Source organism: Neomonachus schauinslandi, chromosome 9 (genome assembly GCF_002201575.2).
Source record: "Neomonachus schauinslandi chromosome 9, ASM220157v2, whole genome shotgun sequence".
Taxonomy (NCBI): domain Eukaryota; kingdom Metazoa; phylum Chordata; class Mammalia; order Carnivora; family Phocidae; genus Neomonachus; species Neomonachus schauinslandi.
The window spans coordinates 90,793,969-90,866,057 of record NC_058411.1 but is presented as its reverse complement, the minus strand read 5'-3'; the positions used below and the strand labels follow the sequence as shown (position 1 = coordinate 90,866,057).

Here is a 72,089-nt window from a genome sequence, read left to right as displayed (position 1 = left end):
CCAGTCTGTTTGGCAAAAATGCCCCTGCCCCATCCCTTGGTCATCGCTGCTTTCCTGCTGCCCACCTATCCACCAGGTGTCCTGTCCCCGACCTAGAGCTTTCAGATGTTAAGAGGCTGCACCTGAACCCCAAACTGACACCTACCAGGAGTCAATCCCTCACCTTCCCCAGACTCGGCCTTTTCCAAAGGAAGACACCTCACGCCCCAGCTGATCATCATTTCCCCCTCAGAGCCAGCCTTAGCATGCTGCAGGTAGGAAATGACTCATGGGGAACAGTTTCTGGGGTCCCAGGAACACCCCCTCCAACAGAAGTGGTTTCTTGACACCCTGCTTCCTGATGCTTGAAATTCCATTTTTTTTTTTAGCTCCCTAAGTCAATCCCTGATAACAAAGTGTGGCTAATTATCCGAATCATTCAGGAAATGCTTTTTTTAATATGATGAAAAGTTCATTGGTTTCCCTCCTGTTTATAAAAGTAACAAATATTTTTTGTAAAATTATGAACAATGTATAAAGATATAAGGAAGAGAATAAATCTCACCTGAAATGCCACCCTGCAATAACCATCACTGATACATCTATGACCATAAATTCATGCATTTCTTTAGGAATACGTATTATATAGATATATAACTTTTATGTGGTCTTCTCATCCATGCTGGGTTTTTTTGCTGCCTCTTTAACTGTAGTATTAGGGGGGTTACCTTTTGTTCTACCTCTGTCTCCCTTACCCAGTTAACAACCGTTCTCTATGTTCATCAATCATATGTAAATACACAGAGAGGCACCGTTTGATGATGACAATGACGACAATAATAGTAAGCTTAAAAGGGAGATATGGATTATCCTTTGATTTATCCTTTTAAAAAAAGAGTCATATACATTTCTCTGACTCTTGATTTTCTCATTGGATAATACCTCATAGGAATAGCTCTTCGTCATCTTTTCCAAAACTACAAAACATCCCATATTGTTGATAATTACAATCCATTAAATTATTCCCCTATTGATGGGAACTTCATGTCCTGTTTTTGTCACTATGAATAACATCGCAGTAAACATCCTAGGACACACCAATCCACACACCCTGCTTTTATTCTATGAAAGAGAGTCTCTCGAATGGAACCGCTAGGTTGAAATAATGTGTGTTTTTTATTTTCATTGCTAATTCCAAAATGTTGCAGCAATCCATGTCTCTCCCAACAGCGTGGAACTACTCTACTGCTTCCCACTGGTAGTAAGTGTTACCAAGCTTTAATGTCTCTTAATCCAGTAGGTGGAAACTGATCACCCATTGTCACCTGTGTTTGCATTTCCCTCTCTCCCAGAAAGCTTGAGCATCTTTATTGTTCATGAGTCATTTGGGTTTGCACTTCTAGGAACGGGTCTGTCCTTATTCTCTGCCCATTTTTAATTGGACGGTTTGCCTTTTTTATTATCAATCAGGTATTAATCCACTGGGATAGAGACAGGCTAACAGTTCACCTAACCCCTTTCTTCATCCTCCCTGAAGCAGGCAGATGACATGTGCCAGCCTCCCTAGTGCTCAGACATAGCCACAGACCGAATTCCAGCTGGTGAAGTGTAGGGAAAGCACTTCCCTACACCAGGCCCAGCCCACAAAACTGCCCCCTTGTGAGCCTCCCTAACCGCCTTTCCCCAACAGCTCTGGAAGTCCCGTACTAAAGACAGAGGCTCACAGAATGGAGGGAGTCTGGGTTTCTGAATCTCTGCCTGGAAAAGAGCTGCTAGCCAAATAGGACTACCCATTGTGGACCACTTATGAGCGAGAAACTCATTTCTATTGTGTTAAGCCATAGAGAATGATGGGATGATACGTACAGGAGTTAGTGGAGCCCTAACTAATTCACCCACCGCCTGCCATGTGTGGTACAACTCTTTTCCCCAAATTATCATTTGTGTATCCACTTTGCTTGTAGTAAAATGTAAATTTCAAAATGCGTATATTTTCTTGTACTCCTGCATTTTACAGCTTCTATATTTTCTGTCTAAAATGGTCTCTTGGAAGCTTTTCAGAGATACTAAGATCCATCCTAGAAAATTCTGCTATAAGCAAACTGGAGTGGAGCCAGGAAATCTAGATATTTTTAAAGCTCCCGGGAGGATTCTACTATTTTTCCCAGGATTGAGAGTGTTGCTTGGGCCATTAAAGTGGCAACTCCTACCACAGTGGAAGTAACTCTGGGGGTCATGACTAGCCTTATCACCCATTGATGCCTCTGAGAATCAGCTTACCTGTCTTCTAAAAGTAGATTCCCAGAAGCATCTGGAGAGAGCCTAACATGAAGCTATGTGTTACCCATCATTACGGGGAGGTCCTGAGTTCAAATCCTGACTCCCTTTGGCTAGTACAGGCCCTTGTGCAAGAAACTTAACTTCACTCGGCCTCCTTTCTCCTTCCCTACAACATGGGGGTGATTATAATTCCTACTTTGTGATATGAATACTGACCTTAACTTTCAGGGTTAAGGCAAAGATAAAGATACATATAAAAATACTTAATCCTAGACTTGGTACATGGGAGCAGCCCAAGAAATTGTTATTATTAACAATTACAGGCTAGAGAGAGAGTAAATACCATATAAATGTGTGTGTGTATATATATATATATATATATATATATACACACACACATATACAGAAACAATACACACACACAATTAAAGAACAGCGAACAGTTTAGCTTTACAAGCATAGAAATATTCCAGAAATTCTCTGAATCTCTCAAAGCTTGCTTAGTTCTATGTGCATTGTATTAGCATATTTATGTGTGTGTGAGGGAAAGATGGTGAAGTGTGGTGTGTTGGTGTATTTGTGTGCCTGTGCAAAAAGCATTAGGTTAAATGTAAGGACTGCAAGCTCTTCAAAAAAAATATTTGGAGGCTGTGACAATGATTCATGAATAACTCTTCAGAGTGGTTTCTGACTAAATTGACAGAAAAATAGCTGGTGACATTAAATTTAGAGAACTCAAATCTACTGGGGGCCAACACTGTGCCAGGTCATATGCTAAGGGTATTATTTGCTCTCTCATTCACCCCTTAAATAAGCCCATGAAAGTGTGTGTTACTATTCCCACTTACAAGATGAGGAAACCAGGGCTCAGAGAAGCTAAATAAGTTGCCCATAGTCACACAGATATGAAAGGGTGGATCAGGATGTGCTCCCAAATGCAAAGTTTCTACGGGGGATGATGAAATTTTTCTAAAATTAGATCATGGTGATGCTTGACAACTCCCTGAATATATGAAAAACTGCTGTTATACACTTCAAAACGGTGAACTTTACGATATATAAGTTATATCTCAATAGAGCTGTTTAAAAAACAGTGCACCCAGGTCTGCCTGACTCCAAAACCAGACTGTGTAAAATGTTTTCTGGTCTAAAAACCTACCTTTCACATGCATCACTTCGTTGATGTCCGAACTGCCCCCTTCTCCCAACACCATGAAGTAGCTGTCGAAATCCCGCAGGCCTACGGGAGGGGCGGGATGGATAAACAAAGCTAAAACTGTCATGTGACCTCTCAGGCCAGATGGTCAGCAAAACCACAGGGAGACCAGGGGTGGGAGTCAAAGTCAAGAATCAGAGTAGCGGGGAATTGGCGGGGGGGGTGGCGGCTGGCCAGGGCAGATGGTTTCACACTCACCACAAGGGCCACAAATCCTCTGCAGTCCATTTACAATGCGGGCTTGCTAGCCTCAGTTTAAAACTCAAATTGGATCTCGCATATCCCACCCTGGCTCTCCTCTGCCTTCGGAGTTACACACAAAGCCTTCACATGAAACTCAAATCCCTCAAGACCCAAGGCCACATGTTTCCCTGCACCCTAGCCACCCCAAGACTGCCAGAGTCAGTCCCTCAACTGTAATTGGGCACTCAGGTCTTCATGCTTGCGTCCCCACACTGCCCCTTGTCTAACTGAAGGATCCTACCCAACACTGGATTCTATTTTAACGTTTTTTCTGTGGTCCTCCTCTGCCTTCTCTCTCCCAGGGCCCCCACCTCCTAGCTCTCCACTTACATTTCCTTCATATCCTTATTTTAGAACTTTTCACACAAGATTGTCACCATTTATTTCTTGCCATCATCCCCCCTCTCTGCAGCCTTACCACTACAGATCCACGCAGCCAACTGCCCACTTAGCCACTTGACTTGGAAGGGGCACAGGCACTGCTTTGGGTTGAATTGTGTCCTCCAAAAAGACAATGTTGAAGTGCTAACCAACCCCAGGTCCCTGTGAGTATGATCTTACTTGGAATAGGGCCTCTATAGATGGAATTAGTTAAGATGAGGTCATACCAACTAAAGTGGGCCCCACCTCCAATTTGACAGAAGACCTTATAAAAAGAGAGGACACAGAGACATAGACACACAATGAGAATGGCGAGTGATGATGGAGGCAGAGATCGGAGTGATGCAGCTACAAGCCAGGGAAGGCCAGAGATTACCAGCAACCACCAGAAGCTGGAAAAGGCAAAGAAGGATCCTTCCCTAGAGATTTCATAGGAGCAGGACCCTGCCAATATCTTGATTTCAAATTTCCAGCCTCCAGAACTGTGAAAGAATAAATTTCTGTTGCTTTAAACCACCCAGTTTGTGGTACTTTGTTACAGCAGCCCTAGGTAAGCTCATACAAACACTTTATACCTACATCAAAGTGAAGGGTAGCAGAATAGGCCACCTCAAAATAATGCCACTTTGATATAAGGATGATTTTGAGTTGAAAGCAATTGAGGGGCACCTGGGTGGCTCAGTCGGTTAAGCGGCTGCCTTCGGCTCAGGTCATGATCCCAGAGTCCTGGGATCGAGCCCCGCATCAGGCTCCCTGCTCGGTGGAGAGCCTGCTTCTCCCTCTCCCTCTGTCTGCCACTCTGCCTACTTGTGCTCTCTCTCTATCTCTGTTAAATAAATAAAAATCTTAAAAAAAAAAAAAAAAAAGCAAGCAAGCAATTGAGAAGAAGCAGATACAAGCTCTCCTCTATTTGTCTAAACACAGGACATAAACTTGTAAAGGTATCCCACCTCCCCTCTCTACCAGGATGGACAGAAGTTCATCACCAGAGACAACTCTAGACCCTCACCCACTCAGAGATGGCAGCAAGGAGCCTATATAACAAACTATTAACTGGCCCTTATCTTCTACTAGTTACCCCATATATTTGCCTTCCTACAACTTGTTGCCCTAAAAACTCAAAGTCATTTCCCTTTGTCTCGTCACTTGTCTGAAAACTTCATTGGTTTTCTTTTTGTGTCTTTGTTTGTTAAGATGGTGGATAAGCCCAAGTTCTAGCCACTTCTTTGAGCTACTCACCTCTGGGTACTCCCATGTGTATGTGTAATTTCTCATGTCAATAAACTTCTGCTTGTTTTTCTCTTGTTAATCTGTCTTTTGCCAATGTAATTCACAAGGCCCCAGCCAATGAACCTAAGATGGGTAGAAAGAAAAAGATTCTCTCCTCCTCTACAAGGGCCAAATCTGATTTCATGACCTTGTCTCCAAACTGGCCTTTTCCACTGCTTTTAGCACACCTAATCCTGTTACATTAGTCAGAAATTCACAAACGAGGTGGCCTACTTCCTTGCCTCCATATCCCCATTTCCAATTCATCACTGAGTCTTGTTGATTTTATCTGCTAAATATCTCTGGAACCTGCTCCCTTCTCTCAAGCTCCACTGCACCAACCTCGTTTATCATCTCTCACTGGACTACTGGCCTCCCCACACACAGTCTTGCCCCTCCAGTCTTTCTCCACATTGTAGCCACAAGGTTACTGAAAAAGAACTCTGATAGTAGGTCTCCATGCCTGCTTAAAACACTTCCTGTGTGTTTGGGGTAAATATCCAGTAGTGCAATTGCTGGGTCATAGGGTAGCTCTATTTTTAATTTTTTGAGGCACCTCCACACTGTTTCCCAAAGTGGCTGTACCAACTTGCATTCCCACCAACAGTGTAACAGGGTTCCCCTTTCTCCACAACCTCTCCAACATTTGTTGTTTCTTGCCTTCTCAATATTTGCCATTCTAACTGGTGTAAGGTGGTATCTCAGTGTGGTTTTGATTTGAATTTTCCTGGTGGCTAATGATAATGAACATTTTTTCATGTGTCTGTTAGCCATTTGTATGTCTTCTTTGGAGAAGTGTCTGTTCATGTCTTCTGAAAAGAAGGGCCATATGTACCCCAATGTTCATAGGAGCAATGTCCACAATAGCCAAACTGTGGAAAGAGCTGAGATGCCCTTCAACAGATGAATGGATAAAGAAGATGTGGTCCATATATACAATGGAATATTACTCAGCCATCAGAAAGGATGAATACCCAACTTTTACATCAACATGGATGGGACTGGAGGAGATTATGCTAAGTGAAATAAGTCAAGCAGAGAAAGTCAGTTATCATATGGTTTCACTTATTTGTGCAACATAAGGAATAGCATGGAGGACATTAGGAGAAGGAAGGGAAAAATGAAGTGGGGTGAATCGGAGGGAGAGACGAACCATGAGAGACCATGGACCCTGAGAAACAAACTGAGGGTTTTAGAGGGGAGGGGGGTGGGGGGATGGGTTAGCCCAGTGATGGATATTAAGGAGGGCACGTACTGCATGGAGCACTGGGTGTTATATGAAAACAATGAATCGTGGATCACTACATCAAAAATTAATGATGTATTGTATGGTGACTAACATAACATAACAAAATAAAATTAAAAAAAAAAAATCTTTCTAGCTTCCCATTGCTCCTTAGGAGGAAGACAAAAACTTACCCCTCCAGCAGCACAGTGGGTGTCACCTTCTGTCTCCCTCTGAGATCAGCTGCTTTTTGACCTTTTGGGGGGTTCTTTTAATACACCCCACTCTCCCCCTCCACCACAGACCTTTTACTTTCACCTCTGCAGTTCATAACTCCCAGCAACATTTCTTAAATCCCTTTTTTGTCCCCTCTCTTCCTACAAACATACTCCAGAGCTGCTAATTTGCCATATGCTCATTTGCCCCCACATGTGTTTCTTTTCCTCCTCTCTCTCTGCACTTTAGTAAACAAATCAACTTCACTTTTCCAGCTAAACTCTTCCCCTCCCCACTCCAGCCTCTTTGCTCCAGTCTTTCTACAGCATGAAAGTCCTGGAACCCTTCTGACAAATGGAAACTTCCTAATCATAGGAGTGGGGAGAGAAAGGGCAAGAAGGGACCTAGGGATCAAAAGTTAATGCATGAAGGCAGCATTATCCTAATCAAGAGGAGAGGAGGGAATATTCAAGTCTAAGTATCTTTTAAGATGTGGTGAAGAGGAAAAAGCAGGAAATGCATTTAGGAAAATGTCTACAGTTTTGATCTGACCCTGAAATGCTGAATATTCCCAAAGATCCTAACTCTTATGATCCACATGGAGAGAATATGACATAGATATACACAAAACCATGGTCAGGTAGATAGGATACCTCACAGTATTTTGATGTTTGGGAGCCAGTGGCTGGATGGATAAATTCAAAGAGAGGAGGGCAAGCATGGGGGAGAGTGGTGAGCTGACATATTATGTGTTGACAGAGCCAGTCATGAAAGATGGTGAGTGATAAGCAACACTGACAAAGAGAGCTAAATTTTTGTGATTTTTCTGAAGGTTAATGAGTCATGGGTCAACCATTTCCAAGCAAACATTTCAAACTGCATTTCTAGGTCTTTGGGCACTAATAAAAATGAAGGAGTTACATTTATATTTTCATTCAATTTTACTTTATTTTAGACATAACTCCAGACTTGCAGAAAAGTTGCAAGAATACCTAGTTATTTTTACAATGTCCTCAATTCAGGTTTGTCTGATGCTTTGTCATCATTAGATTCAGATTATGCCCTTTTGGTAGGAAGGCCATATAAGTGGTGCTGAGCCCTTCTTATGTCCCCTATCAGGAAGAGGTATATTTTCATTTGAAAATAAAATATAACATAATATGGAGGGGTTGTTCTCGAAGGACTGTGCAGAGATTATGTTTACTATAAAAATGAGAACAAACAGCTCCTAGAGGAACCACAGTAGGAACAATTGTGAACAATGGAGGTGTTTTCCGAGATGACACCAAATCCTGGAGTTATTTTCTTCCTGTCTACAGAAATTTTTCTGTGTGTCTAGTCCTGAGTCCATGTAAGCCCATTTGGCCTTTAAAACTTTAAAAAATCATGTAATTTAAAAAACAAGTCTTTATGATATATCCATAAAATAGAATGCTATGCAGTTATTAAAATGATAAGAAGATAGGAATCATATAAATAGACATGAAAAGATGTCCAGAGTAGGGTTTTTTTTGTTTTGTTTTGTTTTGTTTTTTTGAGTAGGCTCTACACCTCACATGGGTCTCGAATTCATGAGCCTGAGATCAAGAGTTGCATGCTCCACCAACGGAGCCAACCAGGCACCCCCAGAATAGGTTTTTAAAAGAAAGGTACAAAGCAGCAGTGAAGGAAACCATCAACAAAACTAAAAGACAACCTACTGAATGGGAGAAGATGTTTGCAAATGACATATCTGCTAACTGGTTTGTATCCAAAATATATAAAGAACTTATACAACTCAATACCCAAAACAAAAAAATCCAATTAAAAATGGGCAGAAGACACGAATAGACATTTTTTCCAAAGAAGACATACAGACACATGAAAAGATATTCAACATCACTCATCATCAGGGAAATACAAACCCAAACTACAATGAGATATCACTTTACACCTGAGAGAATGGCTAAAATCAACAATCCAAGAACCAGCAGCTGTTGGTGAGAATGTGGAAAAAGGGGAACACTCTTGCACTGTTGGTGGGAATGTGAACTAGTGCAGCCACTCAGGAAAACAGTATGGAGGTTCCTCGAAAAGTTAAAAATAGAACTACCCTATGATCCAGCAACTGCATTACTGGGTGTTTACCCAAAGAATACAAAATACTAATTTGAAGGGATACATGCATCCTGATGTTTATAGCAGCATTATCTACAACAGCCAAATTATGGAAACAGCCCAAGTGCCCATTGACTGATGAATGGATAAAGAAGATGTGGGGTGTGTGTGTGTGCGTGTGTGTGTGTATACCCCCAATGGAATAACTCAGTCATAAAAAAGAATAAATCTTGCCATTTGCAATGACATAGATGGAGCTAGAGAGTATAATGCTAAGTGAAATAAGCAGTCAAAGAAAGACAAATACCACATGATTTCACTCATATGTGGAATTTAAGAAACAAACAAGCAAAGGGGGAAATAAGAGAGAGAAAGAAACAGTGGGTTAAACAAAGTTCAACAGGTTTCTTAATACAGAACTTATCGAAATCCTTCATATTCAAATGGACACTTTGAATCTCCAAGAAAGAAGTTGTAAGTATATTATTTTTCAAAATCATTTGACCCCAGACTTTTTTTTTTTTTAATTCATAAAAGATTCGTGCTCAGGAAAGATCCTTGTGAAGGGGCCATAAGATGGAACATAGGTCCCTGAGTCACTGCTTGGGGCTGCCCAGGAGACCAACCCTACCAGAAACACTCCAGTGATGGGCTATTGGGTGGGTGGGAAAGACACTTTTATTGTATCCAGCCACTTAACCTTCAGGATTGTTTCTAACAGCAGTTAGACTATGCGGCCTAATACACCAAATGCATGCAGGTTTTTAAGTTATCTGCCAAAGAATAGATTACCTTTTTCAGTCTGGGAAGTTTTTGTCACAAACAATAATAAGCCACAAGGATTGTAGCCTTCTTAAGACTGGGGCATTGTGATAAGCACTTTGCAAACATTATCTCAGTTAATCCTCTTGACCACCCAGTAAGGTAAATACTATCTCTGCCTCCTTCACAGATGAAGAAACCAAAGCTCACCAAGGTCAATAACTTGGAGACAGGTAGTCCAGAAAATGAATTCAGGTCAACTGGCTTCTTGATCCTTGCTCTTAATCACATTGAGGTCTTCTCTCATAAGCCCAGGTTGCAAGGTCAGAAAACCTGGATTTCAGGTGCCATGTGTTAATTACCTAGACCAACAGAACATATAAATGACTGACTGACTTTTAGCCTTTTTATTTAGGTGGGTGGTTCTCAACCAGAGGTGATTTTGACTGTATCTGGAGATATTTTTAGTTGTCACAACTGGGGAGGTACTACTGGAATAGTACCTTTGTGGCCAAGAATGCTGCTAAAACATGGTACAGTGCAAAGGACAGTCCCCCTGCCCTCAACAAAGAATTAGCTGATCCAAAATGTCATAGTGCCAAGATTGAGAACTTTGACCTAGACATCTTATATATTTTCCTGACAGAGCTCAAATGTCCTACATTCTTGTTGGAATAAGACGCATGCTTGAAAAGTCTGCTTTCTGCCTCAATACCTAAAAAAGCAGGAAAAGCAGTAACCAGCACGTGGCTTTTGGTGCTCAGAGATGTTGAGCCTTGGCCATTGTGGGAGGGAGTCCAGCCCAAAGAAGACTGGCCATGGATTAAAAATGTGGTTTGGCAAAACCTCAGGAACAATATATGGTGGAAGAACAGAAATTCTCTTGAAAGAATGCCAAATCTTTTTGGTTTCCTAGTAACATAATTTTCCTGAGATTTCTCTTATATTTGAATTTGCAGCATCCCTACACCTATTTTAAATCAAGGCAACAAAAGAAATTAAAAATAAAAAAGATGACATAACAGAATCAGAACTTCCTGAAGAAGGAGGGAAACCTAAAAGACATCTGATCCACCCCCTGCCCACCCCTCTGGTATATGGTGCTGCTGTTTCAATACCATATGATTGCAGGGTGGGGTTGTCACCATCACAAGGATCCCATTCCATTTCCAGAATATTCTGTAGAAAGTTTTTCTCCCCAAGGGAAGAAACTATCTTCTCTGAACTCTGCTGGCCCCTAATTCAATCCAATGTTGGGGGTTGGTGGGGGAAGGAAAATAGGTACAAAGAGAACAACACGGGATAGAAATTACCCTTTAGGGAAAACTTACTGGTCCCAGGCAGTGTATTTGGCACATTATGCATTTTATTTTTATTCCTCCCACAATCTTTCTACTCCTTCCAATTCTCTGTCCTCAGCAGCCTCAGGTTAATGATCATGCACAGTCTCCTGCCAATGCCTGTTGACTCTTTTCCTTGATGAAACATCACAAGATCTATTTTCACATAGAAACGTTTGGCATGTTGTTCCTTCACTCATTCATTCAGCACACATTTACTGAGCACCTCTAATGGGCCAGGCTTGCGCCAGACATTGGGGAGACCACTGTGGGCAGGCCGGTCTCTCGAGGCAGCAGGGCTTTCCTTGCCAACAAGGAAAGGCAAGGTTTGAGCAAGGTTTCCTTGTTGGCAAGGAAAGCCCTTGGTTTGAGCAGTCATTGTTGTTATCTGTGCCAAAAAACTCCCAGGCCAGCACGCTGTTGACTAGGCTACAACATCAGGGACTCATTTTGGAGAAAGTGATGTCTAACTGGAAGGTAAAGCTCAGACAGGGGGGCTTCACCAGGCAATGGGGATGAAGATCCACACAGGACTCACTTCCAGACAGAGTGAGTCCTGTGTGGATACCATGAGTGCACTCAGGGCACTGAAAACAGGCCCATGTGGCTGGAATGAAGAGCAGGGATCTGGAAGAGGCAAGAGTGATGGGGGGTGGTCTCCAGACCATGGTGAGCCCTGCAGGTCCTATAAAGGAACTGGGTCTTTAGCCAAAGGACAGTGAGGACCACTGAAGCTGGGAACAACAGGATTGATTCAACTTTCAGAAAGCCAGTCTTAAAAGCTGTGTAGAGTACGGGTCAGAAGGAGCACAGGGGTCAGGGAGTCTGGGTGGGAGGCCCTGCAGTCGTCCTGTGTCCTGCAATTGGGGGAGGGGGTGGTGGCAGTGGGGACTGAGAGATGTAACTATGGTGGTGGAGGAGTTGAGGGACCCTAGCCATTGCCCATGATCTCCATCAATTCACCTCCAAAGTCACCCCAAGTAAACAGATCCTCAAATTTAAAGCAGGGTGTTGGCTATGCACCTATAGCTAAGAAAACGCCCCTCATTCTGCCCCTCTTCCACCAGAAGCCCCCCTAGAGTGAATTTTATTCAGCCTGGAGAAATAGGATTATTTAGGGTAGATAGGACTTGGTATTTGGACATGGGACACAGAGAGGGAGAGGAAGTAAGGATGACCCCAATTCCTGGCTTAAGCAGCAAGAAGATGATGGAGTTCTTCAGGAGCCAGGAGAAAGAGCATGTTCAGTGGGGAGGAGCCAGGTAGAGCAGGGGGCACCTGCGGGTAGTCCAGGTGCAAGGAAAAGGATTTGGAGCCCCAGGAGAATCAGGGTGTGAGAGAAGACAGAGGACAAAGGAATGAGCCTGATGGGAGAGTGAACAGCATTTTGACCTCTATGAAATCTTCAGGGATGATTGTGAAACTCATAAAACGCTTGCCACAATGGCTGTCCCATGGAAACAAGTGTGGCTGAGCTCTGCACCAGGGTGGACGTGAGAGAAAACAGGATGCAGGAGCCAGAAGCTGAGGGGACCCCATGACTGTCAACGCCAGGGCTTCATCAGGCTGTGGAAATGTGTAGGACAGAAAGGAAGAGGGCTGTCTAGAGAATTTTACCTAAAATGCAAGGGGAGGGAGATCCCTAACCCACATCTAAATTATGTTCATCTGGACTTTTGGTACAAGAGTTCATTTGCAGAAGGAGCTTCATTGCATTACCATAATCCCCTCAAAAAGAAGTCTGAAAACAACGGCATCAAAAGGGAATATTACTTAGCCAGAAGAAAGAATGAAACCTTGTATTTGCAACAACATGGCGAAATAAGTCAGTCAGAGAAAGACAAATACCATATGATTTCACTCAAATGTGGAATTAAGAAACAAAACAAACAAGCAAAGGGAGGAGAGAGAGAGAGAGAGAGAGAGACAAACCAAGAAACAGCCTCCCACCTCTAGAGAACAAACTGATGGTTCCCAGAAGGGAGGTGGTTGGGTAAATAGGTGATGGGGATTAAGGAGTGCACTTGTTGTGATGACTGCAGAGTGTTGTAGGAAAGTGTGGAATCACTGTATTGTACACCTGAAACTAATACAACACTGTATGTTAACCAACCCCACTGTATGTTTCAGCCCCCTGAAAGAATGATCTGAGGGGCCAACTTTCACTATAAGTTTTATGTCTGGGGGCTGAATGAAAACAAGCTTAAACAATTGCACAGAAGCGTCATAATCTCCTGGAAATCTCTTGGAAAGCTATGAGGTAGATGTGGAAATTAAAAAAAAAAAATTGCTGAAAAAATAATTTGCAATTTGAATGTCATATGAAAACATTTTTTATATCATGTACATTTTCACGTCAGGCTCATCTTGTTGAAATAGCGTTGTCTTTGTTCAGTTTTTGTTTTGTTTTGTTTTTCAGCATATAGCTAAGCAAGAAGAGGCCCATGTTCTCCCTGCTAATATAGTGGTTTGGGTACCTGTCTTGCATGCACCTGCTTCCCCACCCCAATCAAGTTAATTGACCCTTTGAGACTAAAAGGGTCCCATTTCTCACTGTATACTCAGCAGGCCCAAGACCATCCCTCACAGGTAATAGGAGCTCAAGAAGAACCTGCAAATATGAAGGAAACTGTGGGGGAAGGCAGCAGCATGGCCTTTTCCTCAGGGAAAAAAAGGGTCATGGGGCAGCCATCTCAAAGGGCACCCGGTCTTCTGTTCTGAGTGCTCCACGACAGTAGGGACCAGGCCATAATTCGTTTTGTATCCCCAGTCTTTGATACCCAGAAAGTACTTAGCAAATGTTCGATGTAAGAGGCCAGGCATTAGGGCCAGGAAAAAGAACATTTATACATCAAGGGAAGTATTTCAAATCCAGGCCTTTTTTCCCCTTGCAATCAGGGAACTTCAGGCCAGAAGAGCAGCATCGCTTTGGATGCTGGCATAACAGAGCCATCACTGGTGAGGAAGGGCAGGAGAGTTTCCAGGATCTGCATTCCTGGTGGGTGAACAATGTGAGCAAGGGGCACAGATCAACTCCTCAATGCCTGGAGCTACAGAGCACAGAGCCTCTTAATCCGCAATTCAGAACTTCTTTCTGAATACATTCAACAGTTACCATTTTTTCTGGGAGGAGCTCTGGGGAAAGACAGATTTGGGTTTCAGCCAAAACTTCACCAATTAGCAGCTATGTGACCTTGGGCTAAATGACTTAGCCTTTCAGAGCCTCCATTTTCCCATCTATAAAATAGAGATAAAATTTAGTAATGCCCATCTCATCAGGAAATCTCAACACATGTAAAGCACAGTGCTTAGCACGTATCAAGTACTCAGTGAATTTCCCAAGGGCAGGAGAGACTTACCCAGGGTGGGCCCCAGCCAAAAATATGAGGTGGGACATGGGTGTTCAATAACCCTCTCATGGCTCCTTTCCTCAGCAGTGATTGCACGCAAACAGGCCCAACCCCAGGAATGGAGTGGGAGGACTGGCCGGGAGCATAAGTGGTGGCACCGCAGCAGGACCAGAAGAGCTGGGGCTAAGGGGAACCAACTGCAAGGTGGCCTGCTCCCACCTTGGTGTCAGGGGTGGGGGATGGGGGTGGCCAAGAAAAGACTGTAGAAGCCATCCCAGGGAGGCCCCTACAGGAGCTTGCAGAGGGATGCAGTGGGGAGGGATGGGGGTTACAGCCCCGGGGGAATTGACAGGCAGTTTCCAGGGCCTCAGCCAGGCAATCTGGTGCTTTGGATAGAGCTCCTGGACCCTCTGGGAGGGAGGCTATCATCCGCCATTGTTTACACCAAGCTTCCCAGGCATTTGGACTGGGAATTAGGAGTAATAGCTCCTACCCACCCCCGTCTCTGACTTCCTCATGGACCACCCTCACCATGTCTCCCCCTGAGCTCCCAGTCCCCTCGCTAGTCCTCCAGCACATCACTTGTTCTCCTGCTCAGGCCTTCACCCCAGCTGCTCCCTCTGCCTGGCGTGCCTTCCCTATGTTGTTCACAGGCTTGCTCATGGGCTCACTCACTGCATACGGCTTCTGCCTGGGTGTTACCTCATCCAAGAGAACTTCCCTGTCTGCCCAGGTGAAATGTCACACACACCTTCCCTATCACTCTCCAGCCCCCTTATTTTCTTCACAGTACTTATCACAGCTGACTCGTGATACATCTATTGGTGGATTTATTGTCTATCTCCTACATAATGCATGCACCATGAGGGCAGGGCCCGTGTTTACTCCAGTGTCCCCACAGTCTAGCCAAACCCTGGCACTTGAGCATGTAGCTCAATAAATATTTGATGAAGTGAGTGATGAGTGAGTGCGTGAGTGCCAAAGCCCACCTGCTAGCAGGTGAAGGATACCAACATTCTGAATTGGCTCCAGAGCAGGCCAGGACTGAGCCAGGACCTCATAAAGCTCACGTGTACTAATGGCCAGGGGTTGGGAATGGGGAGGAGGGGCTGAGTGCAGAGAAGGCAGCAGCTCACCCTGGGGCTCCCATATACCTCCTTCAACTATCCATCCGAGGATATTGTTATTAGGGGACTCTTATACTCTGACAACTTGCTTTTGATTCAGTGGTATGACCCACTGATGGTGGGACCTCAGGCACTGGGGCCAGGAGGGGAGAGGTGTTGAGATGTTGGTCTCACCCAGATCGTACCCCTTGAGTCACTTCAGGCCTACTCGTAAGGCTAACTCCATAGCAGCCCCAAAGGCCATTCGTGCAGACAGGTAATTAGAGAAATTTGAGAATTTAAGCCTTAGTTCCAGTGGCATTACCCAGATGAATGACAGCTTGTGGCTAGAGCTTGGATGGCATTCTCATCCACAGGTCAGCATTCCTTCTCTCTGATGCTTCAGATCACTGTCTGGCAAAGGACGCAGCAAGCAGGGTATCACTACCCTAAACAATTCAGGACCCAAAGTGCAAGAATGTCGCCAAGCCCCACTCAGAAGCCCATGGTCACGATGCTTGCCCAATCTGCTCATGGCTGAACCCATTGAGAGGAATTATTTCGGTACCAAGAACGCATTTCTCTAGTTCCTGTCCATATGGGGGAAGAAATAGCAAATGCCTCTCTGTGACAGCACCCAGCAGGCTCTCACACTGGCGAGTGGCAGAAACCTCACCCGCAGCCATGGCCGACATCTGAGCGGTTTTCCTGAGAGCCTTCTTGAAGAAGCAATGATATTTTCCAGAGAAAGGTGGGGCACAGTGGTGATAATACATATATGGAAGGGGAAAAAGAAAACAAAACACCCCATTCTGAAAGTGATGGTTGTGTGAGAGGCTGTCCCTTGTAGGCATGTCCCTTCTGTGTCTCCTGTAGCTCGGCTTCCTTGCTGGCTGCACCCCAGGGCACTGAATCCCTCCTTAGCCAGGGCCAGTTACAACAACACCCCACTCCCAGGAAAGAGATGCACCTGTGCAGTGTTCACTTGGATGGGATCTGATCTATGCCTGGGGAAGTATTCTAACTTATGTGGGCCTCCAAGTTGTCATCAGTACCCACCATAACTACAAAGTGAATGGAGTTTGAATCTCAGGTCTCCCAGTTAGCTGAGTGACCCTGGACAAACTTATGCCCCTGTGGTGATTTTATCAGGATTAAATATGATTAAGTAAAATTGTGTACATAAAGGATCTAGAAAATGCCTGGGAGTGCGCAATAGCCATTATTTTCCCTGTCCAAGTCCCCTGTTGTTTTGCTTACTAAATAATATTGTATTACTTTGCAGTGAATAATTACTCCTTTTAAATTGTGGGCTAGACTGCCCATTTTAGTTTCTTGTATTTTATTTTAGAGAATGTAGAATACGTTTGGTTTTTAGCTCTAATAAAGCTATATGTTGGAACCAACTAAGTTCAATAACACTCTCAAATACTAGAGTGATTTGAGGGATATTTGTTCTTCCATGAATTCATTTATACCCCACATTGCTCCAAAAGTATTTTGAAGAGGCTTACAAAAATAAATATGGCGGGATACAAATAAATAAGAATAGTTGTTCTAAATTGGTCACAAAGTTGATCTGAGCTTCCTAGAAGCCAAAGCAAACAGGGAAAGCTGAGCAATGTTAAGACTCACAATGTTTGTTAGATATCAGCTGTTTCCAGGAAACACGATTATTCCTGCACTAAGCTCTAGGTGAGCTCTGTCCCATCCTCAATATTATCTCCACAGAAGAGGTGCCTTTGATCCTGCCTGTTGGTATGAAACAGGGCACCATACGTGAGGGATGCTCAGGAGAGATCTAAGCATGGTAGTTTTCTGCTGGTCTGGCTTGATTTAGGGGTAGGATTTGATTCAGAGGAATCAATAAAATACATCTGTCCCAGTTACTACAGATGCATTACAAATTGCCCCAAAACTTAGAAGCTCACAACTATCATTTTATCTTGCTTAAAATCTCATGGGCCAGGAATTTGGACAGGGGACAATGGGGATAGTTTATTTCTGCTCCATGATGGTGGGGGCTCACCGAGGGGGAAGTCCAAAGCTGGAATATGGAGGCATCTTCACTTATATGTCTGGTGGTTGATCTGATGCTCACACATGGCCTTTCGATGTGGCCAGGGCTGCCTCACTGCATGAAGCCCTCAGTGTATCAAAATTCTCAGATGGTAGCTCAGGGCTCCAAAGGTGAGCATTCCAGAGAACTAGACAGAAGCTGTATAGTCTTTTCTGGCCTACCTTCATATGTTATGCAACTTCCCTTTTATTGCATTTGGTTGGTTACAAGCAAGTCACAGCCCACCCTGATTGTGGGGAGAGGACACAGACCCCACTTCTTGATAGAAGGCCTATTAAGGTTACACTGGAGAAAAGCATGTGGATGGGAGATATTTGTTGCTGCCATCTTGGGAAAATACAATCTGCTCCATCATCACCCGTAGATACTATATCCTGCAACCAAGCTTTTGGTAGGATTGGAATAGATGTAAAGGGCTTAAAGGTATCTTTCTGGCGCCAAACACCAGGTGAGGAAGTCTTGGCTTAGTCTAATGGATATATGGCAGGTTTGAGAGTCACAGTGACCATATGCTAAATGGATCAACACATCTGGGGCCCCATGTGCATCATTCTGCTCAGGCTACCATAACAAAGTACCACTGACCAGGTGCTTCTCATAGTTCTGAAGGCTGAAAGTCTGAGATCAAGGTACCAGCATGGTCAGATTCTGGTGAGAGCTTTCCCCTTGGATTGCAGATGGCTACCTTCTCACTGTATGCTTACATGAACTTTTCTTTGTGTGAGCATGAATGTGGGGGTTTGGCAGGTGGGGAGGATCTCTCTTGTCTGTCTTCTTATAAGGGCACTAATCCTATCATAAGGGCCCCACCCTCATGACCTCATATAACCCTAATTACCTCCCAAAGTTTCCATCTCCAAATACATTGGGGGTTAGGATTTCAACATATAAATTGAACACAATCAGTCCATAACACCATGGTTATAGACATGCCACCATTCGGTAGAAAATGACATCAATTCCTGAATATTTCCAAATATCTGGAGTCTTTAATCAAGTAGACAAATCACCCCCACACATGAATTTTTCACTTTCTTTCCAACTTAGTCTTATAGCTAAAACTCAAGCCAGAGACTATGACATAGATATAAATAAACCCAGAGCATCATTATATATAATTTGGAAAGGATTTCACTGGCATACATCTGTAAGCAGTTCAGGCACACTTTCAAGCTGTGTTTACATGATACCAAACATCTGGATGAAAACTGAAAAAATAATCAATTTGGATTGGAAACAAAACAGAAGTACAAATCTCAGTGCATGGGCCCTTGGAATACTGAATGCAGAACTGATCCCCATACCCCAAGAATGAGATCATGGTGCACAAGAAGAGCCACTGAAATGGCCAAGGGGCAAAAGGGGCTTCCATGGGAAGACAGACTTTAAAAAAAAGAACTCCATTATGCAAATAGGGGATGGGAAGGGAAGAAATCAAGGACTATGAAAACCATGAAGAATACAAATCTTAAAGAACCAAAGAGCTGGAACCAGGAGCTTTGAAGCTTGGAGGCAAAGATTTTAGTTCAACTGAAAACCCATATATCCTGGCTATCAGGGAAAGTAGCATCCAAGAAACTCGAGATTCTAGATAGTCAAGGAATTATCCCCTTACACATCACAACCTATTTCCACTCTTTTGGTCAGAAACCTTTCTAAAACGTACTTCTTCCCCAGCCTCCTATAGAGAATACACTATCCCTAGATCACCACTAAAGCCCTCAATGTGTAATTATGTCACATAACCTCAAGTACTAATGGTTCCTGCTAAATGACCCCAAGCCCCAAAATACTTTAGTTCTTGTCCCTGCTTTTTCAGAATTCTTCAACTTTCTCTTTCCATCATTTCTCAGCTTTTCGTTCTTGTGGCATGATTAAGACAGGTTCCCTTAGACACAAGCCCTGAGATAGGATTGGAGGGCAAGTTGTTTGTTTGGCAGGTGATCCCAGGAAGCACCAGCAGGGGGCTGGAAGTGAGACAGGAACAGGGAAGCAGCCCATAGAGGTGCATTACTTAAAGGAGCAAGTTACTTACCTCTGGGAGCAGCTGGGGCTCAGGGCACTGAGACTTCCACAAGACTGTGCAGAGCTATCCCACATGAGGGGCAGGAACCAAGATTTTATCCCCAAATCCTGTCTGTCATTCTTTAAGAGCTGCTCCCCTTAGCAACCTGGCACTTCCAGCCAGAAGCCTGCAGGTGTTTGCAGTAGGAAGCCAGCAGGATATGGGGGAAGGTGAGTATGGGGGACAGAAGCTCCTCCACTATGGTTCTGGAGCTGCCTGGAGTGGTGCTCCACCCCTCCCTCACACCAGAATTTCAGGGTAAAGAAGGAAGACTAGACTATGACTAAGAGCCTAAGGGACCCTCCTTTGGGTAAAAGATATCCTCTATGATAGCCCAGTAAAGTTTAACTTCTTCTGGTTCTTGGTTGTATTCTTAAAAGGTGCTGTAAGACAACTGGTGGTTTAAAAAAATTTTTTTTTAGCCACTCATAAATATCTAATCACACTAATTTCTGAAACAAAGTTAAAAGTCCACAAATTGCAGGTTGTATTAGGCAAATGCTCTAGAGGTGAAAATTGACTTGTTTGTGTTACCTCAAATAATAGGATATGGCCAGAACTTGGAAAGAGTCAGTGTCCAGGGTGGGGTTGCAGTCTCAAGAAGGGTGCGTGAGTGCAAGTGGGGAAACTGAGGCAAAACCAAGTATACTGCTTCAAGCATACACCTTCTGTGGGGCAGAGCCAAAGGAGAAACTGTGGAACTGTGGATATGTGGGGTTCAGGGAATGCTGGATGCCAGATTACAAACAAGACTCATCCCCTCCCTCATCTCGGTGGGGGAGGGGACTTGGTCATGACAGGCGCAGGCATTAGCAGGGAAGAGAAGGGCATGTTCACGACACAAGAGATGGCAAGCTGAAGGTCCTCAGAACTTGCATCTGAGGAGGGCTGGGACAAACATCCCTGACTTATTTAAAGTCACATATCAAGTTCATGAATAGCCAGGACAAAAATCCAGGTGTCTTCACTCCACCACGGCAGAAATTACCCAACAGTTAGTAGTCCCAAGGCAAAGCCAAGAAGAAGAGGCGGGTTCCAAGAACACCAGGACACGCTGGCTTAAAGTTTCTGCGAGGATAATTTCAGGGAGAAGGGCCCCAGGCCAGGCCAAAGAGTCAAAACCTCCAGCCGTCCCAGCAAAGCACCCTGGCTAACAGGAAGGAGACAGGCTTTATGCTGGGGAGAAGAGGAGCAAGGAGCCCACAAGCCAGGAATGGGAATGCAGCAAACAGAGCCAGAGAAATTAAGTGTGGGGCAAGAAAGAAGCAGGGAGAGACCGAAATGGGGTAGCCATGGAACAAACCCATCACTGCTTAGACTCTGGCTAGTTCTCTGTTTTGATCTGTATTCGGGGCTCTTCTGGGCGTGGGGGACAGTGCAGGATAGTAAAGGCACAAGCTCTCAGATGAAAAAGACAGAGCTTGAGCTCTGGTTTGGGTGTAGCAGGATTTGGGCAAGGCTGGACAAAGCGTTGGTGACACAGGTGAAGAGCAGGGAGGAGAGAGACTGCAGATTTGGAGTCGAGAGAACTGTAGAGAAACGGCATTAGAATCTGATAGGCCTGTGGATGCCAAAGCAAAAGGAAAACAAAAGTCAGGAAACTCATTTGAAGACTATGAGTCTGGGGACCTGGGGGCTGCTGGCACCCTGGGTGCTGATGGAGACTTGGAAAGATGTGATTATTTGGAGTGGAGAGTCCACGTGGCACTGACCCCACCCTGCACTCGGTAACTGGGAGAGGAGAGCGTGATGGGGCTGGGATCCAGGGTCCAGGGCTGACCTCTCTCCTGTGAGCCACTCCCCATTCCTGTTAACTCTTGTGGCAATGCCACCGCACTAAGGAAGGAGACAGGTGTCCCCTACACTTGTTTGCCCTGGACAGAAACCCAATACTGGACCTTTGGACTCATCAACTACACCGAAAGAAATTGAAGTAGGAGTTATAGGAATGTGAAGGGTGAACTGAGTTCCTGGATTCTTGACAATTATGTGACTTGACAAAATCCACATTGGAAAAAAGTAACACAGAGCTTGGAAGGATAGAGGACTATAATTAAGCCAACTGGAAATATGGTGTCGATGTGTCTGTTCAGGGGGAGGATTAGTGCATCTGAACAAGGTCACTGTGACTCAAATGTTGTACTGTAATGATGTTATCCTGACAGAGCTTCAATAAATCTAACCTCTTGTGGATGTCCAGATAACACAAATTTGGAAAGGTCTAAAAAACCAGCTAAAACTGATACTGACAGCCAAAGAAGAAAGTTGTTGAAACACTGAAAACTACCATGGGATGATATGTGTTAATGGTTTGAACTAAAATAAATTTGATATTTTGGGCTAGGGAGGATTTCCCGTCTTTGCCATACTGCCTGAGATGTTAAGATGCTCACATCCACAGTCAAGAGGCCAGGGAAGTAATAGAGATAGGCCCAGGGGTCCTTCTAAGGGATGACATTAATTTATGGATTTCCTCAGAAAATGATCAAAGGTTTATGGCAACCAGGAATCAGATCCAGTGCTTGAAAGATTTCTCCCTTAGAAGTGTTGATGGCTTCAGCCAGGCAGATTGGCTTTGAACACAGAAGGGAGGAATCAATTAAAGAACAATGCTGAGGGGAGACTTGGTGGGAAAGAAAATGTTAGCTAGCAAGGAAAGAGAAATGGAAATTCTGAAAATCCACTAGAGTAAGGATAGGGGAGGAAGAGAGAGGGGAAGGGAAGAAAGGGAGGAGAGGGAAGAGGAAGAAGTAGGGGAGGGAAGGGGAGGGGGAAGGAGAGGAGGGAGGAATGGGAGGGGAGGGAAGGAGAGGGAAAGAGGAAGGGGAGGGAAGGGAAAGAGGGGAGAGTAGGAAAAGAAGGGGAGGAGAAAGAAAGGGAGCAAGGGGAAGAGAAGAAGGGGAGGGCAGAGAAGGAAGACTTTGATGAGATGAAGAAATTAGAGGGGTTGGTCAAGTCCTGCTTTTGATAATTCCATTCCAGGTGGAGATGGGCCTACTACAACACTGGTATGCAGGAGGTGATAAAAGGGGAAAGATCAGATTTGGGAAAAGTCAGAAGCAGATTGAAAACCAGATGTAGTAAAGAAGAATAAACCAGCCCATAAAGGAGCATGGTACTATGATGTGTGTCCTGAACTAGGGCCAGAGACCTGGGTTCTAGTCCCCCTTCTGCCTCTAACTTTGGGCAAGTCACTCCATCTTCCTAGGCTTGTCTCTTTATATGTAAAGTGATGGGCTTAGACTAGGGGACCTTGAACATCCCCTCCCTCTTCTACAGCCCATAGACTCAGTGAAATCAGAAGACTTACATAAATGGAACCTTCCAGACTGGAACATGCATTTAGCTTTTCTAAGTAAAAAATGCTTTCAATGGAGGGAAAAAAAAGGTTCCACTCAACACTTGGCGAGCAGTATTTGTTCTATAAAATAATTAGCAAGTAAGCATTATTGAACTGGGTTGTCCCATAATTACAAGAGAATTAAAAGGAAAAAAAGAATTTAGGAGACTCAATTTTCCCTCCCATAGATCAGAAGAGTGATTAACATAAACCATGGGTGGGTGGTTAATAAAGATATAAGCAGGAGAAGAGAGCTAAGATCAGATGAATAGAGTGCTAGTGTAGGGGTCAGGAGCCTTGAGTTCCAGTCCCAACTCTGACTCTTCCAGGATCTGGACACATTCTTTCCCCTCTGTGCCCCAACTTCCAAAGGAACCTAAAGATCATGGACACCAGCCTCCCACGATGTGGTCATCCACCTGTACTCATTAAAATAGTCTTTCTGCTCTCTGTGTGTCTACACTAAGAAGGTGCAACTAGGAAGGCAGAAGCTAGTTTATGTATTTTCAGAAGTAGTGCAGGGAACTGGGCACAGAGGTGACTGAAGAGCTGAGAAGCCAGACAGAGGACAGCGAAGCAAGAGACGTTAGCAACAGCAGGGAGCCACTGAAGCTCAAGCCACAGTGGGTCCATCTGGTGGGAGCTGGAGGAGCCACGGAGGAGATGTGGCCACTGTCAGAGGTGCCAAGATCTAAGGGATAGACAGTGGCAGAGAATATCCCTGGCAAATGCAGACTGCAGGGGTCAGCACTTCCTCCACACAGAGCAGGGAAATGGCGAGGAATGGATCTGAGGACAAGCAGGCGAGGACTGGCACGAAATCCAAAGTATACCTTCTTACAATGTCCACCTATTGATCCTGCATCAGCCTAGAGTCCGGGTCTTCCACACATTTGAGGACATCCCTCTTCTCATGCCTTGTTTTCTTTCTTTCCCAGCATGATGTTCCAACTTCCTCACATGGAATGGTTTCCAAACCTCTCTCGTCATTCTAGTTCCTCTCCTCTGGCAACTCCCTGGTCCGTCTCCTTAAAATGTGGTGTCAGATGTTCACAAGACCCCAGGTGTCCATAATACCAGCTCATACACAGGACTATTCCCACCCTTCTTGTGGCAACATAGCTGTTATCCCACTGTTGACTCACGTTGAGTTTATGCACAATCAAGACCACATATCTCTCCCATGTGATTCCAAGTCTTCTCTGACTTGTCCTAGCAGGATAATCTACATATTTGATAGACACAACTAAATTAATCCTCTAAATCACTGATTAAAAAAAAGTAGAATAGATCAAGGACAAAGCCCTGTGTCACTCCATTAGAGACTTCTGTTCAAATTAACTCAGAACAATGAATCAAGGCTCACTGAGTAGGGTTGTTCAACCAGCTCTAGATCCACCTAACAACAAGAGAATTAGGCAAGACTTCATCAAAGTCTTTACTTAAATAACAACTTATGGCATCTGGGGCAATCAGTTCCCTTCACTTTGCACCTGAAGCACAGAGGGTACTCAACTAATATTCACTACTTTGAAGGTGAATAAAATTATCTTGATTTATACACCTAGACACCTAGTGACGCTGTTTAAAGGAAGTTAGCATGGTCACTTTAATGAGACATGAGAATGGCTGCCGGTGATCACCATTTTCTTCTTTAAGTTTATTCCAGACTTTTGCTAGAGGGCACTAAATGTCACCAATCTGTTATTCCTGGCAACTATTCCTTTTGAAAACTGGGGCAATATTGCCCCATCCAGTCTTTGAGTACTCTCCTATCTTCCTGAAACTGTAAGGACTCTGTTGCTGCTTATGCATTATGGGTCTTAACTGTCTTTCCCTCGGTGGGAATAATTTTTGACCCTTCCCATGCCACAGAGCTGCATAAGGGTCCAGGATGATGGGAAGGCACTGGGCATAGCTTGAAATAGTCACATAGGGTGCCCACAACGCAGCCCTGTGGATCTGAGTAAGAACAGCCCCAGTACGGCACAGTCACACCCCACAACCCCCAGGGTGAAGGCCAGAAGCGGGACTAGACACCATATGCGATCAGGGAGACTCCCAGCAGGGCCAAACCCTATGATCCTGGTCCTGCTGTTTAAAATGCTCACAAATAACCCCAGAGGAAGCTGGGTCAGAGCACAACAGAGACTGGGCCCATAGAGCTTTCTTCTTTCTCTCTCTTTCTCAATTTCCTTCTCCCTCTGAATCAGTGCCAGCTTTATGTATGTATGTATGTATGTATGTATTTATTTATTTATTTATACTGGAGGGTGGAGGAGGAAGAGAGAGAATCCCAAGCAGGTTCTATGCTCAGCACAGAGCCCAACACGGGGCTCGATCTCACGACCCTGAGATCATGACCTGAGCCGAAATCTAGAATTGGACGCTTAACCAACTGAGCCACCTGAATCAGTGCTTTAGAGTCACTCTAACTGCATTAGCTGCTCCAGAAGCTCTCCTATAGGCAACTCATGAGGGCAGAAGCTAAGAACATAGAACAGCTTGATGCCCAAATTGCCCAGTTGCCCACACCCTGCTTCCCACGAGGTGTCTGGACTTGGATAGGGCTGTGCAGGGGACACAATGCCCACAAAGAAAATGTGAAAGGAAATTTTCCATTCCTCTCCTCAACCTAGAGGAATCCCCTCTGGGCTCAATCAATGCTTAATAAATGCGAAAATGAACGCAGATAACTCACCCCCTGCTGAGAGGGGATCATGCCCATGACAATTCTTGATAATCTTGAAATCTTGAGATATATACAGCAATTATTTTAGTAGCTACAATCTTCTGTCTCTCTCCACCCCCCCAAAAACAAATGAAGCTGCTGAAGGATCACAGACATTGATTAAAGATGTATGCAGAGATTAGACATGAAGATGTTTACTAACACTGTCAGTTATACCAGAAAACTGGAAACAACCTCAATGCCCAATAATGTTCAACTACATTATGGTGCACCCATACAGTAGAATACTGTGCAGCTACTAAACATCATGTCAAAAAGCAGATGAAATAACATACTATTAAAAGGAAGAAGCAAGTTAAAAAAGCAGAATGCAACACACACAAAGAGGAAAGTTTTTCAAAAGATGTGTTTACATTTATTGTAACTAGTGCAATTATGAACAGATTTTTAATTTTTCTACAGTGATACTTTTGAAATAAGGGATGGAGGACAATGAAAACTTATTTTTGCTAGCCAGAAAGAGAGAGGAAACGCCCCCTCTTTCAAGGCTGTCTTCAGGCACCTTGCTCTGCCAGATGGATATGAAGCCAGTTCTGACCCCACTGTCCAGCTTGCCTAGAGCCCCGTGAAGGCTGCCTTGCTCTGGGCAGAACTTCCTTGTTGCCAGGATCCACCTCAAGACAAGTTATTTAAAATGGGGCTGTCCTGGCCAACCTCTCATCTCAAAATACCAAGGGCTACTTCAGCCTAGAAAAAAATGGCAGTGCCAGAGCCCTGTGGGGTTTTGAAGCAGAGTAGCAGCCCTAGCGTGTGAGAGGAACCTCCCTCCCCTCTCCAGGCTGCTTGCCCAAAGGTTTACAGACAGCTCCCTTTCCATCCCACAAGAGGAGACAGGCAGATGAGTCATAAGCACTGGCTTAGATTAAAGGAGTATTATTGTGTTCGCAGAAATGGATCTGTTTTATTATCCGTTTCTTGACACCTTACATATAGATAGGCTTTTCCTACCAGACGAGTAAGTTCCTTAAAATCCAACGACTTCCTTAGCTAAAGCTAAGGAATGACCAATGAGACTTAGAAACTCGTGTGTCTGAAAAGCAGCCAGGCTGAAAAGATGTAGTGGAAACACTGAGGAAAGTGGTTTATAACCCTCAGACTCTAGATTCAATTCAATTCTAGTGATGCCATTCTTCTAAAAATACACAGAGGAACTACGGAAATCCTTTCCTCTTTTCTAAGAGCGTTTCCTTTCCTTCTTTTTCTTTTTAAAGAAATATAGTAGGATTGGTTTGTAAAGGAGATTCACCACCTCAGATTTCACTGTTTTCGTGGGGGTGATGGTTGTGAGATACTATTTTAAGGACTTCCTTCTCTTATACAGATTTTTCCACACTGGGAGGACAGATAAGGTATGTTCCACTAACGTTCTTCATTAAACACACATGCACGCCAGCAGTCATTTCCCTTTGTCTTGCTATCCCATGACAACAGATTGCATATCATAGGAAACTGGAATGGAGACCTTATTTGGTTTGGATCTCTCTTCTCCATTGTTTAATTCCACATTCAATTTTTCATTCTAGGTCTGCCTCTTTTTTTTTTTTTTTTTTTTGCAGAAATATACTATGACTGAATATAGGAACAAACAAATGAATAGGTATTGTTTTTCTGGACTCACATTATACACTTTTCAGAAGCACTTTGACCAGCATCCCCCGCCCCCAGCATTTTATCTCTGGGCTGAATGTATTAGTTATTCAGTAAAGATCCAATGACTTGATGGGCGTATATGTATCATGTGCGCTCCATACCTTGTTTATTGTTAACCAAGTTCCAGTAGTGAGCTTCCCTATTTCCTTTATAGGTGTGATGTACAGATACCTCCGTGGGATTCTGTCTCTCTCACCCTTCAACCTAGACCACCTGTCCATTAAAACAAACAAATAAACAAACAATCATTAAAAAGCTTCTACCAAGTTCCGGGAAAGGAGGTGTAAGGGAACAGGAAAAGTTTCACATTTCCTGTTGTTGAATCTAGGCTTGGCTTTCAAAGGAAGCTGGATGTCTTTTCAATCTAATATACTCTGTTCTCTGATGCTACCATCCTTGATTTTCCTTAAGAATGCAAAGCTATGGGGCACCTGGATGGCTCAGTCAGTTAGGCATCCGACTCTTGATTTCAGCTCAGGTCACCATCTCAGGGTCCTGAGCTCCAGCCTTGCCTGGTGCTCTGCACTCAAAACAGGGTCTGCTTGGGATTCTCTCTTCCTCAGCCCCTCCCCCTACTGGCAAGCACTCTAAATAAATAAATAAATAAAATTTTTAAATCTCAAAAAAAAAAAAGCAAAACTATGGTGGCAAACTTTTTAAAGGATGCCAGCTATTTATTTTTTGAGTATCAACTTTTATACAAATGTTGCCATTACTTTTTTTCTTTTCATTTAAAAATGTGATTTTAAAATATTTTTTCTAAATGGGACCCATTAGATCTGAGAAGTAATGTTCTTCCCACTTATCAGACATTAACTGTGTGTCAGGCATTGAGGAATAGCTTTCCACACTCATTATTTCATTTACTCCCTCACAACCACCCTATGAAGGAGATGCCAACACATGAGGAAACTGAGAGAGGTTAAGCCATTTGCCCAAGATCACACATCTAGTATGGGACTCTTTTGACTGTTCCACAGAAACCCATCCAACTTTTGTCAACTAAAGCCCATGAGTTTGGCCATCTAGAAAATGTTTTCTGAGGACGCAAAGTAGAACTATATTTGTACTCTGTGAAACCCATACCTTCACTGAAGGAGGCGGCCCTCAGGTAGCCAAGAGGCCAAACTGACTTGTGACACTATACCCTACCAGTTAGGAGCAGGTGTGGACATCAGGTAAGCCTGATTTCAAGTCCCAGCTCACCCACTTACTGGACGCGCGACCACAAGAAAATTATTTGTTCTCCCTGAAATCCGGCTTCCACATGTATAAAATGGGGATAGCAATATAGGTCGAATTCTATGAAATTGCCAACTTCCAGCTATTTTTGAACTCCAAAAAAGCATCTGCACGTAGTTCAACCCAAACTCTTCACTGGGTCACTGTACAGATTAAACAAGTGCACACAGGAAACAATTAAATGGCGCTTTTTAGTGGACTTTCTCCTCCTGACTTCATTTTGCTCACGTCAATAAAGTTAGTTTGCTTTTTCTGTGGCACTTTATATACAGAGAAGCTGGCCTGAAGTTACGTAAGTGTTGGGAGTTGATAATTCGGGGAGACTTGTAAGACTGCGTGGATCCTTGACAATTAACCCACAATCTCCTGATCTCCTGAGGCCTTACTGATCCTGCTCAGGGCGTTTCCCCCCTTCGTTTTGTCTCTTAATTACTGAGTAAATTCACAAATACCTCTTTTTAGAAAGTAAAAGGGTAGGGTCTTTGGAGCATGTTGCACACTCCTTGTTAAGACGAGGTTGAAAATTCCATTCTTGGCCCGAGTCGGTGGGCGCGAAGCGGCGCGGCCGCGGCGGGCAAGGCGTGTCCTCGGCGCGCGACGGCTTCCCGCTCCGCACCGCCCGCCCGCCCCGCCCACGCGGGGAAGAAGCGCCGCCGGAGCGAGCGTACCTGCCGAGTGCTGTTCACTTCCTCGCCAGGTGCCAGGCCCTGCGCTCGGCTCCTCACGTGCATTCTTACTTCCTCCCCCACAACATTCCCGGTACAAGGCAACTGTCATTTCCCCATCTGCCAAGTGAGGAAACACCTCAGGGAGAGTGAGTCTCTCGTCCCAGGTCCCCGCGCGGTGGACTCGGACTCCAACCCGGGCAGCCCCGGGACTCCCACACGGAACCTCTCTTTTGCCTTTTTGGGTAGAGGCGCTTTTTCGCCTCAAAATCCTCCCAACTTGGCCATCCGCAAGAGACCGCGCTCGGTCTCGCCGACCGGCAGGACCTCGCCGCGCGCCTCAACTCCAGGGCGCCGGGCGCCGGGCGCGGGGCGCGGGGCGCGGGTAGGAGGAGCGGCACCGCCCCCGGGGTATTTAAGCCCCGTCTGGAGCCCGCGGGGTCGGACGCTCCCGCTCCTCCCAGCTCGCACCTCCCCCTCCCCCTCCCGCTCTCTCCCCGCGCGCCCCCACCCTCCGCCCCGCGCTCGCCTGGCGCGCAGGCATCGGCCGGCAGGGCGCGGGGAGCGGGGCGCGGGCGGCGCTCGCCTCTGCGGAGCCGCCCCCCGGCCGCCGCCGCCGCGCATTGCCCAGCCCGTGCCGCCAGGGCTGTCGCCGCCGGCTGCCCGCTCCGAGTACGCCGCGGCAGCGGGAGCCCGGACGCCGGCCCCGAGCGCCCCGCAGACGGGCGGGCGGCTGTGGACGTCCGGCCAGCAGCCCGCAACATGGATTCGGATTCCGGCGAGCAGAGTGAGGGCGAGCCCGTGACCGCGGCAGGTACCGAGGGGCCGCGGCAGCCCAGCCGGGAGGGCCGGGGCCGGGAGGAGGGGAGGCCGGGGCAGGAAATCGCGAGTATTTCTCGGAGCTGCCGGGCGGGAGGCCGAGCCCTTCCAGGCCAGGACCCGGGATTGCTCCGCGCTGTGAGTTTGCTGTGAGTCTTTCCACTGCACTTGGACGCGCGGGAGGGAGAAGAGGTTCATCTGCGGGTGGCTCTCCGCGCAGCTGCGTCCTGCAGCGGGCTCGGGTCGCCCGGGCTGGGTGGGGGTGGGGAAGGGTTCGGGAAATCCGCGTCCTGTAGTTTGCTGCAGCGAGGGTTGCAACACATCTGCCCTTTGAAATAACTTTCCGAGCGCCGACCCCGTCCTCGAACCCGGGCGCCAGGGACGCTGCGGAACAGGTGACCCGGTCGAAGGCGTGACAGGGGACTCCGGGAAGGAAAGGACCCGCGGGTGGACGGGCAGAGGTCAAACCACAGCTAGTGGCTGCGGTCCCCGAGGCGGTGCAGAGGGGTTCGTCCATCGCTGCCCGGTACAGGCAGAGGAGGTCCCGGCGGAGGGGTCCGAGAACACAGCCGCGGGGGCGGGGGGGAGGGGGCGCGGGAGCCGGGCTTCGCCTTTAAGAGGCGCCGCCGGTTTTTCACAATCGATAAGTTATCGAAGCAATGGGTGGATGCTTACTTTGGAAAATAATGAATGTCCTCCCCCGCCTCTTCCTGATACTGAGCAACAGGAGGAAGCCACCCACAGCCTTGGGTCTACTTACGGCTGGGCTCTGCCCACCTCCACAGGCCGGCTCCACCCGCCGCCCACGGGCCCACACACCGGAGACCTGATCGCCCTCCCCACCTGTCCCCGGCTCCCGGGACCCTAGGGGCCCTGAAGGCTAGCCGCGGCCGGCCGGCAGACATGTGACCTGAGGGCTGGGACCCTCCTGGTACAGACCCGAGGTCCTAGACTAGTCCCCACTCTTTCCTATGTCACACCAGCATCCTGAGAGTGGGGACCAAGTGCCAGGAGGCACTATCAGCCCAGGCGTGGGCTCAGGAACCAGGCAGGACAGTGCCAGGCACTGTGCCAAAGGCCCTACATAGATGATTCTCCTTAATCTTCACAGCATCTAGCCAGGTGGTTATTACTTCCATTTTACAGAAGCCCAGAGAGGCTAAGTGGCTTACCCATGTCTCACAGCAGGGAGTAGCCAAGGTCTTCTTGAAGGATAGGATTCCCTATCTACTATACAGTACCCCTCAGCCTCTGGCAGGGCGGCTGTGGTCAATACCTTTTGGGGTGGGGGGGAAGAAATGAGGCTGGCCAAGAGGAAGGGTGGCATTACCAAGATGCCTGTGTTGAGGATTCCCGTTTGTGTGCAAGGGCCACCTCCTTTGTGCGGTAGGTGTGGAGATAACTAATTAACCTGAGCCCTTTGCCTACTTGTAATTTTCTGTGGCTAGGAAGCACCAAGATTTTGTTTCACAGGGGTCTTGCGGATCTCCTAACATCTTTTTAAAGTTCCAGTGGGTGTTTGTGTGTGTATCTAAGTATACCTGGAGGGGCGCCTGGGTGGCTCAGTCGTTAAGCGTCCGCCTTCTGCTCAGGTCATGATCCCAGGGTCCTAGCCCCGCATTAGGCTCCCTGCTGGGGGCGGGGAGCTGCTTCTCTCTTTCCCACTCCCCCTGCTTGTGTTCCCTCTCTCACTGTCTCTCTCTCTGTCAAAAAATAAAATCTTTTTTAAAAAAAGTATATCTGGAAAGCTGGGGTGTGGTTGGGGGGGGGTGCTGCTGACCTTGACACTTTACTGTCTCAAAATCCCAGGAACTAACATGCTGTCCCCACCCCACCCTCAGATCTCTTATGCAGGTTGATGTTTGAAGGAGAGGAGAAGGAAGCTTAGAGAAAGAGGAGGGAGGAGAAGAAGGGGGAGGAGATACTCCAGAAGAGTTGGTGCTTGGGTGAAAGGGGAGGGAAGGAGTTCTCAAGGGTCCTGTTTCTTCTCCCCCAAGCCTGCCCAGCCCAGAGTATCCTGGATGTGTGCATGTCCATTTGTGTCAGGCCTCTGCACTGACCGCTGAGGTCAGATGGGTCCTGTGAAGAATAGGGCAGCCAACTCTGTGAGCTGTCACCATGTGTTTGCACCTTGCTGTTTTCTACAGTCATTTCTTCTTTTCTGTGTGCGCATGAATCTCCCAAGCTGAACATTTAATTGACTATCACAAGCCATTCTTCTAAATGGCATTCCATCTCATTATTCTCAGTCTTAAACTATTTTTCGTGGCAAAGCTTCAGAACTAGATGCTAATTCATTGCCTTGCTGTAGCTGCATCCTGTCAAATGGAAACCCTTGTTGCAACTTCAGATACAGGTTAAATGACAGGTATGTTATCCTTAGGGGTTGACCTTTCTCTAAGGAATGAGGCCTTCATCTGTGGACCTGTATCTGTGCAAGCTGGATGCATTTGTAACTGGGGACAACAGAGAAGTGGGACCTCTTCGAGTATTCATCGTGTGTGTGTGTGTACCTACCTCTTAGGGAGTTGAGATGTAAGGGCTGCATCCTCCTGAGTGGCCTTCCCTTCTCGAACTTGCAAAAAAAAAAAAAAAAAAAAAAAAGCCCTGCCATGACATGTACCCTATTAAGGTCAAGAGCCTGGACTCTGGAATCAGAAAGACCTAGGTTTCATTCTCTACCTGTTGGGCAAGTTACTTAACCTCTCCAAACCTGTTTCTCCCTCTGTAAAATGGGGATAGTACTAGTACCACAAGGAGGTTGTGAGGATTAAATAAAACACCACATGAAAAGTGTTCCCGGTAATCATTCAGTACATGGTAGCTGCTATGTTGTTTATCACCTGACTGGATTATTTGTTATAAGAATACTGCTAAATAATATACCCCAGTGCTTTATAAAATGTAGATCAGTAGGCGTGTGTAACACAATTAGTATTATTGTCATTATTATCATATTAATGTAATTGCCTGAGCAGGTTTGTTTTGAATTTTCTCTTTTTCATTCTCTCATTCTCTCTGGGGTATGTGTGGGGGTGTACATGCAGGTGTGTTTGTATGTGTGTTTGTTGGTTGGTTTGGAGGAGGTTATCTTTACCTCTTCTTGTCCTCCTCATCTGCCAGCTCAAGGCATGAAGATGAGGACATTCAAAACTACTACTTTCACACCCCTTTTCCTTTAGCTCTAGGTAAAGTTGTACAAAGCAGAGAACCCCTTATCCAACCCACCGGCTAACTTGGAGATAGCCACTTTCATGCCATTTCAAATAAAAGAAGAGGAGGTAACCCTTCCCAACCAGTGAACCATTTTCCTTCAAGGTAGCAGTAGGCCCAGGAAGTCCTCATCATTCCCCTTCCATTTTTACCCATCTCAGTCACCTTCCCAGTTACAAATTGGCAGAAGAGTGAGAAAGTCTCCGAGGACCACCTACTCTTTACTGTACCCCTTTCAAGAGACTTTTCCAGGGGCACCTGGGTGGCTCAGATGGTTAAGCGTCTGCCTTCGGCTCAGGTCATGATCTCAGGGTCCTGGGATCGAGTCCCGCATCGGGCTCCCTGCTCCTCGGGAGCCTGCTTCTCCCTCTGCCTCTCTCTCTCTCTCTCTCTGTCTGTCATGAATAAATAAATAAAATCTTTAAAAAAAAAAAAAAAACATGCTTTAAAAAAAAAAAAAAAAAAAAGAGAGAGACTTTTCCGAAGATCTCCCCAGCGCCTGCAGTGCGCTCATCAAGCAGTGCAGGCCTCTGCATATGAAGTGAAGGGGGGAGATGAAATTTGTCTCGAGCTGCATTTTCTGTTTTTCCGGAAGCATATGATGATGCTTCTATGTCATTCTGCTGCCTGAAACTCTACTCTGCCTTTCTGTCATTTTGGGTTCTTTCTATGATTAGGAAAGAGGCAGGGTTTATGGAACACTGGATTCATTCCAGAGACCCAACTTGGCAGTCTATCGTTTGGCAAACCCACCATCCATCTCTCAGAAATCCTAGCACTTGGTATATTAACTTGACAGTGATTAAGAGTCTTTCCTAAGAAGCAACAAGTGAGTAAACATTAGCAGTGTCAGCTTTTTCCCTTTTTGGCTTGTAAGACAAAGATAGTCTACCCAGCTGAGGGCAAACAAGCTCCTTCCACCCACAGCTAGATGGTCCAGGGCATTCAAGCTGGTGGGGCTTCACAGCTGGGCAAGTGCTACAGAAAAGCATTTCCATGCAATGGAGTCGAGATGTGGTAGGGGAGCTTCAAAACAGTAAAAGAAATGGGAAAAAAAGCAGGCCCCTAACCCTGCCTTTGCCATCTCTCCCATCGCCTAGGTCCTAAGCTTGGTTCGTGTGAACAAAGTGGCAAGGTAGATTAGGGAGGTAGGATTCAAGTGGGTAGGATTCAATAGGTGGCCAAGAAGAGGAAAGGTGTTCCAGAAGTCAGACACCACTTGAGCAAAGGCACAAATAAGCAAGGGGGTTACTGGAGTGGAGGGCATATACTAGGGAGTACTGGGAAATAAAGTTACAGGAGTGGAGGGAGGGCCACATAGAAGAGGGTCTTAGTGACTGGTCCTGAGATGCCAGAGGAGCCCCTGTTGAGCTGATTGTTGTGCAGAGACAGGACTGACCGAGAGCTGGGTTTGCAGGAGCCACATCTGACAGACATGGAGTGTGGGACTGCCCAGCTTGGAGCCTCGGTGACCACGGGTGGCCACGGTATCGGAGCAAGTGGTAACGCTAAGGCGAGGCAGAAGAGGAAGGATGCAAGTGCCATTTCAGAGAAGCAGACAACAGAAGTTGCTGACAGACTGTATAAAAGCAGTGCAAGGAGAGGGAGAGTGAAAGGAGAGTGGCGTGTTGAGTTGGGGTGAGGGCAGGGAAATGCAGGAGGTGGACTCCCCCACCTAGGCTTCCCAGCCCCCCCTTCTTTCCATCAGGCACTTAGCGGTGATGTTTTGCTTAAAGGCGTTTTCTCCTGTAAAAATAAACCATGTTAGGGCACTGGCTTCAGGGGACTGTGAGGTTCTGTAGCTGGTTGATTCTCATTGTTAGATTCCTCGTGGAGACTGTTGAATAACCTTTGTTGACTGAAAGATTGACAGTTGATGGGCTGGCCAACCTGGGACGGAGACCATCTGGGGATGAGGTATCACTTGCCTGTTAGTCACTGTCCCGTGTCTTGTTCCTGTTTGTGGACATTTTCAGGGGCCTCTGCCTTGTCCACACAGTGTCCTGTGACTGCTTTAAGGGGTCAGGACCTTGTCTTGTGCTTTGATGTTCCTGAGATTTTATGGGCATAATAAATGAATGTGCATCGTGAGGAGCCTCGTGGGAACTCTGCACTGAAAGACCAGATAGCCAGAAACCTTTCCTATACGGTGGAACTGCCAAAGCTTTCCTTCAGTATTTTGTTTTGCTTCAGTGTTTTAAGATTTCTTTTTTTTTTTTTTTTAAAGATTTTATTTATTTATTTGAGAGAGAGAGAATGAGAGACAGAGAGCATGAGAGGGAGGAGGGTCAGAGGGAGAAGCAGACTCCCTGCCGAGCAGGGAGCCCGATGCGGGACTCGATCCCGGGACTCCAGGATCATGACCTGAGCCGAAGGCAGTCGCTTAACCAACTGAGCCACCCAGGCGCCCAGTGTTTTAAGATTTCTTTTACTTTCTGGGACCCTGTGTTGGAAAAGTATGGGGAAGGCAGAGAGGTAAGGACACTGTCCATTCTGTCTTCCAGGGCTTAAGATCAGATGGAGAGATAGGACACATATACCGATGGCCACAGCCTTACACCAGTGCATGAAGACTCCTGACCCCCTGGCCCTGGGACTATACCCCGGCCAAATCTGTGTTGTCTTAATAACAGCCACTTTCCATTGTGTGCTTTATGGTTATTCTTGTACATATCTCATCTCTTGTACTGGATTGTTAGCTCCCTAAGGGCAAGGATTGGGTCATTTTCACCTGTATCACCTCCCACCAACACGATGGATCCTGAACACACTAGTAGGTTTCTGGCTGGCTGGCTGGCTGGATGGATGCATGCCTGCATGGATAAGTGAATACAGGCATAGCTCAGAGATATTGCAGGTTCAGTTCCAGACCACTGCAATAAAGCAAATATTGTAATAAAGGTAGTCCAATGAATTTTTAGGTTCCCCAATGCATATGAAAATTACATTTACACTGTATCATAGTCTCTTAAGTGTGCAATTGCATGATATCTTTAAAAAACAATTTACATACCTTAATTTAAAAATACTTTATTGCCGGGGTACCTGGGTGCCTCAGTCAGTTAAGTGTCCGACTCTTGATTTCAGCTCAGGTCATGATCTAAGGGTGGTGAGATGGAGCCCCACGTGGGGCTCTGCGCTGGGTGTGAAGCCTGCTTAAGATTTTTTCTTTAGGGGCGCCTGGGTGGCTCAGTCGTTAAGCGTCTGCCTTCGGCTCAGGTCATGTTCCCAGGGTCCTGGGATTGAGCCCCGCATCGGGCTCCCTGCTCGGTGGGAAGCCTGCTTCTCCCTCTCCCACTCCCCCTGCTTATGTTCCCTCTCTCGCTGTGTCTCTCTCTGTCAAACAAATAAAATCTTTAAAAAAAACGAAGAAGAAGAAAAAAAGATTTTTTCTTTGTCCCATCCCCCCTCAGAAAAATTTTAAAAAATAATACTTTATTGCTAAAAAATACCATAATCTGAGCTTTAGTGAGCCATAATCACTGACCACAGATCGCCATAACAAATGTTAATAATAATTTAAAAGTTTGAAATATTGCAAAAGTTACCAAAATGTGACACAGAGACATGAAGTGAGCAAATGCTGTTGGGAAGATGGCACTGCTAGACTTGCTCCACCAGGGTTGCCACAAACCTTCAGTTCAGGGAAAAAAAAAAAAAATCTGCAAAGTGCATTAAGCGAAGTGCAACAAAACGAGGTATGTGTGTTTATGGATGGATGGATGGATGGATGGATGCTGTTGTAGGCTGGTTCCCCAGGAAGCAGACTCTGTGATAGAGGTCGGCATGCAGTGGGTTTATTTGGGAAAGGAATGGAGAGGGGAGGGACGCTGGACTGGGCAGAGTGAAAAGTTGAGCTGCAATGCACACCCAACAATAGCCTCCAGCTCTGGAGCTAGAGTAGCCCTTCGGAACTGTTCTGAGTCGGGGTTCGGGGCCAGGCCTTCATGTCCCCTTGTACAGTGGTCAGTCAGTCATAGATGCAGGCCATCCCAAGGAACAGGCTGTGAGCTTGGGTGCAGCTTGGGCTATCTGCCAGCCCCCAGCAGCTTGCGGCATGCTTGGCCGTTCATTCTCCAGGAGGAACCAGGGCAGTATATCGCAACATCCCCCGCAGGTGGTCCCCAGAATTCTTTAGGAATGGTTCATTAGGGATGGCAGCCCTGTCTACCGGCAAAGCTCAGGGGATAGTTGTTGAGCTGTACATTTTATCTAGACCTCACTAGGACAGTTTAGATTGCCAGATGAAATTAGCCATTCTAGACCTCATAGTTCTGCACCCACTTGTTCAATCCAGTCAATCCAAGAGATATTGACTGATCATCTGTTTTGTGTTCAGAGGGGTACAGGGTACTCTGATGGCATTGAAAAATGGAATTCGATGGGACCCTGCCCTCTAGAAATTTGCAGCTGTGTTGGGGAGATAAAACAGCCACCCAAAACTGAATCTGCCAGACTGGGTGGCATCAGCAGTAAATGCTGTAGGATTTGGAGCATGGGGCATTGTGGTTTGGAGTTCTGGTGGGGAGGCTTCATGGAGGAGATGGGCCTTGAGGGTAGCCTTGAAGGAGTGAAAGATTTAGATGGGGGGAGAAGAAAGAAGTTGGCAAGGCCGGGAGCCTGTGAGGAGCTCGGCCTGACCCAGTGGGGATCTCCCCAGTGGACTGGTGGGACAAGGGAGCTGTCATACTCAAAAAGGAAAATTGGGTGTCGTGGTGGTGCTTGTAGCCAACGTGTAAGTTTCTAGAGATAGAACGAGAATATGTGTGAGTGTGTAAATATAAAGCCCTATTTCTTATGCTATTTTTCTCTTAAAAAATACGGCACCTGTTTTTTTATTTGTCAGCAAAACCAAATTATAGTCACACTTTCCGTTAGCACTCTCCTCTAACTGGTTCCTTTTCCTCCAAAGTTACCATTGGCTCCCACTTAAATTCACATGCAGATCTCTATAAAGACACTATATACATAATTTGGTTTTGTTTTTTTCAGTCACTTGGCTTCCAACTCTATGTAAAATGCCTGTGTAGGTGGGTGTTTGGGCTGTATTCTGTGCAAGTATAGAAATAAAGGATAGAGAAGAATTTAAAAAACAAGTTTCGTCTAACAACCTAATCTAAGAAAACATATAAGGAGAGTGAGTACCCTTGTCCCCCACATATATTAAGGCATGCCAAAAAATTGATTACTTTTTTATACATCAGAAATGGAGTTTTTTAAGCAGTTGCATGGTCCAAATTCTGATGCTGCCTTCAAACAGTCTTCACGTTCCTAGTGGGTTTCCTAAACATCATTGCCTGGGAATAAATTTGAGCCTGTTCATGGAAAATCTAGTGTGCAGACTATAAAAATGGAAGGCTTGGCGGCACAGAAAGTGCTAGACACACCCTAATAGAAACCAGTATTTTGTAACTCGGTTTTCCAGAAAAAAAGAGGAGACACTTTGGCGGTGTCCAAATACTGGTTTAAACTGTCGAAAAACCGCAGGAGCAGCTGCTAGCTTGTAGGGTCTCTTCTCAAAAGTAAAATATGTGGGGCGCCTGGGTGGCTCAGTCGTTAAGTGTCTGCCTTTGGCTCAGGTCATGATCTCAGGGTCCTGGGATCGAGCCCCATATTGGGCTCCCTGCTCTGCGGGAAGCCTGCTTTTCCCTCTCCCACTCCCTCTGCTTGTGTTCCCTCTCTCACTGTGTCTCTCTCTGTCAAATAAATAAATAAAACCTTTAAAAAAAAAAAAAAGTAAAATATGCTTTCTGTGAAACTGTTCTAACCCTGAAAGGAAACATTTTGGTGATACGTAGTTTTATGGAGATTCCTAGTTGATATTTTTATAGTAAAGGCATCCAATTTCATGCGTGGGAGGAAATTCTGTCAAGGGCTGTTCTGGTGAGTATGCACATCCAGCGGGCCTAATCTGGGGCCTGTGGGTTATGCTGGGAAGGTAAACAGAAATTTTGGCATAGAACATGGGAGGGAGATGATGGGGCCGTCTGCAGGGCAGGCCTTGGCAGCAGCTCTGTCTACCACGTTCCAGTCCGCTTCCTTGGTTTCCTGAGGATAACACTGAGACAGTCAGGGAGAGAAGACTGGGGTTGGGGTGATAGAGGAGAGGGCGTGGGGTTTAAGAAATTGTGGCAAATATCAAACAAGATGAGAAACTGTGAGGATGGTCTTTGCCAGCCAGAGTCCAGTCCCAGAGGGCTACTATGGAATGCAAAATAATAGTGATGTTTTGAATTTTACTTATTTCATGTTAACTAAGCACATACAATGTGTTCGAGACTGGATTGATTGTTTATATGCTATTTAACCCTTATACCAGCCTTCTGGGATGGGTACTAGAAGTAACTTCATTTTATAAACTGGGAAACTGAAGCACAGAGAGGTTAAGTAACTTGCTCTGGGATGTGTAGCTTGTCAGTGGATATGAAGTCAGGCTAATTCCAACTGCTCTTGTATGAGGTAGATTAGGTAGTTAAGTGGATGGATACCACCAGGCTCCTTTGTATCCCCAACCAGCTCCCACCGGGCCCAGAACCCTGACCATCAGGTTCCTTCATGAGGCTCCTTCTCTTACGACATTCCATCTCCAGAAGGCCCTGTGTTAAGCAGCAGACAATACCTGCATTAGCCCAATAGCACATGGGCAAGGGTTGGCTAGAGCTGGTGAAGGGTGGTTTGGGAGGGAAGATGGGGAGAGGGGCACAAAGCTCCTGCCAGGGAGAGAAGGTCATAGAAGGGCTCTGCAGCTGTGCATATCTCCAGAGCCATGGGACGTAGCTGTATGTAGCGAATGTAGCAAGCACTGAGACGAGAGAAGGATTGAAAAGCAGAGTCAGGAGAGGTGCTGAAGACAGACAAACATTCCTTTTATCTGAGTGTACTTAAGCTGGGTCCTCAGTCACTTTTTCCCCCCACTCCAGCATTAAATCATCTCCAATATAGAATTCCCAGGGCATGGTGACCCGTTGGATTCGAGGATGAGCGAAAACTCAAGGATGATCCTGCCTCACAGTGAAGAGAAGTTGAGATCCAGAGCTAGATGACTGGGGTTTGGATGTCCGGGGCAATCTCTTACTTGCTGCCTTTTAGTAACGTTAGTTTCTGACCAAAGGAATGCAAACTCATGGTAGAATATGTAAAAAAAAAAACAGTACAAAGAAGAAAATTAGATTGAGCCCTAAGAATAGATGTGCTTTTCCAAAGCCAAAAAGCAATCCTGAAAAGATGCAAGGGAGCTTTATTTGGGGAGGGAGTGGGCTTTTTAAGAGAACAAAAGCCCCCCTTCTATGTTTTCTTGGGGACACTAAAAACTGGTTGTGTTGCCAGGTGGTATCAGAACTAGAACTGGAGGCCAGATCCTCTGGTTCCTCTGTCCTTCCCGGAAGACATACATAATTTTTTAAAAAGGATCAGAGTTATTCTGGATGTTGGGATATCAAAGGGACCCCTGCTCTGTGTCCTTCCAACACTTTGTCCTGGGTTCTTGCTACCCCCTCCCCACCAGGCACATCTGCCCAGAAGTCAGGTCACCACAGGCCCACACCAGGCCTTACCCTTCTGCCTGGTGCACTCCTCCCCCACAGTCAGGAAAGCCCTACACAGAGCCCTCAGAGGATTTTTATATTTTTTAATAGCCAAAACATATTTACTAGGTTTTATAGATGCCCAGTGACAATTGCAAAGGTTAATTTACTTTTGAGTTTAATAGCTACCAGCTTCAGGGAGAGATTTAATAGCTACCAGCTTCAGGGAGAGATTTATTGACGTCTAGTTCTCCAATTATGTTTTTTTATCTTTGGTTAGATGGACTGTTTTTGTAAGGAAACAGAGATATTTGTTCATCTTTGTTAACATTTCTACCCTTAGGATTTAACTTCATAATTCAGTGATTCAATCTCAGTGAAACAGTTAATACAGAGTCAAATTTTAGAGAGCCCAGAGCAGTATCCGATGAGAATTCAACAATAATTTCTTGACTTTTTTTTCCTTTTGACTTCTGCAACTATATATAATCCTGGTTTTCCTGCACCCTTCCTCCATTGCTCCTCCTGTGTCCATCATTAATGCTTTCTTCCTATGTCTCCTCAGGCTGAGCCCTCAGCCTGGTCTTTTCTGACAATACACTTGCATTTGGAGACACCATCCGTTCTCCTGGCGCAAAGCCAAAAATTCCCAAAGCTGCAGTCTCGCCCGGTCCTCTCTCCCAAGCAAGAATCCTGCCTTGCAGGGCTTCTGGGCCTCTCCTCCTCACTGGCCAGGAGGCCCCTCATCTCAGCACCTCCACCTCCACTCCCAGACCATTCCCTCTCCCTCAGCTTTCCCCAGCTCTTCTGTGGCCTCCTCGGCCACCAGGTCGAACAACGGTAAGTCCTAAGAACAATGAAATATCCTGTACCCTTGATCCATGGCAAAACCAGGACATGGATAAAGCAGGTATTATTATTCTCGGTTTACAGATGAAGACACAGAATCAGAGATTACTCCAAATTACAAAACAGGTGGTGAGTTTTCACTATTGAAAACTGTACCCCCCCAAGATGGGGGCAGCAACAAACCTACGTATCCAACCTAAAAAACAGTATTCAGTCAGATAGCTACTGAACGATTAAATATATAATGACATTTCCACACAGCAGAATATTATTCAGCTGTTAAGAGAAATTAATTTGAAGAACATCTAATAATATAGGGAAGAGTTTGCATTATAGTGGATAAAGAAAACTTGATAATCTGTGATCCCACTTGTGCTACATACATGCATATACACACACATTATATGTACGTATATTTATTTATACACACACACCCATACGTACATACACATACATTCCTTTTTATAGAGAAAAGGGCAAGAGACTCCCTTCCATTCATTCATACACATAAACTTTTAACTTTATAATGCTGGAACAGAATTAACCATTCTGTATGATGAGTTTATGGGTAATTATAATTTCCTTCTTTGTACTTTTCTTCCAGATATTTCTGCAATGAGTATGTATAACTTTCAGCAGGAAATGTTATTTTCAGAGCAACAGTCAAGTGAGATCCAAGGGCCTAGTCCACTGCTCATCCTGTGGGCTTTGTTGTAGCTTTGTCCCAGTTCCTCCCTCCATCTTCTTCCTTGAAACTAGTTATTCTCTCACTTGCCTGTGATCTTCTTTCACCTCAGACCAGTCCTTCCCGAATCCCTCTCAGGGCTCCTCCTGGTGGGGGGCATGTTCCAGGCTTCTCTCCTCAGTCCTCTTCCTGCTCACCCATTGCCCAGGCTTTGGCTCTCCCCTCTCCTTGGTGCCTCCCCCACATCACTCTGTCCCATCTGGGCCCACCTGGCCTAGGCCTTGTGGGCCCTTGTGCCATGAAGAGGAAGTGTGGACTGTCAGAGTGGGTAATGAGCTCATAGATTTGGGGCCCAGACTCTGGCACAAGGCACCAGAGCCTCTCAAGCCGAATGCAGTGCTGGAATGAGCTTGTTGACTCAGCCATCTTGGCCCTTGAACATAGCCTCACTGTCGCTAGCTGATTGTCATTGTATGCACCTGGCATCCCTGACCCTCATTCCCTCCATGACCCTTTCTCTGTCCCTGACCTCTATCCCAAATATGAATGGCTTTCACTTTCCTCTTTTTCATTTACACATTGATTTTGTGTCTTTATTACTTTTACAATTAGTAAAAAAAGAGGGGTGGCGTTTAAAATCCTGTTGTAGCAGGATTATTAGTTTTTAGGCGGTATTGGTCTGCTACCGCCATTGGTCCGCCATTCCAAAAACAAAAAAATTATTATTGAGGAGTTGTATGATATTAAATATAATGTGTATCTATTTCTAAAGGAATTAAAAATTTAATTGAAGATTTCTTGTGCATCTTGGAGCTGAAAATAAGAGACATCCTGACCCCAATATTCTTTACTGCCTCCCTATCTCCACCTTATTCTACTCTAGCCAACCAAAAAGGGGTAGGAAGCTTATAGGAAACAGAAGTGCTAACCATTTAGATTCACGTTTATCTGAATTTTTAACCTAGTTTTAAACTAGCTAGGGCTAATAGTATTCCCCATCAGCCACAATTTTGTCTACTTTCTTGGTTTATATTATACAAAATGATTATTTTTACCTCTTTTCAGATATAAAAATATATATTGACTATGTATTTTCACGCTTCCAGAAAAGTTCATCCTCCCATTTAAAAAAAAAAAAAAATTACTTAATTTTCAAGTGGAAAGCAATATCAGTTCTTTGTTAAGCAGCCGTATCTCCTTCTTATTGATTGTGAGTGAATATAACCACTGTGATTTTTAAAAGAGAGATCAGAAAATAGGAAAGGCAGAATAATCAAGATAAGAGTGAATTCTTAGAGAAAGTAGGCATTTATGCCAAGAATGATGGATGATAAATACATCCTAAGATCAGCACTTGTAGTAAGCACCTAGGTGTTATCTCCAGAAAGCTGTCATCAAATACCCCACCCCGGGCTTTCCATTCACCCCAGGAGGGAGGTCAGTGATGGACTGAGGCTCATGGGTGGGATGAAGATGTCTCGTTCCAACCATCCTTGGGTTTTGTTTGTTTCATTTTTGTTAAAAAAAGAAAAAAAAAATCTCCACATAAAAAGAGCTCTGCCAAATTGTCATAACCCAATGAGAGTAACTGGAGTCTGAGCAAAGTCTGAAGATGGTTGATAATTAGGGGCCAAGACTGTCTTAAGGCAGGCTGGAGGCCGGCAAGGACAAAGGGCAGCTGGTCTGGACATAAGGAGGTCAGGTCATGTGGCAGGGAGGCCAGAGGGCCAGGGTTCACAAGAAGGGCCATTCTCTTGAGTTGCTAGGCTGGCGGTGCCCTGCCAGTCATGGCTGCCCAGCCTTCTTGGGCCTGTTCACCTGGAGGGTGGTCCCTCTTAAAGAGTCCAACACTTTGAGAAAAGCTGGCTCCCCAGCAGGGGTCTCCTGACCTCTTACCTCCTGCCCAGAAGCAAGTCCTCCCCCTCTCCTCTCCCCTTCTGTCCTGTCTCCTGGGCCCCAAATCTCTGCCTCATCCTTGATGCTCCCCTTCCCTGCAGCCTCTCCTACCCAGGTGCTTCTCTCCATTTCCTCTGCCTGGGCCCCCCACTCACCTCACCAAGCCCTCCTGGGCATTAAAGGGACGAAGGCAGGGGAAACTCCGAGACCTGTGGCCATGACTGGTCATGAAGCAAAGATCTTAAAGCTTCCAGAGAAAATAACCAGGCCCTTTTACCAATGGGCTAGTTTTCCAAGCAGCAACACCAAGAGCGAAACAACAGTGGTGCAATGCCTTTGAATTCTCAAGGGGAAGGATTTCCCAGGTAGAGTACTGAACACCGTCACACCATCAGTCGAGCATGTGGGTGGAATAAAGTCATCGTAAGACACATTCGGTCTCCAGAAAATGACCCTACCGTGTTCCCTTCCTTGGGGGCTGCTAGATCAGGAGTCATCCAGCTGAGGCCCTCAGGCCAGGTGCAGCCAGCCGCCTGTTTTTGGATGGCCCACGAGCACATTTACTTTTTTATTTAATGGTTACATTTAAATGGTTCTGTAAGTACCCACATATATTTTGCCTTTAGGCCCTTTATTTGGGGCTCTTTCAGGTAGTTTGCTGATGTCTGTGCTACTCAGAGTGTTCCACTGAAATGGGGTGTAGGTTAAGAAAGAAGAAGCCATGAGATGGACACAGGAGAGAAGGGAGGAAGGATGGAGGGAGAAGCAGGGTGGCAGCCTAGCGCGGGCTTAGAGGGAGAGGTGCCCGGATTTGAGCCAGCGCACAGAGAGAGCTCCCCGAGGAATCTCCAAGAAAGAAAATTAAAAGATGAGTTGATGTATCTGAACCCATTGAGAACGTTGTATTCTGCTAGGAACTTTGGGAGTGAATTAGTGCTAGGTAGGTAGAAAACTAACTGAAAGAGAAACAAGGCAGTGTTTAACTCCTGAGAAAGCGAGATGAATAAGAAAGGAAATGCAGTCATGGAAGTGATCGAGCATACATGAGTCAGCTACGAATGGTATCCAAGTCATGGTAGTGTAAATCACTGACGTTTGATCTAACCAAATATTATAATAGAACTAAATGGGAAGGTGGAAGGAGAAATGAATGGGAAGAGAGCTAATTTCTTGCCTTCCGTAATAGGAAGTTAAAAGCAAGTAAAGTCGAGGACTAACAGTATAACATGTAATTTAAATATAAAGAGGTAATTATTAGTTGAAACAGAAGAGTTTGAAGTATTTTGCCATGAAGAGCAAGCATCCAAAGTGGGCCAGAGGATGCTGCATTTTGGATAAGCCCTAGAATGACTTGACTTTTAAAATAATGTACCCCTATCACTTTGAAAATAGATTTCTAAAATAACAAAACAAAAAGGAAACGTGACTGGTGAGCCCGAGGAGTGATGTCCTGGCAAGCATGCCCAGGTGGGAAGGAGGCGCAGTGGGGGTGACCTCAGGCCCCTGGCTGGAGGAGGCAGGCTTCAGTGTCCCTGGGGCCACACTGGTTCTGATTATTGTTATTGCTTCTGACATAAGTGCGAAGCCATTTCAGTGAAATGTCAAGACTGATAGCCATTTGTTCACGCAATGAACATTCCCTGCGTTTCAATCCCTGGCTGGAGCCTTGGGGATGAATACAGGAATGATTCCTGCCGCCCAGTGGCTTACAGACGGCAGGCTTACAGACGGCAGTACATGACGTCACTCATCCAGCTGGTGTATGATGGCTCTGCGCTGTGATGAGTATGCCAGAGGGAAATGCGGTTGCAGGGACGCGTGCTCAGAGGTCAGAAGTCCTTCCGTGGAGCCTTGCAGGCTGGATAGGAATTGGGAAAGAGGGGGTGAGGGAGGTGCAGATGTCCAAGCACCAGGGAACAGGATGTGCAGAAGCACAGAGAGGACCCCGGGAATGATAGCGCCCGGTACAGGGGAGACCAGGGGGTGGCCGGCAGTAGAGGATGAAGCTGGAGAGGGTAACAGAACATAGATCCTTGGCTCAGCAGGGCGGCATGCCATGAGAGAGTCTGTCCTTGTCTTTCCCCCGCGACGTCGCTTCCGGGACTGACTTGTCACTACTGGTTTTTTGAAGTTTAAATTCATTTGAGCTCCTACTATGTGCCAGAGACACGACTGTGGACACAGCAGTGCAGGTCCCTGCTCCTGGAATTTGCAGTGGACAAACCAGTGAAGCCAGGTGGGAGGTCCTTAAATAGGCCCTATTTGGGGGGAGGGTTGTTCTGGATAGGAGTGTTCAGGGAGGATTGGAAGGGAGAGCAGCAGGGCATGTTTGCATCCAGGTAGAAGATGCATAGAGTAAAGCCTGTGGGACTGGGGCAAGGATGAGCCACTTTCTCTTTGGGCAGAAAGGTGGGATGACAGAGATGTGAGGCCTCGCAGGAAGAGCTGACCCTGGGGGTTTGGGCACAGCTCCCATTGGCAGCTGTGTCAGCACAGGGCGGCCTGCTGGGGCTGGCAGTCTATGGCTTGGTCTGTGGGCGCTGAGGCTAGCACAGGCAGAGGCCTTGGGGAGAGTCTGCTGACCGCCTGCTCTGTGGTGAGCCCAGGCTGTGGTCTGGATGCAAGGGCCCCAGGAAATTGGTGGAGGGGGCATTTTGGAGGGAAGCCACAGAAAAAGAAAGCTGGAGGCTCCAAGGTCAGTGCCCCAGGTTTTTCAAGGAGGAAAGAGAGGAGGCATTCTGCTGCTGAAACGCACAGTTGCAGAGCTGGGAGAGAGTTTGGTGGTTGGAGGGAATCGGTGTGAGAGAAGGAAGCCTGGTAATCCATCCTGCGGGTATCAGCTCATATCTCATGTATGCTCAGTGCTGTTCTTTAATGGACTTAAAAACTTACTTTCTGATTCTGAAGAAGTTAATATAAAATTAGCAGATTTATCGAGTCCAGCTCCCCTATTTAACAGACCAAGAAACCAGGAAGGTGAAGACTTGGGCCCATGGTACACAGTGAGCCCACTGGGGGCCTGGGGGTAGCCTGGGGGTGGGGCTCTGTCCTCCACACCCTGCTGCCTACACAGAGGCTGGACGCAGGAACAGTTTCCCCTGTGTGGGGGAGCGACTCCTTGGCCATAGCTCTGCATCCCGACTCCACAGGACAGCCATTATCAGCACACAGTATTATATAGCTAATAATACCCCCCCTTTTTTTTTGTCCATGGATTTGAGATCTAAGTCATAAGTCAGGCCACATTTTGGATATCCACTGGTGCCATAGTAATTTCTGGCCCTGGGGAATGGTGGTGTTGGGGAATGGAGTTTGCAGATGGGAGGTGAGACGGCAGATCTCTCATTCACCTGCGAGGCCCCTGAGGTTGGACTCCCGAGCTTGGCTGGGACCCCTCCTCAGACAGAACCACTGTGAGCCAAGAGGGTCCCACTCATCACTCAGGAACCAAACAAGCTGTGGAGACTCGTGTTCCTGGAAGTCACACATAAACGTGTCTTTCTCTGAGACTTCCTTTCTAAATTAAATGTTCTCTACACTTGTCCCAAGGCAGTAAATGTCTCTAAATTATTTACACATCATGGTAATAGAAGGAAGCATGTGGCCTGACTTATGACTTAGATCTCAAATCCATGGACAAAAAAAAAAAAAAAATTACTACAGAATATATGTAAGGGGTATTATTAGCTATATATTACATGTGCCCCTTTCCTGTTGTTCCACTTTCAAATTGACTGAAATCCAAAAATGTCATTGTACAAAATTTATATTTCACTAAAAAAAAAATTAAGTAGAACATTGAGCAAGGCGCAGTGCTGTCTGCCAAATCATCTCCCATCCAGAAGTACCTTCTGGTTTCTTCTCCCTCGTGTGTTCCAACCTCTCTAGTACAGCTACTGTTTTTCGTTTTTGTTTTTTTTAACTCACTAAGCTGTATTAATCTAATCACAGCACCTTCCAAGAGCCTCATTCCTTTAGGCTTACATACCCACTATCTCAGGCCATATTTTGTTTATTTTTTTTTTTTCCAGTATAGACTGGAATGTGTTCCATTTTATTGCCTGATTTTTTTTAATGTCTCAGGTTTTATATCTACACTCCAAAAATTGAAGAATTCCAAAGGCTGACATTTTTATTACATCAGTCTGTTTACTAATTTCACATATTACCAAACTGGCATCGTCCCATGGCTCTGAATGCAGCATCCTACCGGTGTCCTTGTTAGCAGTCTGCTGGCTTGAGCCTGGGGTTTCAGTGCCTGCCACAGTGAACAGTTTGGGAACCACCAGCAGACAGAGGGGATCACCCAGAGAGACAGACGTGGCCTGTGCTATTCTGATCCCCAGCAGCTCCTGGGTGTTAAAACAACGGGTGAGTGTGAAGGGACGTGAATGGGAGGCTCTGGGGGTGGCGGGAAGGTGGGTGCTGCTGCCACGGAGGGAGGGCTCCTGCTGGAGTGAACACGGGGGGTGTGGGGGTGGCACAGGGGGCACCCAGGGGACGCTGCTGCGTGTAGGGGTGCAGACAGGCAGAACCCAGCTGGGCCGCGCCGGTGACTGCCTGGGAAAGGCAGGGCGTGGGCCTCGTGCTGAGTTCAGAAGGTGCTTGAGTGCATTCCGTTCAGCAGGTACTCCGTGCGTCTGCACGTCGTGCCAGTGTGTACCCTGAACCGATAGAATCTGGGCCTCAAGGAATGAGAAAGCACACTGCACATCATTCATCCGGTTATTCATTTACAGACATTTATTGAGCAACTTGTACATGGCAGACGCTGCCCTCGTTGTGAGGGTACACGAGTCCTCTGAGCATCAGTCCTGGAGTAACTCAGTGCCGATCGCAGTGCAGCACTGGAAAAGGACTACGCTGGACTTGGGTGCGAGGGCCCCCCTCCCTGGAAGGACGTGAGTGCTAGCCCAGGGCACAAGGAGAGAGAGGTCTTCAGCCGGGGCAAACCGTCACTGCGCTTCTGCCACCTGGGCAGGGATCATTGCATTCAGCTGTGGGCACAAGGGGCCAACGCACCAGCCCCAGGGAGAGCCGACTGGATTTCTGGGACGCTTGGCTGTCACCTTCCTGTCACCTTCCTGTCTTCAGCCAGCTGCGCTAGGGCAGAGCCATCCGTGTGAAGGGATGAGCCGCCCTGTGGCGTCTGATTTCAGCATGTCCTCTAACATCCAACAAGCAGGCATCTGATGGGAGGGCTGGGATGAGGTGGACAGAGCCAGGGGGTCTGTTTATGGGGCTCCTCTTTGGTGTCTCCCACCACCTCCTGGCTTAGGAAGGGGCAATAGAAGGGAATCCTGCTATATGCCAGTGGACCCCTTTGGACACCCTTTCCCCCATCACGCAGCCTGCTGCTGGGTTATTTGTTATTTTCCGTAGATTAGAATATAGTGTTCGTTGATCATGTGTCTGTGAATGGGAAAGGGCATATGCCTGGGAGAATGTTTGGTAGAATATATACATGGTGACTGTGATGCATGGTGGGGTTGTGGGGGACTCCTTTTCTTCCTTTGGTGTATGCATCTTTTCTGACTTTTCTCAATACTTATTAATCATTTTTTGTAATGAAATCGTTAAAGAAAGTATTTTGAGAAATAGATACTTGGTCTCCCTTTTTAAAATAAAACAAGGAGAATAGTATTGAAAATTACACCAGTGGATGGTGTTTATCACTTTATTCCTGAGAGTGATCTATCATTCACAGCGGCTACCTACTTTGTGGGTGCTCTAGGGAAAGAAAAGAAAAATCTAGAGAGCCTAAAATAGTTGTTTAAAAAAAAATCATAAGTATGTGTTGATTTGGGGGGATTATTGCTCTTCTACACATGAATAAACATGAAAGAAATTGATTCTCCACTCATCCCCGGTCTCAAAACACAACACTTGTCACAAGTGGCTTTATGGGTGAGTTTTACTAAACCTTTAAAAAACAAGAAGGCAGGGTGCCTGGGTGGCTCAGTCATTAAGCGTCTGCCTTCGGCTCAGGTCATGATCCCAGGGTCCTGGGATCGAGCCCCGCATCGGGCTCCCTGCTCATCAGAGAGCCTGCTTCTCCCTCTCCCTCTGCCTGCCACTCTGCTTACTTGTGCTCTCTCTCTGTCTGTCAAATAAATAAATAAAATCTTAAAAAAAAAAGAAGGCTACACAATCCCTTTCATGAGGCTAGTTTACTCGAACATCAAAATCAGACAGGGACTGTACTAGGAAAAATTATAGGCCAATCTCACCTTTGAGCATAGTTGCAAAATGCTAAATACAATACTATGAAATTTCTCTGTATATTATATACGTGTATATTCATACATACTTATACACTATAATATATATGTAATGTACATATGTAATATGCATTATGATGAAGTGGGGCTTTTTGTGGGAAAGCAATGATGATTTAAATCAGAAAGTCATTTAATAATTGGTTAAATTCACATATTAAAAGGGATAAACCATATGGTGATCTTCATAGGTACAAAGAAAGTATTTGATAAAATTAGATACACATTTCTACCTTCAAACAAAGCCTTATTAGCAAAACAGGAGCAGATGGAAGATTCTTTACTTTGATAAGTGGTATCCATCAAAAACCCACAGCAGAGATCATATGTGGCCAGGGTGGGGGGCAGGGAGGATTTTAGAGGCCATTCTGTTAGTCGAGAACAAGACAGGATATCAAATAGCACCCTTACGATTCAGCATACAAGGCAAGAAAAAGAAATGGGAGGTAGAAGAAGATCATTTTGTGAGGCAGTGTAGTTGTCCAAGTAAAAAAATCTGAGAGATGCTACATAAAATCAATTAGAACTAGTTACAGAACTCACAAAATTTCTCAGTTGGAGATACATGAATCAGTTGGGTTCCTATATATCACTAATAACCATTTAGGAACTATAATAGAAAAAAATTATACTTGCAGTAGCAACCAAAACACTATGGTACCTAGAAGTAAATCTAATGAAAGATATATAAGAGTTTCATGGAAATGACTCTTAAAGCATTATTGAAGGACACAGAAGATCGCACTAAATGGAGAGATGTATCATGCTAATGGATGGGAGGCTTGATATCGTAAAGATACCTGTTTGCTCTGGATTAATACAGGGTGTTCATGGCATTTGGTCAAAAGATCTTAAAATTCATTATTTTAAGAGCAAAGGCAAGAACAGTCAAGACCATTTCTAGGAAGACTAAAATGGTGGCGGGGATCTTCCCTACGGCCTATCAAGACTTACTCTGAGTTATAGTAGTTAATACAGTGTGGTGCCAGTACCGAAATAGTTCAGTAGAACAGAGTAAGAGACACAGACCTGCGCAATTTGGAAATTTGATTAGAAAAAGTTGGCCTAACAGGTCAGTGGGACAAGGATGGACTATTCAATAAATTGAACAAACTGTGAGGAGAAAAAGTACCTCATGTAATATGCACAAATAAATGCCAAACGGATTAATGACCTAAATGTGGGAAACAAAACCTTAAAACTTCTGGAAAATATATGAGACTCACTTCTCACCTCATGGCAGGAAATGATTTCTTAAAATGAGATACAAAACCCACTTAACAATAAAGGAAAACATTGATAAATTTGACTATGTTAAAAATTTTAACTTCTGTAGGTCTAAAGACACCACAAATAAAGTGAAAAGGTAATGCTACAGACTGGAAGGAGATAGTTGCAACTCATGTGATCAGCAGAGGATTAGAATCCACAGCATATTAAAGGCTCCTGCAGGGGCGCCTGGGTGGCTCAGTCAATTGAGCATCTGCCTTCAGCTCAGGTCATGATCTCGGGGTCCTGGAATCGAGCCCCACGTCGGGCTCCCTGCTCAGTGGGGAGTCTGCTTCTCCCTCTCCCCCTGCTTGTGCTCGCTCGCTTGCTCTCTCTCAAATAAATAAAATCTAAAAAAAAAAAAGAAGTTCCTACAAAATAGCCAGAAAAAGACGTCCAATCCAATGGCAGGGGAGGGGTCGGGGAGAGGAGTTAGTAAATTCTATGAAATTCACAGAGGAAAGACCTGAATGTTCAATATACACAAAAATACATTGAATGTCACTAGCAGAGAAAGATCTATTAAAACAAGATACTATTTCGTACCTATCAGATTGGCAGAAAATTAAAAGGCAGCCTATTTGAGGTGTTGATGAGGAAATGGAACTGCAGGCACTCATAGGCTGCTGGTGAGAGTGAAAATTAGTGCTGTCTTGCTGCAAAGCAACCGGCAGCCTCCGGCCCAGGAGCTGGCAGGCGCGTTCTAGATGTAGAACCCAGGAGACTGTCACATGTGTGCACAGAGAGACAGGTCTGTGGACTTTATTGCTTGCAGAAAGGGGAAAGAACTTAAATGTCCATCATCAGGAAACATGGAGACATCGTATATTCACATAAGCAACTAAATGACTAAATTCGATAAATCTAGAAAGCATGATATTGAATGAAGAGTTGCAGAAAAATCTGTGTAGTACGACACCCTTATCTGAAGTTTAAAAACCCTCTAAACCATATCCTGGTGATGCATGCTTCCTTGCGAGGCAAAACTATAAAAATGTGGAGGAGACAAAGACACAGCAGCTTCCGAAGTGCATTTAGATCTGGGGAGATAGAAGGGGAAAGAGGGAGCTGAAAACAAAGAGGGCTTTTTACCTCGCTCTTTCTCCGAGGACAAAATATTGAGATTTGTCCCATCTGGGCAGTGGCCAAACGAGTAGAGTTTGTTAGATTATCTTCTGTTCTGTCTACATACTTGAAATGTGTCATGGTTTTTAAAAAAATTAATGTTTCTGAGGGGGGGGAGAAAACCATTTCCATTTTCAAGTGGGCAGTAATTCAAAACACCTTTAAACTAATTGATGGCTGTCACCGCGAATGGCAGTTTAGTATGGCGGGTTGAAGCGCGGGACTCTGGGGCCCTCTTCTGTGTGTGAACCCATCTCTGCCACTTTCTGAATGGTGGCTTCACACAAGCTATTTAATCTCTCTTCTGTGGATCCCTTGGATGGAAGACGTCAAATGCCATTGCTGCTGTTGCTGCTGCTGCTGCTGATGATGGTTAGTGCGTGCTCATAGAGTTGTTGCAAGGGTATGATGAGGTCGTGTGCATAAAGCAGTGCAGAAGGGGACTCTATTATTATGCCTGGATGTGATCTACCATCCAGAGAGACACCAGTTACTTATTAGATGCAAGGGAGAGGGGGGGAGGGGATGAATAAGCTTTGTTTCACGAAATCATGTAAGTAGACATTGTGATTGGTGATGGTTGCTCTTCTACTGCAGTAAGACAAAAATCTCTCTCAGATCTCCAAAATTAACCTGTGGAGTTGGAGATGATTCAGCCCCCACTGACTTCACACGTATCTGCCTCAGTTAGCTCTGGTAAGTAAAATCATCGCTCATTCACTTTTCAGAGCTAGCTATAAATCAATAGGAAAAACAAAATCCATCTGTAACTCTGTTGAAATATATAGAATTCCCTCTAAAAATGAAAGCGACATCTATCTTCAATTTTTGATGAATACGTGGCATTGTCCTATCACATAGTAAGAATGGCTTTTTTTGTATTTAAAAAAAAAGAGCGTAAATCTCCTCGCTAGATGGGGATTTAAATTGAAGCCTATTTAATGTCCCAAATAAGTGAGAAATCACAGACATTCAGGAACCAAGGCTGATTTTCTGAAAGCAGATGCCAGAAGGCGAAGATGGCGGGCTTTGTCTGGAGTTGATTTGAACTTGGGCCCCGCTGCAGTTGTGCTGCTTACTAGCCCCATAGCTTTGAGTGAATTACTTAAATCTGCTATGGCTCAGATTCCTCATCTGTAAAATGAGACTCACCATCCCTCTCTTGAAGAACTCTTGTGAAGATGAAATACATGGTATCCACCACCCCAGGTATATAATCTGTGCTCAGTAGTTAATAGTATCTGTGACATGATTATTAATTAACTAGTTGCTCAGTGCTGATGGATGGGTTGATTGGAGGGGTCTAAGACAAAATGAGATAATGAGAGTAGGTCTTACTTATAGCTGACCCTGCCAATCTCTCTTCACCTTACTTGGAACAGTAAGTTATTTCAAGGCCCAGGAATTTTTAGGTTTTTTTTGGGTTTTGGGTTTTTTTCCAGGAATTTTTTGAAATGAAAAAAACAAAAACAAAAAAACTTGGTCTTCTCCTTAAAGATGATCAAATGCTGTTTTTAAAGAGTAATTATTCGAGACACCTGGGTGGCTCAGTAGGTTAAGCGTCTGCCTTTGGCTAAGGTCATGATCCCAGGGTCCTGGGATCAAGTCTCCACATTGGGCTCTTTGCTCAGCGGGGAGCCTGCTTCTCCCTCTGCCTGCGGCTTCCCTTGCTTGTGCTCACGCTCTCTCTCTCTCTCTCTCTGACAAACAAATCTTAAAAAAAAAAAAAAGTAATGATTCAGTGCAAGATGTTGCAACAATCAGAATCAGCTCTCCTGTAAGAAGTGTCCCACTTTGACCACCATTGCTTTTCTATGTCTTTGCACAGCATCCTGAAATGTCTAGTACAGCTGGGAAGATTCATCATGCTTGGCCCCCCAAAAACAATCAAATCATTTCTAAACCACTGGATGAATGACTCTCGAGGACTGAGCAGCCACCAAGGGCAAAGCCCAAACTCTGTGCCTGCTCCCAGGCCTGGGCCAAAGGCAAGATTTCCAACCAAGCCTGAGCTGGAGGCAGAAAGATTGGCCAGTGCGACACCACTTACTCCCCATTTGCTTGTCTGGCAACTTGGTCCTTCTTCCTTCCACCCTCCCTCCTATCCTGCCATACCCAAGCCTGCCTCTCACTTCCTACCCTCATTTTTCATTTACTAGGAAGGGCAGTTTGGTGGTGGGCCCAAAGAGGGGAGAGAGAATCCCTTGGAGGGACACGGTATGGCTCTGACTGAAGTGATTACCAGCAAGCTGTGAGTAGAGACTATATTTTAACCAGCTAATTTTAGATGGTTGAATTTTTAAGGAAGAACCTGTTTATCTCTCGGGATCCCCCACTGACAAATTCTTTAGGGAAGATGGGTCTTTTCACCGGCTCCTGCTTGATGCAAAGGGGTAGAGTTTGGGTGAGAAAATGGGAAGCTCAGGGTGGGACAGGTTGGTGTGAGGTGCCTACTGGACAGGCTCCCGTGACCTTCTCCACCCAGATTCGCCTAGAGCCCCTGGAACTCGGCGTGCTAAGGACTGAATTCATCCACCCCACAAGCTCCTAGATGCCTCGTTCAGTTGGTGGTGGCTTCGTTTCTCCCCGCCCCCCAGTTTCCCAAGCTAGGAGAAGGATTCAACGTCATCCTCGATTCATTCCTGCCCCCCCAACAGTCATCCGTGCTGTTCCTGAGTGCCCCTCCCCATCACCCATAGGACAAGCTAAAATCAAAATCACAGTGCATTTCACTGTCTTACTAATTGCCATGGCTTCCTAATACCTTGGGGAATATCTCAAGGCAAGTAAAATGTTTCAAATCATCTTATTAGAATTTTTGAAATTTTTATGGCCTATTTCTTGTCAATCTGATTAGATCATTACTTTTACCTTATAATTTGGCTGTGGAAAAGCTCTTACGATGAGGAGGATAATCGTCAGCTCTGCCATTTCCTTGCTGTTCACTTATGCTGGTATGATTAGTGTATTATCTTCAGTCCTCAGCTTGGCTGCTTCCAGGAATGTTCTGAAATCACTGGTCCATTTTTTGAGGGTTTAGTTAAAACTAAATGATATAATCACTGAGTCTGTTTAACCAAGCACACATAAACAAATGCTGAAATATATCAAAACTTTTGAAAGGGGATAAACAAGTGAGGGATACTAAATACCCACCAAACCCTGAGTGGGGGACTTTCCCCAGTTCCCTTAGAATGCCACCCGCCAGTGGGTCCCTTGGCCAGCCTGCATGTTCAGTGTTAGGAAAGCTTCACTTCTCTCCTAAGAAGACAAGGAGGCAGAAACAGAGGTTCTAGTATTTTCATTTTGCACACCATGCAGTGTTACCTGGCAGAGGCTGCTGCCCGGCACATCACAGTGACTGCACCTGTAGGACCCACAAGCTGCTTGCTTCTTACTGCAGTAGTGGGAATTGGGGGGACCTCAGGTCTCAGCCGCAGAGGTGAGCCCAGGAGGTATGCGCTCAAGGCAGGTGGCTCTCTTCGGAGGGGTGGGGGAGGCCCAGCCCCGAAGAAGGCTCAAGGATATGCTGGACTGACCTGCAGTCAGCAAAATGCATTCCTAACCCTCCCATGCCATCCAGGTTTTACTGTGATGCCTTTTAAGACATCCCAAAATATCTTTTTTAAGTCTCAAAAATGCCATCTCATTCAAGTATGAAAGGGACTAGACCAACAAAGGCTTTTTTTCATGGGCTCCCAAGCTTTGATCATTTCTCTGTGGAGAGAGGGGAGGATCCAGGTTTTTGCTTGTCCCGAACCCAAAGACCCCACCATCACTCAACGATCTTGTTTCACTGTACCTCCTCCAGCGCCATGTTTTTACTATTCCAGCAGCAGAGAAGCCACAGCTTTATCCAAGGGCAGGACAGCGGTTTCTAGTTAGACTCCACTGGAGATGGAACAACTCAATTAGTAGCCTTTCTGGAAATGATAACTCTGTTAGGTTCGCATTTCAAAGCACTACTTAAGGTTGCTTAATAGTTTGTCCCTGTAGCTACATGGGGACAAACAAGAACTGAAGCAGAGGCAGTGTCTTCTCTAGAAGGTATTTTGTCCCATCCTGCAGACCACCTCACCCCCAGAGCCAACCCCTTCCTCATCATTCACACACAGGACAGACAAGGAAGCAGGCAGGGCGGGGAGACACTATCAGTCTCCCCACCGGCTCCTGGCCCCTTATCAGTAGTGAAGGGGGGAGCCCGAGGGACATGACCAGTGCAGTCAGCTTTGCTGGGTGCGTGTGCAGGTGGACAGAAAGGTGCTCATCATGAAAGTTCCAGTAGTTTGTGAGGCTGCTGCATCTGAAGGAGGCTTGCTTGAACTTTTTCCCCAGCAGTCACGTATAAGTGATTGCGTGCCAGAAATTTGGACTACCACTGATCGCCCTCTGCTCGGGGTCTTGCCCCTCCCACGTTCCTTGGACACTGGGTCTCCTGCTTTGACAGATGGTGTTTTTTTCGTTGTTGTTTTTAAAGATTTTATGTATTTATTTGACAGAGAGAGACACAGCGAGAGAGGGAACACAAGTAGGGGGAGGAGGAGAGGGAGAAGCAGGCTTCCCGCGGAGCAGGGAGCCCGATGCGGGGCTCGATCCCAGGACTGTGGGATCATGACTTGAGCCAAAGGCAGACGCTTAACGACTGAGCCACCCAGGCGCCCCTGACAGACGGTGTTTTGCTCTGGGTACCGTCTCCACTCCTAACTTCTACTTCCCACTTTTAGCTGACTCTCTTCCTTGCCATCATCATCTTAGGCTGTTTACAGAAGTGACGTGATCCTGTGTGTACCACTGGCTAAGACAGATAATTTCCAATTTTATTATTTTGACACAGCCATCCACACTCGCATTCAAGCCTTCCGCGCGCTCCTTAACTGGAAGCAGAGAAGTTACCGAGCCCCGAGAGTAGGAAGAGAAGGGTGGAGTCTGTCCCCCAGCCCCTCTGTACTTCAGCACATCCTGGGCAGATGCTCAGAGCGCTTCATCCCTCATGACCAGCATTTGCTTTCTTTTTCCCAACGTGTACTACCTGCTCTTACCATGCTAGAGCTCATCTGCCTCTTTTCCGCCCACTCTGCCAGCTCGGTAAGATCTTCCTGCTGTGTATCACCACCAGTTTGGCATTTCACCACCTGGGAGAGCTTAGTGTTGTCTAGAAATGTGGAAACATCCCTTGTACTACGGCCGAACATCATTTATAGAAACATCAACTCAGGCTGGCCCCAGCACTTTTCCGTTTAGTGAAGGACCCGCTTATCTTTTGCTTTCTCTCTCCAAACTAGTTGGCTACCATTGTCATGCCAGTCTCCCAACATAGCTCTGGTACTTTTCTTTTCCTTGTAAACATTCCAAGAGGGCTTATTCGCAAGGCACTGACCTCACATTGCTCTCACTTGAGCTTTTCCATCAGTCTTGGTGTAAGAAAGCCCCTGTTTATGCTACGGCGATCAGTTTCACAGCTCCCTCCATCTTGTCTCTTGGTACTGGTCAGGGGAGCTATGTAGTAGCTGCATCATCACATTCTTGTCTCCATTCTCAGAGATTCTGAGGTGTTGTAAACAACTCATTAGCTTTCGTGGCTGGGGAATGGGAACTTTTGTACGAACACGGTTAAGAGAATTATCCCTGGCCAAAACAGCCTTCCAAAGGCTTGTACACGGCAACAAGGGGACAGTTTTTGCCAAGACCTAACCTGGATCTCTTGGTGTTTTCCCAAAACAAATATGTGTCCACCAGTTAGGCCTGTTTCCCCAAATATCCAAGTACACTCCTGACCTTGGCTCCCAAAACTCGCATTCTTCCTCTCAGCCAGCACTGTTCCTCCCTGATAGATCGTGAGCACATAGTCCCCCTGCAGAAGGTTGAGAGAGAAGAACGGATGGAAGGAAGCAGGCCCAAGATTTCTCTGTGCAAAAGTCTTCTGAATAGGACTGCCCCTCTGGCTCTCCCTCATTGTTACACACCCTCCCTTTAATCATGCACACATGTTGGAGACATTGGTTCTCCTCACTCCTGCCCAGCAGATCCCTGGGAGTTTTAAAAGTTGACCAGAGTGTCTTGATTTTATTTCTCTCAATCCTATCCCAGCATTTCTCATAATATATACTGCAAGATGATTGTGTGTGTGTGTACAAATTTTGTAAGGCTCAGTAAGTTTGAGAAGTGGGTAGACTAAACAAAACTACACAGGTGTCTTTACAGTGGGACATCTCAAAGACTTTAATAAGCTACCCAGTACGGCAAAGCCTCAAGAGCCAACCATAATCTGTGGTCATCCACAAGCTCGTCGTAACTAACCACAGACCCTTCTCTCCCAGAGCACCTAGCAGGACGAGTGTTCATTCGGATCCATGTCGGGGCATGTCCTGATCAGTGGGTCTTACACGCAGCAGGTCAGAGTCACCTAGGGAGCTTGGGATTACTAGCCCTGTCCTGAAGATTTTCATACTGGCAGTCTGGGGTAGAGTGGGAGAATCTACTTGTTTGTTGTTGTTGTTTCTTAAAGCTTTCTTGGTAATTTTGGTGATCCGTAGCACTTGGGTTCCCCTGCTGTAGACTCTTGATATTTTGGGCTTCAGAGACGCTACACCTGTGACCCTCCTGAGCCCTCACCCTGGAGGGCTGTATCCTAAATCCCCTTATAGGTAAATAACACATTCTTACACAATAGAGATGGCTGAAAACTTAGCAGGAAAACCAGCCTTTGTGATTAGGGGAGAATTACCGGCCTGTATCTTTGGCTTTAGAAGCCACTTTGTAACATGGTAGCCACCCCCATCTATCCACATTCAAGTCTGCCTTTAGCTGTCCCCAGCTCTTTTCACTCAAGCCGTTTTGGGCTATTTTGCATGTTTCTGAATTTTGTTTCATTTGTCTGTGTCTCCTGTTCCTGCAGGACCATATTCAGAGCGGGACCCAAATGGATATTTTGGGGGAATTTCCCCCATAGCACTTCATATAGAGCCAGACTAATAGGAACTGTTCAATAACTGCAGAGCAACCAAAGGACAAAAGGGACTTTGCCCAAAATGAGCAAAAAAGGGTTAAGTTTAATTACAGAAATAAAAAGCAAGTAGAGAGGGTCGGTAAATCGGTAAATGTGGCAACACGAGTGTACAACTTACCTGCTGAGATGATAGCATCTTGAATGGCAAGCATGTATGATTTTCTGCCATCCTCTGAAATTTTTCTTTATTACTTCTCTGTTCTTCAGTGTTTAACTCAGTGATATATGCCCCACTGGTGGCTTCGGAATAGGGTGACCCACTTGTCCCAATGTGCCTGCCGCTTACCTAGTTCTAGCACTGAAAGTCAGCTATATGGGAAACCCCTCAATCCTGGCAAACCAGGGCAGTTGGTCACTCTACTCAAAAGACAAAAAGAATTCCTGACCAGATAAACTTGGGAAATGCTACATCACGTCCATCCACCTGAATTACTTTTGCTATTACAAAGCAGATTACCACAGACTTAGTGGCTTCCAACAACACAGATGTATCCTCTTACACCTCTAGAGATCAGAAAACCTAAGTGGGTTTCACAGGGCTAAAAATCAGTGTTATCCTCAGGGCTGCATTCTTCCTGGAGGCCCTAGGGGAGACTGTGTTTCCTTCCCTTTTCCAGCTTCTAGAAGCCAGCCACATTCCTTGGCTGGTGGCTCCCTCCTCCATCTCCAAAGCCAGCGATCACATCACTCTGACCCTTTACTTCCACCGTCATGGACCCCTCTCTGGCCCACTCTCTCCTGCCTCCCTCCTTCACTTTGAAAGACCCCTGTGATTGTATCAGGCTCACTGGATGATCCAGGGTAATTTCTCCATCCCCAAATCCTTACACTCAGTCCCATCTGCAAAGTCTCTTTTGCTGGGTCACACTCACAGGTTCCAGAGACTAAGACACGGACATCTTGGGGGGGGGGAGGGGGGTCGTTATTCTGCCTACCACACCCAGCCCTCTCAGAGAGTTGATAAAACACCTTAATGTATTAAAGGAGTGTTTTAAAGTATCACAGGAAAAGAAATCTAATTGCTTAACCCAGTATTTTCCAAACTTACTTGGTCAAGAATCTCTTTACCCCCAAAGAGGACTTCTTATCACCTCTTGGAACTCTATTGCTCTCACCGAAGAGGAGAATTCCATGTAGTGTTCGAACCGCCGAGAGTCGAGAGACCTCCCATGTGATGTGCAGACGAGGATGATTTGGAGGGAATTGATTATAGATCCAATTCCTCTTTCTCACTTCAATACATACTCTTTTCTACATTTCCTGCCTGAGAAACAACCTGAGGTCAAAGCATGGTGGACCTCTCTCCTTTCCACTGTTTTTAGTCAGAGTTCTCACCCATGAAGACTCGTACTGAGACAAATATATCACCCTAGGGTGCAGAACCTTCCTGGTCAGACACAGGGAGGACGTGAAGCTCTGGTGTTTGTGGTGCCTCTTTGAATCAAGACGCCATAACCCACCCCTACACATCTCATTTGGAGGTGCATCTCCAATAAAAATTTATTTATGTTTAGTGTTTATCAACATTTTAATATATATTTTTTAAAGATTTTATTTATTTGACAGAGAAAGACACAGTGAGAGAGGGAACACAAGCAGGGGGAGTGGGAGAGGGAGAAGCAGGCTTCCCGCTGAGCAGGGAGCCCAATGCGGAGCTCGATCCCAGGATGCTGGGACCATGACCCGAGCCGAAGGCAGACGTTTAGCCGACTGAGCCACCCAGGCGCCCCATCAACATTTTAATATTTTATATTGTACCCCAAAATAACTCACTCTAGAAGAAATGTTTTAAGACTTGGAGATTTATGATCACTGGAATCGTCTTTTAATTTAAATTTCAATTTGTATGCATCCTTTGGCTGTAGAGAATTATGATGAATTGATCAAATAAAACATTTTCAAGCATAAAAATATATTAAGTTAAAATTCTCTGGGTGTCATGGAATAGAGATACAATTTCAAGGGGGGGAAAAGAACAATGTAACATTTCTAATTTTTTTAAAGATTTTATTTATTTGACAGAGAGAGAAAGAAAATGAGTACAAGCAGGGGGAGTGGCAGGCAAAGGGAAAGGGAGAAGCAGGCTCCCCACTGAGCAAGGAGCCCAATGCGGGGCTCGATCCCAGGACCCTGGGATCATGACCTGAGCTGAAGGCAGACGCTTAACCCACTGAGCCACCCAGGCGTCTCTAACATTTCTAATTTTTAAAGAGGAGCTTGTGTTATATCACCGTAGTGCTATGTTATATTGGACATATTTAAAAGAATGATTTAACAGACTAATTTTTAAATACTTTATAATATCTAGAAATTATATCTATTAACAAATTATTTAACCTTAAGGTGAAAAATACTTGCCATCAAGGGTGCAAGGAGGTGCGTAGTTTTTCAAAATTCTTATGGGAATATATGAGCAAAAGGTGTGACGGCTACTGGTTGAGAGAAGAATGTTGGGAGGGGAAAAGACTAGGAAGGAAGGCTTGATAAAAATGGCAGCTTCAGCCACCAGTTAGAGTGAGAAGCAAGAAACACCTGGCGCAGAGCCAGCCCGCACTCCCTTCCTCCCTCAGCACCTGCCCTGGGCCACCAGTGCGTGAAGCACCGAGCACACAGTAGGGCTTAGACACAGGTTCCGGCTCTCACAGAGCGTACATTCTCATGGCCATCTATGCATTTGATATGTCGCTTCTGTGTCAGCCCGGGCTTGCTGCATTTCTAGAGAGCCTCTTAATGCACCTCGTTCTCAGGCAGCTTTTAGGAGGAGCTATATCTACAAAGAAATGACTCATTTTTTTATATATATATTCTAGAAAAGATCCATCTAGATTCCATTGTTCCCAACAGAATAATAACCTGAGTAGGCATACACCTATTTTAGTGCAGGGCCACTATTTAAGTCTTGAAGCTTCTTCTGTGGGATTGACTTCTTTTTTTTTTTAATCCTAAGCATACAGCACAGTCTTCTGAGCATCCTCAATACTTGTAAATATTTGTCTTTGGAGTATGACTTTTTTAAAGATTTTATTTATTCATGAGAGAGAGAGAGAGGCAGAGGCAGAGGGAGAAGCAGGCTCCCCAAGGAGCAGGGAGCCCAATGAGGGGCTCGATCCCAGGACCCTGGGATCATGACCTGAGCCGAAGGCAGAAGCTTAACCAACTGAGCCACCCAGGTGCCCTGGAATACGAATTTGATGTTTGGGGAACAAAGGTCATTCACACAAAGGTCTGGTGACCGTAGCAGATGGTCAGACTGGGCGGAAGTATTTTTTGCTACAAACTCTGGAGGGCATAAATCAGGAGGTCTGGGCTTTCTCATGGTAAAGAAGAGTCAGGACATGCTGTTGGCTTCCTTTGCACCTTGATTGAAGGGAACATCCCACCCATGTCAGGGTCACTTGACTGCAAAGTTGCTTGAACATTCTATGGTTTCAGACTTGAGAGAGAGAGCTGGCAGCCTGAGAAGCAGCTAGAAGCCTGAGAGCAGAAGACACTGTCCTGGAAGGGCCCAGGCCTGAGGGAGCAAGGCGGGGCCCCTTGTGAGGGGGCAGGTGGGTGGAGGGAGTGCATATGAGCCTTGTCTAAGTTGTGTGGGAGTGTTTATTGAGTCTGTCCGTGAGACCTGAGCATCTGGGTGTTAATCACTGTCCACTGAGCGAATGAGTCCAGGGTGGGCAGAGCACGTGGAACATGAGGTGGGGCAGCCAGGTGAGGCTTGTGGAACCTGGCATGTATGGCCACGTGTCCACTCTGCCTGTCCTATCTGTCACTTCCCTGTGGCCACAGAGCACTGGATACAGTCTCTGTGGATCCTAGAAGGGTCTTCAGTTCTCAAAGGAAAACTACTTTTTAATATAAATTTGCACTGTATTTTACTACCTTCTTCTTCTGCACTGTTTCTCTGGTATTTTACCTAGAAGACACCATTTCATCCCTGTGCCCAGAACGGAGCTGGGTGCTGTGGGAGACACTGTCTCCATCCTCGGGCAACCTGACTCTCCTCTGGAAGAGTAATAATATGTGTACATACTGTAGAGAGATGGCCAGTGGGTTTCTGATGTCAGCTCTAGCTAATTGGTGACTTCATGGAGTAGTTCATCAAATCTAAGACACCGTCAATTGTAAGAGGCTCTTTTATGTGCTCTTAAGAAAGAACAATGTGCTGCCAATTAAACTGTGAGTGACTGCTTTCTTTTTACTTAGAAATTTTATACTTATTGAAGGATCCTTTTGGACTTACTTAGACATAGTGGGGGTTTTTTTTAACATATATTACTCTTGTTCATTCATAAAGTGGAAAAGAAGAGACATTAGTTGACTTTGGTTGTTCTAAGCTGCTTCACATTCAGGGCACTACTCGTCTGAAGCATCTTTGACTTGGAGTTGTCTGTGTGTTTCGCACACGGTGCCCTTCTGTTCTCTATGCCAACTGAGGGCGTTGGTGAGGCAATATTTCTCCAAGTGCCCTTGACTTTTCTCCCAAATCGCCAGCTCCTGTTGTGCAAACTGCTTGCATATAGATAAAGACAACCACAGCACAAGTGCCCCCTGGGAACAGGGACAGTAAGACACATATCAATATCCAAGATATGAAACGTGAAAAAGAAGACCCCTGAGACTCAAAATATGGATTCTGAGACTCAGTCAAAAAGACCGCGTGATCAGCCTGGGTATGTCCGCCCTGCGGATGGTGCTGGTGTTGGTGCCCCATGCTTGTCGTTAAGCGGTAATTTGCACAACTGAATGGTGGGGTTCTCTGTGAGCTAATAGGGTCAGGAAGGCATTGTGCATGAAGTAGGTCTGGAAAGGTGAGATTTGGCCCGGAGAAAAGGAGGCCCCTTCCAGAGAGGAAAGAGGGCGATTGAGAAGATTCAAGAGGGCAAACAAGCATGGTATGTGGAGAGGACAGTGGAGCAATCCCAGGCTTTGGTGGAGTTTGGTGAGGGAGCGGTGGGATATAAAGGCATGAGTTTTTGCTCTAGGAACGTAAGTTCAAATTAGTGTGTTTCACTTGTAGAAACATAATAAATGGTTCTCATATTTCTATAACTTTTCTCTCTTTCCTCACGATAGGTCCCGACGTTTTTAGTTCAAAGAGCCTTGCCCTTCAAGCCCAGAAGAAGATCCTGAGCAAAATCGCCAGCAAAACCATGGCGAACATGTTGATTGATGACACCAGCAGTGAGATCTTCGATGAGCTCTACAAAGTCACCAGAGAGCACACCCACAACAAGAAGGAAGCCCACAAGATCATGAAAGACTTGATCAAGGTGGCAATCAAAATCGGAATACTCTACCGGCACAACCAGTTCAGCCAGGACGAGGTGGTCATCGTGGAGAAGCTCAGGAAGAAGCTGAACCAGACGGCCATGACCATCGTCAGCTTCTATGAGGTGGAGTACACCTTTGACAGGAACGTGCTCTCCAAGCTCCTGCACGAGTGCAAGGACCTGGTGCATGAACTGGTACAGCGACACCTGACGCCCCGGACCCACGGGCGCATCAACCACGTCTTCAACCACTTTGCTGACGTGGAGTTCCTCTCCACCCTGTATAGTCTGGATGGAGACTGCCGGCCCAACCTCAAGAGAATGTGTGAAGGAATCCATAAATTGCTAGATGAGAACGTCCTCTGAATGCCTTCTCTCCTCCTGGACTTTGCTGAGTTCCAGCTACAGCACCCGGTGTGGTCCAGGTTAGAATCCAGAAAAGAGGAAACCCTCGTCCAAGATGCCCGTGTCCTGCCCTAGTTACCTGTCTGCTGTTGATGTCAGATTTCACTCAGGTGTGTTTCTTCCCTGAGCCCACTGATGAGCTCTGTACCTCCAGTCACCTTGGTCCGCCAGCCCGAAGGACACATCATCCCTTCTCAGCAGAAGGCTGCTGTGCTCATCAAGGTGAGCTCGCTTCATCTTGAGTGGAAGGAGCCCTGGACCAGGAGTTGGAGGACATGGATCTGGCTCCTGGCTTCACCAGTCCAGCCATCCTCGGGACCCTGGGACCACGATGCCCGCCTGCCTCCCTCCCAGGGCTACTCGCAGGTTCAAAGGAGGCAACGTACGTTCACGCCTTTGAAAACTCTAACGTAAGGTCTTATTATTTTCTCTTTGGAGTGTGAGAGGGACCCACCTGGATCTAGACTACTACGCAGCAGAGAAGAAAAGAATATCAGTATCTAGTGGGCCAGGTTTACAGTCTGTCTCCAGACGTGCTGTTTCAGACACAAATGAATACAAAGGTATGAAAAAGCATAGCTGCAGACTGGAAAACTCTTTTGCAAGAGCTGTGTTTTTTAGGTCCCAGGTGCAGGTTTATGATCCCGCAGAGGGAGTCTTTCCAGCGGGGTGGGGGTGTGGAGAGTTTCCCACACCTGACACAGGGGCAGAGAACTGTGCCCCCTGCAGGCCCAGCCTCCCCCTCCAAGGGGCACCGCCCCTGAGGTGCGGGAGGGCGCATCCCGGCAGCGCGGGAGAGCGGGCAGAACGAACCCCTATCCCTCTCTCCTGGCCTTTCACAGTCCCATTGTGCTAGTTTCTTTGGTTCATCAATAAATTGAAACTACCCTTCAAACAAGAGGTTTTGGAGTTGTGATTCCAAAATAAGATGCCTTGGAGTTAGATACAGTGTTAAGAACAATGGGATTGAAAGGCAGACAATGCCGAGCAGGACACTCAGACTCTGCGGGGTGGGGCAGGGGGGAGCGAGACGGGGGGCATGGCCAGCTCGCTCACGGACATGTGGCCGCCTTCTCTGACCAGCTCCTAGCCCCGTTTTCATGCTGTGGCTTCTGACATATTTTTGTCAGCTCTTCACAAACATCAGGACAGGGTATTGTGTGCCTTCTCGTGTTGCCTGCAGGACATCACGTTAGGAGACTTGCTTCCTGCATCACCTTCCATCCCACTCTGCTTCTTGTACCTGCTGATAATGTCAGTATACCACATAAGCTCAGCCCCTGGCTCAGCCCTTCAGAAAACGGTTTGTGGGAGGCTGTGAGGCGACATCCTGTGAGCCTCCAGTGGCCATGCCGCCTCATGTCAACATCAGTGCAAACCATCAGTTAAGTTCTTCAGCTGCCAGCACTCAAAAGTAGTTCATAGGAGGGGCGCCTGGGTGGCTCAGTCGTTCAGCGTCTGCCTTCAGCTCAGGTCGTGATCTCAGGGTCCTGGGATCAAGCCCCGCGTCGGGCTCCCTGCTCGGCGGGGAGTCTGCTTCTCCCTCTGCTCCTCCCCGCAGCTCATGCTCACTTCCGCTCTCTCTCTCAAATAGATAAATTTTAAAAAATAAAATAAAAATTAGTTCATAGGAAGGATGTCCAGGAGGGAAGAGGGACCAGGTCAGTCAGCCCCAGCCCCCCCTCGCAGACCTGAGGACTGAACGTTGATGCCCTGTGCTCATGTGGGCTGGGGGGGTCGTCCCAGCAATGGAAGCTGCAGCTGACAGGCTCCTGCCTTCCCAGTCGCCCACTAGACAGCAAGCAGCCCAGCAATAGCTGATTTTTCACATGGTGTCCTCAATGCCTGCCTTGGTGTACTCGTCTGATTAAGGACTCCTTCCTAGTTTGAGAGATGGTTCTAGAAGCAGCAGGTCCTTTTTTCACTAAGCAGCTACCCGGAGAATTCAGACCCACCAGGCCTGGGTGGGACTATCTTCTGTCCATCTGAGAAACAGCAGGGAAGAAGGCGGGGTCCCCAGGTTCTCCCCACTCCACAGGCCACCACACACATCAGTTTCTGACAGTCCATTGAGTCCCTAAGGAAACTGGGTCCTCCTTGTTCCCGTCAGAGAAGGACCAGCACTTCCACCAGCACGTCTCAGCGAGTGCAAAAGCAGAGTGTAGACCAAAATCTGTTCTACTGCCTTAGACCGCCCCCACTGAGGCAGCCAAGGGGCTCTCTAGTGTGTGGCCAGTTGGGTGTATCTCAAGCTTATCAACAGTACCCAGGGAGAGTGGGCTACCCGGGCCCAAGTAACCCACATGCCTCTAAAAATAGCCCAAGTCAATCCCATGTGTACATTTTAAACATAACCATTGGCATATAAACTCAAGTGATTATCAAGTTTCATCAGCCAGCGAAAAAGCTTACAAATTTCAAACACTTTACATAATAATCTAGTGAACCAAAAAAAGAATCACATTATTGATTTATCCTAAGGACTCTACCCACATCACTGTGTCCCTGAAAGGCTGTTTTGGCTGAAAAAAAAAAAAAAAATATATATATATATATATGACAGAGACCAGCAGATGCTAGATGCTTTCCAAAACAGGACTCTGTAGATGTGCATTTGTGCTCAGAACTCTACAAAATTTTCAATGAGGAAGTTAGAATGTCTGCCTTCAGGTGGCACCAAAAAGAACACAGATTTCAAGAGAAGCGGCGGGACAAAATCACTCCACTGAGCAGGCCCGGCGTGCACTTCAGAGAGCAGTGCCTGGCTCAGCAAGCAAGGGTGTAGACGACACTCATTCTCTAAGAGTGGGGGTGGCAGGAGCAGTCTGCCTCCGTCATCGGGACACATCCCTAGGTCTTCAGCTATCTGTGAGCACCCAGGTCTGTCGCCTGGGAGGACCGTGGACTGGGGTTTGAAATCCCCCATCCCTGGTTGTGTGTCCTTCCTCAGGCATCTGAGCCCTGCAGAAACATTTCCTGCCAGCTGTGCCTGCCGTGTGTCTGTGTTGCCCTTCCTCCCTGGGTTTGCATCTGGTGAGTCTCAACACCCTCGGCACCTCCAGGTCTCTGCTCAGTGACAAATCAAAATGAAAAGACTCCTCCATCTGTGCTTCTCCTCCAAACTCCCACCTCCCCCATCTGTACATTCTTCAGAAGCAAATCAGTACATTCATTGGCTCCTCAATGAACTTCTTACATCCATTTGTATTTAAAAAAAAAAAAAGAGAGAGAGAGAGAGCGGGCTCAGGGCGCCTGGGTGGCTCAGTCAGTTAAGTGTCTGCCTTCGGCTCAGGTCATGATTCCAGGGTCCTGGGATCGAGCCCCGCATCGGGCTTCCTGCTCCATGGGGAGCCTGCTTCTCCCTCTCCTACTCCCCCTGCTTGTGTTCCCTTTCTCACTGTCTCTCTCTCTCTCTCTCTAATAAAAAAAAAAAAAGCTCAAATCAGGCCTGTGTGCCCCCTGCCCCATCATCTTTGGGGGTTGTTTTGTTTTTTAATTCAGTAGGGTCTCAGGTGTCAAGAGCACAACCAATCAGTGAAAATTCTAGGTCAGCTAACTTTGGCTGTGAGAATACTGCATTAGCAGGAGCTGTCCAGTAATGGACAGGGAGCTTGACAACAGAGTCCTGAATCAGATGGCCTTGAAGGAGAGGGTCCCCAAGGCCCTCCCAACTCCAAATTGCGTGGCCAGTTTCCCTTACTTAGTCTGACTGTGCTGTGGGGGCCACAGACCAGACCCACCTCCTGCTCTTTCCTTAGAGGGAGGTTTTTTTATTGTTAGGGGGAAGACTCTTCTACAACCCATTCCTCAAAACGGCATCTAGGAGCCCCCGAGAGTTCTGGCAGGGGCGCGGGGAAAGAAGGCGTGGTAGCAGGGGAGAGGGAAGAGGCCATGAGTTCTAAAGGGAGTTTGGGATTTTTGTTCATTCTGGCCCCTTTTTCTTTTTTTCTCAAATAACGTCAAGGTAAGTACCTTCTGAATCTTGTGGGGAAGAGACTTTGTAGCTGGAGGATGTTTCTCTTGGTACAGTGTCATTCATGCCGAATGATCAAGAATTTAACCGAATGTACTTCTGCAGCGGGTCTGTAGGTCTTCGGGGTCCATGGGTTTTCAATTTTGAGAAATGTTAACATATGAAAGTGCCGCCTTGTCCTTGACGGTGCCTTACAATGGTTGAGGGACACAGCGACGGGCTGCAGGAAGAGGCGGACTCCCACATGTCCTGCCTGCCCTTTGAAACTGGCCAGGAAAATCTACCACATAGAAACCAAAGAATTGGCCAACCCGTCCCAGCAATCCTAATAATGAAACTCCAAGGTCCAAGAGAGGCCATCACTAGAGACCACAGGCACTGCTCCCTCCAAGGAAGGGCACAGAGAAGTTGCCCGCACCCCCTCAAATCCTATCCCAGCGCCAGCTTTGCTAGAGTGCAGAATCCCAGGCGCGAAGAGGGTGTGCGGCTCCGGGAGCCCAGGACCTAACTCCTTGGCTGGACTGAAGAAGAAAGCACATGGCACTCAGGTAGTGGTGTCATCGAACGCCTCCGCACCCAGAAGAAGGAAGAACCAGCCAGAGCAAGCTATCGCTCACTCCCCCGCCCCCAAAAGCCCCCCAGTGTTGCTACTAACCTGTCATTTCCCTTCTTTGCCCTTCGTTTGCAGTGCTGGGGCAGGGCTCTGCAGAGTAGGGGTCCCAGCCACCCACCCAGGCAGCCAGAGCTTGGGCAGCCGGGCCCCCCAGGCTGTGGTATAAAGCTCCTCCTTGCCGACTGCCAAAGCCCTTCTGGACCAGTTCCTAGGACAAGAGAGTCTGGGGTTTGGCTCCCGAGGAGGGGCTGGATGGAAGCCAGAGCTTGGCACGGAGCGGATGCCGGAGGCTAGCCGGGGAGCGGCAATCCGTTGTGTTGTGGAGGGAGAAAAGCACTCTTCCAGGCTCTGTCACTTGGGAAGGAGGAGCCTATGGGCTGTTTCTCTCTGTGTGACTGGGTTCCTTCTGCCTCCCAGAGCTGCGTTTCCCTGGGGAGAAGGTCTTACTCCTTCAGTGGTGGGATGGGGCAGCCCCTGCTTGGTGGTTCAGAAACAGCTACGACTTGATTTTAGAACTAGATGGTGGGTTTGGTTTGGGGGAGACAGGTATCCGGGGGTTTGTTTACTTTGTGGCTTTCCTAGGCAGTGCAAAGTGCAGAACATGGGACGAGCCATGAGTCAGAAAGTTTAGTCTCGGCTCACCTGCTACCTGGTGACTTCCTTGCACTTCGCCTCCCTCGGCCCGTGAACATAGAGCTGCCCAAAATCACTAAGAATCCTTCTCGTTCCATAGTTCTGTGTTCTGAGCATCGTAGGAGAGAAGCTCTGGGCATTTTTTCCTTGTATGGTTCTTAGAAGGGAAACTAGTCATTAGTGAAATGAAGCAATAGCTTCCACACAGACTGAGAAATGACTCAATGATCCCCTTCAGGACTTTTGATCATAGATAGAAGTTCATGATTTTAGAAAGGAAAAGCTTTAAACTAGAAAATGCAAGGTAAAATTAGGACTCCAGGGGCGCCTGCATGGCTCAGTCGGTTAGGCATCCGACCCTTGGTTTTGGCTCAGGTCATGGTCTCAGGGTCCTGGGATCGAGTCCCATGCCGGGTTCCACACTCAGCATGGAGTCTGCTTGAGATTCTCTCCGTCTGCTCCTCCCGCTTGTATTCTCTCTTTCTCTCTCTCTCTCTCAAATAAATAAATCTTTTTTAAAAAATTAGGACTCCATAAGGACCAGAGAATGGAACAATGTGAGCTGAGGTAGAAAGCCAGTCAGTCAGCAGCTTAGCTGGGGCCCACTGGGATTCAATGTCAGGACCAACCATCTACTGAGACATACATTTCAAACTGAGATGTGTCAGACTCAGTAATGTATCTCTGTAGAGATAACAGGGTACTAAGCAAAGTCGTAAATAAGTCATTACTGATTTGAGTCAAATATCATAGGTAATTATCAGAATTATTTTAAACTATATAAATAAAGCCATTGCCCCAACACATGAGATTTTATGGAGTTCTTAGATCTCTTTTTCCCCTCGATTGGTAAAAATCTATTTCCCTCTATGTGGTAAACACACTGTGTCACTGAAATAACACTATATTCGTATATACAAATACGAATAGTGAAACATCTTTAATGTGTCTGTAGAGAGTGTATTTTTGAAACATCTTTAAAACATTTTTTTAATAGTGAAACATCTTTAACATGTGTCTGTAGAGAGTGTATTTTTGAAACATCTTTGAAACATTTTTTTAAAAAGATTTTATTTATTGATTTGACAGAGAGAGACACAGCCAGAGAGGGAACACAAGCAGGGGGAGTGGGAGAGGGAGAAGCAGGCTTCCCGCCAAGCAGGGAGCCTGATGCAGGGCTCGATCCCAGGACCCTGGGATCATGACCTGAGCCGAAGGCAGATGCTTAATGACTGAGCCACCCAGGCACCCCTCTTTGAAACATCTTTAGCGTCTGT

The 72,089-nt window shown here is 46.2% G+C and overlaps 1 protein-coding gene across 1 annotated transcript; it reads left to right on the top strand.

Moving 5' to 3' along the window:
* Positions 1-20,158: 20,158 nt before the first annotated feature.
* On the top strand, positions 20,159-66,482 carry TNFAIP8L3 (TNF alpha induced protein 8 like 3). The gene is given in 4 exon segments (XM_021693939.2): positions 20,159-20,318; positions 20,321-20,382; positions 29,508-30,072; positions 64,992-66,482. Coding segments are annotated over 4 exon segments (1,350 nt in total). The 3' UTR covers positions 65,555-66,482.
* The last annotated feature ends 5,607 nt before the right edge of the window (positions 66,483-72,089 follow it).